Raw genomic sequence first — 72,089 nt, 5'->3', positions numbered from 1 at the left:
CCTTGTTACTAACAAAATTCACTTTAGGATAACCCTCTTTAGGACTCAAATTTTTTTTGTCAAAAAAACGTGTCTCCTCCTCAATTCGGATGTCCTTAAGAAGATCATCTAAAGTGATTTTCTCATTTTTATGTTTTAAGTGATTCCTATATTTTTTTCAAGAATCAGGTAGTTTTCCAATGATGACAGCAACTTGAAAGTCATCATCAAGATACATACCTTCTCCTTTGATCTTACAGACCAAAATTTGCATCTCATGAATTTGAGCAAGTATAGGCTTATCATCAATAATAGAAAAATTAACATATTGATCTATGATAAACCTTTTGTTACCAGTATCTTTTGCATTGTACTTGATCTCGAGAGCATTCCATAACTCTCTAGCCGACTCCAATGGAGAATATAAGTCAAAAAGAGAATCGACTAAAGTGTTCAGGATATGCCCTTTGCATCGGTAGTTGTCAGTATGCAACTTCTCTCGCTCTTTCTTCTGTTCTTCTGTCTCAACTTCTCCAGCAACGACAATGGGACATACTTTTTTGAGAACATAGTCGATATGCAGCTCGGATAACAAGAAAGAGACCTTTGATTGCCACCGCTTGAAGTTTGACCTATCAAATCGATCTAGTTTTTCAAGGTCACAGCTAAGCAGATTGATGGAGTTGGATGTTGAACCAAAGGCCATTATTGAAGTTCTAAAATTGTTATAACAACCTTGTGATAAAAAGGATTTAAGAAAAGAGATATCATGCCTAGAGGCACATTCTTAAGATCGCTATCTTTAGAACTTCAATCGCCCCATTCCGGGAATTCCGATGATGCGAAAAGGGTTTTGTTATGACTGAGTTCTCAGGATACAACTAAACTTGAACCTCAAGAGAGTCACTGCTTTGCAAAAACAGATGACCTCTCCCACATATGAACTCTGCAAGCCAAACCGGGAAGAAAAAAAGAAGAAAACTGGAGAGTCAGAAATTCTGATAATTCAAAATACGAAAAAAGAAGAGATTTATAGACTTGTTAGATAGGCCTAAAACGTTTTGAGATAAATGAGATTAATGGCCATAATCCTGACAGTTTGAAAATAGGACGGAAAGGTCCTTGAACGGTCACCCACCTTTGACTGTCAATCAAAGGCCTTCAAAACCGTCCAACAGCCACAAAGCGCCATAAACTCAATATAATACTATTAAAACCTTTTAAACGGCCAGATATCTCCAAACCAAAAGGACAAAATGGATATTTGCACCTCGCACCACTGCGAGCGTGCAAAGTGCGCCATCAAAATGTCACATTTCTCCTCAAGCGCCCTTGCGCGTGCACACGAACAACGCGTCCATTGTTGCACGATGCGCAACAACGTCCGCAATCCACCCAAAGACTCAAGGCTTACCAAAGTAAAGAATAGATAACAAACTCTCTATTTAAACGACTTGAAAAACTTTTCTCTCTTAGATATGGGAATAAACTTTTTCAAAGCACTTTTTGGTAATAACCAAAATCACCAAGATTTTATATTTTAAAACTTCTCTAACAAAGGGCAACCGACATTAACAACATTTGTTCATGTTTATTGGAATCTTTGTTAGGATTTTTTACTAAGAAAGTGTCAATCTTTTAGCTATCAGAAATAATTCGCATGTTAATGCATGCTGATGTTTATATTCTTCTTATATTCTGTCCTGAATGTTGGACAAACTACTCATAGTTTGAACTTATTAAAGAAACTGTTCTCCCCCCCCCCCCCCCCCCCCCAACACACACACACACAAAAAAAATGAATATGAGAACTTTTATCTGGAGTATATATATATATATATATATATATATATATATATATATATATATATATATATATATATATATATATTCTGAAAGAACCTTTGGAATAAAATTCTCACCTATTACTGTTTGCTGATATTTTTTAGTGTCTTGTAATATGAGGTTGTTTTTGTTGTATTCTGTTTGTTCAATTACTCATTTATTGGAGTTTACAGCTGGTAGAGAAAAGGTTAATGGTTGCAATTGTATTGCAAACTTTTTAACTTATTTCGAATTTATTGTGGGGCTTGTGTCACTTTTTGCCTATTCCTTGTGTTAGTTGTCTAGTTCCTTAATCAAGGGCAAAACATTTTTGGTTAGAGGATAGAAAAAGTTTAGTTATGGATTTCGTGTTGGGAAAAATAATCTGAATGTCTGATTAGACGAATAATTGAGCTTCTCATGAGTGACAGCTTATTTACTTTCTTCATTCAAAGTGTAGTTTGTATTTCTATTTGGTTTATCTAGTTCCATTTAGTAGGATACATGTTAATTATGAAGTGTGCCTCTATGGCTGAGGTATCACTCTAGGTTTATCAGGAGTTCTTCCTCAGTATGGTTACTAAACTTAATTGAGAAAGTATGGATCTCATATGATCCTTTCCTCCTCCTGCATCTCCCTGCATCTGAAAAGCTGTCTAGATATTATGGTTTCATACTCAGAAATAATGTCGGGTGAAACTCATATTGGGTATAAAAAGAATTCATTTGGTCCAATATGCTATATTATATTTAATGCAGTTAATGGAGAAGCAAGATGTTAGTGGTGTAGCAATTTTGTCATGGAGAATGGGGTTCATAGTAGTATTTCCCTCTTCATGGGAACAGCATGGTAAGCTGGTTGGCTTTGATCAACATTGTATTGTTCGTGGCTTCAGTAAGCGTAGTGCATGAAGCATGCGAAACATTCATTTTGCTCTATTGATGTGATTGGTATTATAATTTCTTCCTGTTATTGGACTCGTTCTTGATTTTGTTGGTTTTGAAATTCGAGTTACAAGTTTTCTTTTTTCTTTCTGTAGAGTTTATGTGATCATCAATAAAAGAACCATGTAACCAAATCCGAAATTCATGTGCACATTTCTTCTACTTGTCAGTTTAGGTTGCCTGCGTGATCATCATTGTCCGCAAGTATTACAGAAAGAAACGTGATGTAGGTTTAACCTAGCAGATGCAGGCTGTTGATTTAACTAAACGGCTGAATCGTACAACTAAACAATTTAGCCATTTCATAACTGAGTTGAACCAACAACATTTTTGTCAAATATCTATCTTGCAGGGGTTTTTGTATGGTTACTCATGAATTGGAATGTGGTTATCCTTGCTAGTCTCATGTTACATTTGTAATATGGGGAAATGCTACTGAGATGCTCAATACATTATCTTTTCTTTCTAAATTGGTGTTGTTTTATTTCTTTCTTGCTCTTCTTTCCATTTCAACATTCTTGGCTGTGTATACTATGAAACCAGAAAGTAGTCTATGTTTCCAAAATTTGATGGGGTGCTTTTCAAAAGTTCAGTTGAAGTGTAACTTTCTTGGATTTTCAACGTACTTTCAGTTTACGTCCTTCATGGTTTCAATGGATTCCCACAAAAAATCTAGAAAATTTGGCCAAAATGAGTGCAAGTTTATGCAGATTGATAAGAGCTCCTCTCCAATCATGTTTATCCTCGTCATTGTTACTAGATGTCATCACTGTCTGTACGTTAATCAAACAATCATCTGATGCATAATGCCACCAATGGTAAGAGTTTCTAGGATTTTCAAAAACTCTACTACTGTTACAAATGTTGATCTGGGAAAATTTGATCACAGCATTGAGTTCTGCACTTTGACACTGCAAAGTTTCCATAATATTCTGAATTTTTCTGCCTTGAGTATACTGTACAGAATTTTTGTTTCTGTCCTCGAGGGTAAAAATGAGTGTGCAGAGTTTGAACATGCTTTCTCTGGTGGGCACTGCATTACTCATTGTCTGAGCTTGAACTTCCTGATGTACTGCTTGACTTAGGCTATTCTAAGTTGCTAGCGGTTTCTCTATCCCCCCTTTATGTTGATGCATGCCTACAATATTTCAAGGTATTGAGTTCCTAGTATTGAAGTAAAAGTTAGTCGCTAGTGGACATTTCTACATTTGAATAGCTTCTGGTTTCTCATGGGTGATTAATATGCTACACTGAATACATTTAAGTCTTATTTTAAGATCCACATCCTAAATCATATATATATATATATATATATGACTGTGTCACAGGGAGACACCGTGTCCCGGTGACATGAGCGCACACTGATTCAGTTATTTAAATATTTAATAGTTTTTATTCTTTCTTACCGGTAGGGATGGCAGTGGACCAGGAAAAAAGGGGGGCCGTCCTGCCTTGCCCCGTTTGGACAAGGGATGGAAGACATGAAACAAGGATGGAAGTTAAAATCAAAATCAGTGGGGTAACGGACTTATGCTTTTCCCCACACTGCCCCGTTCTCATCCTCGATCCCTGCCCCACCCCGCCCGTCTCCAATCCTTCTTTAGAGATGGTAGTGTACCGAGGGGAAAGAAGGCCCCGCCCCGCCCGTCTCCAATCCTTCTTTAGAGATGGTAGTGGACCGAGGGAAAAGAAGGCCCCGCCCCATTTGAACCGGAGATGGAGGATATGAAATGGGGGATTGAGGTGGGGATAAAGGTTAAAATCAAAACCCTTCTAGAGATGGAGGCATGAATGAAGGGTAGGATTTTGAGACGGGGTGGCAAAACCTAACACGACCCGCCAACCCGCCTCTTAGGCGGGTTCGAGTTGGGCTTAAGCCAACCCGTTTAATAAACAGGTAGACCCGCCTAACCCGTTTATTAAACGGGTCGGGTTCGGGTTGGGGGTATGCCAACCCGACTGACCCGTTTAATAAACGGGTTAGGCGGGCGGGTCAACCTGCCAACCCGCCAACCCATTTATTAAATGGGTTGGCGGGTCATGTCGGGTTACCCATTTATTAAATGGGTCGGGTTAGGTGTTTGCCACAGCCTACCCATTTAATAAACGAGTTGGATTTGGGTTGAGGTATGCTGACACGCCAACCCGACCCGATTGCCACCCCTAGGGGTGCGGGTGGAGACCTTGTCCCCCGCACCGGTTCACTGCCATCCCTACTTACCAGTTGTACGATAGAAGAACCTTTTGTTGATATTAAAATGTCAAAAAAGGTTTTTATCAATTAAAAAAAGTCCGTCTCCTCGTGTCGTGTCCTTTTTTTGAAAAATTTTCTCGCTTTGGGAATCTGAAACGTGGGGCTTTCCCGCCACATCTCGAGGGAATTGCTCTTCCCTCCTCTTCTCCTTCTTCATTCGCATCCCGGTGTTACGGCGACGGCAAGGCAGTTGCAATTCTCCGAAAAGCAGCTACGGGAAACCAAGCCGGGGCGTTCGGAGACAAGAGGAGGAAGAGGTAGGGATGGCGTTCGAGGGAGCTAACGTCTTCCTGTCTCGGAGCCTCGTCGCCCCCGAGATCTTCGACGCTGTCCACGATGCCCTCCGATCCAACGGCGCCCGCGTCGCCCTCTGCTGCGACTCCTCCCGCAACTCCCCCGACGACTTCCACGTTGTCTCCTCCTCTCTCCACGCAAGTCTCCCTGTAACCCTAACCCTAATCTTCGTCGTTATCTGATCGGTTTATGTGTGTGTTTTCTTGTTCTCGTATTGGATCGATCTCTCATTCTCGTCGCTTCCGATTTCTTCAGGAGAAATTCGAGGTTCTCCGCAAGAACGGCTGCAATTTGGTGGGTGAGTTTACGGTTTCCTTCCGTTGGTTTTTTCTTGTAAAGATTTGGGATCTCATGTGTATGGTTCAGCAATATATGAAGATGTTCTGGATTTTGGGTTCGAATGGTTATTCTTCTTCCTCTTATTTTTTTTATCTTCTTGAGTGTTGAACTTGGAGCTGTTGTAGAATTAGGCCATTTTCAATGTGGTATGCTCTAATCAGGGGAAGCAAAGCACGGAATCTTAACTCCTCTCACGCGCAGTTGTGGGTTCCCCACGGGGGCCTTATTGCGAAAGCTATTGCTACCGAGGTCGGCGGTAGAGTTGATTGGTCGGAATCGAAGTGTTTTGAGTACATTGCATCGGGAAGTGTTTGTGTTTATGCGAGCACCAATGCTTTTGTGCAACTGCTTCGCTTTGTGATTTGATTTGTGCATTATTGGAAGATCAAGGTGTTATCTGTTTTATTCCTTATCATATGGCCTGCTACGGCTTTCTTCGATATGGTTCCATTTTGACGTATCCTGGTGATTTTGGTTGTGATGACTTCCTGGTTCTCAATCGTAACTGATCTAACTTCAACCAAAATATCAAAAAAAAAATTGCATGAAGATAATGATGCTGGAGCCTTTGCTGATGATTTCTTGGTCTACATTAAACACAAGGCTTTTTCTGGTACAGTAGTTAGGGGGGGGGGATTTCGTCTTTATATGTGTTTCATGTCCTACTTAAATTGATGTGATGCCTTCTCTAAGGGGGAGTTTGGTTGCACCCACTTATCCAGAAGTTGGATAAGCTGGAATATGGCATTGCTGCACAGTGAAACATTCCAACTTACCCCAATTATTAGGTAAGTGGGTGGATTCTAACCCTATGGGAGGCAGAAAATTGTTATGAAGTAATTAGTTCTGCATCTTGATTTATCTCGAGTTCTTGAATATCTCTTGCATTTGAAAATAGTGAAGGGGTATTTACTGCAGGGATTTGATGTACCATTTGATTTATTGTGGATCTTTTTGGCAGGTCCAGAATGTGTTCTGTCCTGTGCTAAGGAGCGTAGATGTTTACCAAAACAGGGTTACACATGTTGCTTTGCAATGGATGGGGCAAAAGTGCTTGCATCTGGTTTTGATCAAGAAGAAAAGGTATTCATATTGCTCACATGTTCTGATAGCATAAAACTGGGAATACGTCAACATCATCATTATCACCGTCATTATCATCAAGCTTGTCTAAACTTTTTACCACATGGATCCGTCCCCAGTAAAGTCTTGTTGCAAACGCACACATGCACGTCTGTGAGTGTGTAGGGTTTATCTAACGTTAAACTTGCTTTATTAGTGTTAGCTGCGCTCAAATGAAATGACCAAAACTCCTTTAAAAGCAAGAGTTTACAAATACATGGTTAATTTTTTAGATAAACTGCCTTAAAAAAGTAAAATACAATTAAAGAAGTAGGAAAAGGTGTACTTTATTAAATTGAAATAAAAAATGAAAGTAATATATGCGGCCCCAAAAAGTGACATTCCTTTGAAGGGTGTTTTGGTCATTTCAATTAGTTGAATGCAACTAACATTAATATTACTAGTTTAGATAAATCAGTATGTGTTTGCAGCATCGGCAACGTTGAAGATGAATGAGAATAGCACCATTCTGAAAGGCTGATCACATTTTAACTAAATTCATAGCAGACTGTAGCCTGAAATGGTGAGCAACATCTTCCCTGAGTGGCCTGTCAACAAGTGGAGCCTTTGGTGTTGTGTGCACCCTTTGCTGCATATTTTCTTCGCATATTTTGTGCCACCAGGGATAGATGCAATGCGTATTACCTTGGCTCCAATGTTTGTTAGTCTCTTCAACATGTAATTCAAATCCAATCAGTTTTAGGCATTCTAACCTGAATGCAACCTTTTCTTGTTGGGCTTTATATTTTAATATGCCATCAAACTAGTACAGATTTGTGCTAGCTGGCGGACTACCATAACAGCTTAACTCAACTTGCCGACATCTCTACCATTGTATATATTATAAAAGTATTTTGGCCATACATTCCATTTTTAAATCATTCTTATAGGTCTTTAAGTTTAACCTTTCTTGAAGCCACGATTTATTGCATCTTGTCATTTCAGTAGTCCACACTTGCAAGCAGTTAAGGAAGTGGGTTAGATAGGTTTGAGCTAACCTGCCCACAAGGTCCCTGCTCATTTGGTAGGGACGACTTGCGAAAGTCACCAAGTTGAGAGGACATCACAAGTTTTAAACCCATGGGTTCACATCCTTGCAGTGAGGCCAAAGCTGAGTGTAGTCCTGGACCTGGGGTTTTACACCAAATTGCCAATGAACTCAGTACGCGAGGGTTTTTTCCCGGTTATCCAAAAAAAAAATGTTTGAGATCACCTGGCTCAGGCTCAGACTTAATATTTTCTTAGGTCCGGAGCACCACAATAGGCTACAACTGACCTGATCCTGCTGGGTTTAGGTTCTGCTTCCTATTGGTGACAAACCAACTCGATGCAGTTTTCTCCTTGCCCATGAAAAAGGGAAATGGATGGGGTGTTTAACCTGTTCAACCTAATCTGATATTTGTATTACCAAGTATGAACTATGAACTCTAGAATAGAATTTCTATTCACCTCTTGGTCAAATAATTCTGAGCTGCTCTTGACATCTTTTCTATTTTTTAACTATTACAGGATAAGATCGAAATGATGGTGAGTGCGATGTCTGGTGTTTTGCTCACAAAAGTTTCATTAGATATCAGCTTTGTCATCGTGAAAGATGTTTTGGCTGCAAAGTATAAGGTACTAGATTCATGAATGTTTCCATCTTTATGCATCTGTCTCAGTTCTACTTGATCTAGTGTGCATTGTTGGTTACTTCAACTGTTGTTACTCTTGAACTTCTTTTCCTCTATGATGATGTTAATTTTCCACCTTTAGGGCTATAACATGGTTCAACATGGCTCAGTTGATTCCACACGTTTATTTATTTTAGATCATTCTATGCAAGTATTATTACATGATGAGTACTTTTGATTAACTCGGCATTTTTATCTGTTTTTCTGAGAGGCCATTCTTTTAACATTATATATTCTTCTTATCAGTTTAGGTTGATCTATCTATGGATGCTGTTCTCAATATTTTTAGTTCATTGGGTTCAAACGTCTGAAGCCTTATCTTGAGATTGAGACTTGAGATTGTTTAGCGATATAAGGTTGTACATTTCTTTTTCAATAAATTTAGCGAAATTTCCTTTTAAGGCCTATCTTTCCCCTCTTACTTCAAAGAAACCATGCTCTTTGATTAGCAGGAGCAGTTGACTAAGAATCCTACTTTAACCACTATTAAGAAGTGTTGAGGTTTTTAAACATCATTTTCAAAAGGATGGTCTGTTTTTGGACTTTCAACATGAGGCATTCTCTAAGTGGAAATTTTTCATAATTCTTATATTGACTTTTGACTTGGGTAGTATTTTTGGTGGTGTCCTTTGAATGGAGGGATTATGTCCTTTTTCCTATATTTGATCTTATGTGCATGGACTTACTTGAGTAATGGATAGGACTTGAGAGGACCTTCTCTCTCATCTCCTCTTCTTCCCTCTCTCCTCTTTTACTTGTGATCCTTTGCACACCTTGCTTCCTATTCACCTTTAAAATGAAAACAGATAAAACAAAGTTTTGGAATTCTAGTAGTATCAGAAGTTCCTCCAAATCAGATGGTTAAAACAAAAGAACATCTGTATGGTCCAATTGGCTCGCCGGGAAATGCGTGCTTAAAAAGAATTGATTGTGTTATCCACTATATGAAATAGGTTTCTTATCTTAATTGTTTTGTACAGAATATTCAACCTACATTCAGTAATATGGCAAGTCTAGTTATCTATCTCAAAAGAAGTGCATATTTTATTGTAAAAGGCAGACAAGAAATAAATTTATATGCATATGTAGACATGCTTGAATGCACCACTGAATTGTTTTCTTTAGAAACCTGTTCTTTAAGTTAACTGAGAATTAAGTCTAATGCAGGCTTTATATGAAGCAAAGGAATTGTAGCTAATAACCACTTGAATCTATGTTGAATTAATTCATATATTATCTTGTCTACTGCAAAAATTTTGAGACCAGATGAGTATTTGAGTTTTGAATTTGATCCTAAAATTTGTGTGTTTCATGCCTCATTGCTGAGAAAAATGTAAGCCATCTTTGGTTTAAATAAATACAAACCTTGTACCATGCTGCATTGTTTGTGTGCCTCTCAGGAAGCATGCACTGCTCTGTATCACTTTCCTTTCCTTTTGCGGAGTTTGCATTGATTGATGTGAGTGTTCTCTGTGTGTTTTTGCCTTGTGATGAATTATATTACTGGCCATTGAGAAATGACTTCAAAGCCTTTGGCCTGGTGCAGTGGGCATCAAGTGTTCTGAAGAAGCCTATTGTTACTTTGAGGTGGCTGTATCAGTGTTGGAATGAACATCGTGTTGTTCCCCAGGAGCCACACAGAATTCTTCCTTTTGTTGGTTTAACCATCTGCGTAACTGGAATTCGTGCAGGTTCATTTATTTTTAATGGCTTAGCTTTTATTCATTTATTTGTTGCTAAATGCAAAGGTGATTAACTGCTTGTTCTTGCAGATGAGCGGAAGGAGATGTCTGATCTTATTGTGCAAAATGGTGGTCAATATTCTGGAGACCTTACAAAGATGTGTACACACTTGGTTTCAAATATATCCTATAAAATTCATCTTTTTCTTTGGTTATCAAGTTTGTTTCTTTTGGCAAGTAGCATGTTGTAGAAAGGGCTGATCTGCTGTTTAGCATATAGCGTGCTATGATGGGCATGTTTCACTTGTGTAAGTGATGCTGTATCCTTTATATGGTGAACTGTTGAAGATAAACTTGTACACGTTTTTCTGTTAAAAATCATGGCAACTGCAATTGGTTTTTTTGTTGAGTAATGTTTGAGAGTTTAAAAAAAGTAGATTCTTTACTTTGTTGACCAGGCTATGCTGAAAAGTGGATCTTCTTGTGATTTATAAAAATTGGTAGTACTTTTGCACTATTTTTCTTTTTGGTTATTTTGTACCATCGAGACCTTCAGGACTTCATGCGCAAGATTCAAAAGAAAGAAATTGCAGAGGCTTTGAAGAAAATGAAATCAAGAAGGGCAGTTGGCCCAGATGGTATACCTATCGAGGCTTGGAAATGCTTGGGAGAGAAAGGTTTAGAATGGTTGACAAATCTTTTTAACACGATTTGGCGGACAAATAAGATGCCTAATGAGTGGCGGAAGAGTACTTTGGTGCCTCTGTATAAGAATAAGGGTGATATACAAGATTGCACAAACTATCGTGGTATAAAACTCATGAGTCATACTATGAAACTTTGGGAGAGAGTGATTGAGTCTAGGTTGAGGAAGATTGTCATGATATCGGAGAATCAATTTAGTTTTATGCCTGGAAGATCAACTATGGAAGCTATACATCTTCTTAGACAACTTATTGAGAGAAATAGAGAGAGGAACAAAGATTTGCATATGGTTTTTATTGATTTGGAGAAGGCTTACGATAGAGTACCTAGGGACGTTCTCTGGTGGACAATGATGAAAGTACATTAGTATAATTAAAGATATGTATGAAGGAGTAGTAACCAATGTCCGCACTTGTGGAGGGGTGACAACCAATTTTCCTATAACGGTTGGGTTACATCAAGGATCTGCTTTAAGCCCTTTCCTATTTGCAATAGTGATGGATGAGCTTACGAGATCAATTCAAGAAAATGTGCCGTGGTGTATGTTGTTTGTTGATGATATTGTTTTGATTGATGAGTCTAGAGCTGGGGTTAATGCTAAGTTAGAATTATGGAGACAGACATTGGAAGCAAGAGGTTTTAAGTTGAGTAAGAGTAAGACAGAATACATGGAATGTCGATTTAGTAAGCAACGAAGTAGTGATGGGAGTGTAGTGAAGCTTGGTGAGCACGAAATACCGGTGGATGATTCTTTCAAATATTTGGGATCTATCATTCAAAAGTATGGAGAAATTGATGGAAATGTAAATCATAGGATAAAGGTTGGGTGGATGAAATGGAAGAGTGCAACTGGAGTGTTGTGCGATCGTAGAATGCCATTGCGGTTGAAGGGAAAGTTTTATAGGACGACTATTAGACCCGCTTTACTATATAGTACGAAATGTTGGGCTGCCAAGAGACATCATATTCAAAAAATGAGTGTAGCTGAGATGCGTATGCTGAGATGGATGTGTGGAAATACAATAAAAGATAAGATTCGGAACGAAGAGATACGTAAGAAGGTAGGCGTTGCACCCATTGAAAATAAGATGAGAGAGAATCGTTTACGGTGGTTTGGACATATTCGACGAAGGCCTAATGATGCTCCAGTTAGAAGGATGGAGAAATGGGAAAATATATTAGTTAAAAGAGGTCGGGGTAGGCCTAGGAAGACATGGATGGAGGTGATAAGAAAGGATATGAATGCTTTGAACCTCACCGAGGACATGGCATTGGATAGAAATGAATGGGGGAGAAGGATTCATGTGGAAGACCCATAATGATTTTCTTTGTTGGTTCATATCGCCGACCCCAATTGTTTTGGGATGAAGGCGTAGTTGTTGTTGTTGTTGTTGTTTGAGACCTTCAGGACATTTCAAGATTCATTTTTTCTGCTGAGGCAACTGATGTCCGTGATCCTTTGAGGCTAGAGGGAGTTGTCATTTTTGCTGCATATAGTGACGGTGGAGCTGAAAATGGAACATGGTGATTTAGCTTTACTAGCTTTTGTCTCGACTTGGGTTCAGATGACATGTCTAGATGGTTAAGGTTGCACTACCATAACCAAGGGGTCTTGGGTTTGAATCCCATGGGGTATACCCAGCTTACCTATTAAAAGAAAAAATAAAAATAAAAAAAGGTTTTTTCTTGACTTTATGCATTTACCTTGGGCTAATTCAGTCCGCAGATGTTAATGATGATATATAGGACTAGTTTTGTAGATTGGTTACTACTAGAATGTGGATCCTTATCAGCTAACATAAGTTTTGCACCTCTGCTTTTATATGGCTAATAAGGAGAAAAATGTTGTTCAGCCTATTTCATGGTTTAGTTTCATGGTAGCTCTCTCCTGATGTTCCAAAATTTTATGTGGTAGTTGGCCTGCTTGCTCTGCTCTTCTGATCTACCAGTAGGGATGCAAACAGTTCGGATCTGGAACAGCTAAATACATAGGGATTCAGATCGGAATTGGATCCAGAACAGCCAAAAATTGCAAAACCTCTATCCTGGATCCGACCCATTTGCATCCCTATCTACCAGAGTAACATGGTCCTGCAACTAATGCTTGTAATGTTGTGACAGACTATGTATTTTTATGCGTACAGAATGTCTCAAATTATCAAGCCCATTGCATAGAAAGAGAGCAGCTCATTGCTTGTGCTTTGTGCATAAATGCTTCTGATTAATGTGTGTTTGCTGCTAGTCTAGGTGCTAAGTTTAATCTCTTTGTCATCAACCGATTATTTAATGAAATAAAGCCATGACTTCTATTTGTAATGCCATCTGGTATTAGTGTATCATGAACAAGTTCTTTGATTGTCAAATGGAAGTTTCCTTTATGTCATTCATCCAATTAGTGCTGATATCCATGTCTTTGAGTAAATGTTTTTTTTTTTGCTGGAAGATACTGTCCCATAGTGTGTATCTTTTTCTGGTTAACTCAATTTTGTATTTGACATGCTCCATTTAAACTTACCCGTCATGTAAAAGTGTTTAATTGTGAACTCTTAACTTCCCATACACACTCCTGAAGGGGACAAGTATAAGGTTGCTAGAAAATGGGGCCATATTCGTATTGTTAATCCCAACTGGGTTCAACAATCTATTGCTGTGAGAGGTAAATGCCTCTAGCTATACTACATGATGCCATATTAATCTACAGCTGCAAGTATAATTACTGATGATATGTTCTTATCAATACAGTTTGTCTGGATGAAAGTCTTTTCCCTGTCAAAGGAGCTTTTAATGCATCCAATAATATGATTCCAGTCAGTCAGAAGCGGCTAAATAGCCAGGATAAGGCCTGCTCAATTTCCCAATCTGCCCCTAACTTGGAGAGTAATCTTTCACAAACCATGTCAACCACATTGTCAGATGCTAATACATTTGTCAGAGAATCTGTTGATTCACCAGCTTTGTTGGCTAGAGAGGGATTAAAATCTGATGACTGCACTTTTGCCGCTAATGATTCACAAACCAAAGATGGTGACCTTTACTTGGCAGATTGTAGAATTCTGCTTGCTGGATTTCAAACATCTGAAATGCGTGAGCTAGTTAGTATGATTCGTAAAGGAGGTGGATCTCGTTATATGTCATTCAATGAGAAGTTGACTCACATAATTGTGGGAATCCCATCAGAGATGTAAGTGTAAATGGTTATTTGCATAGGGTTAAATTTATTTGCCCTTCTTGATTGCTTATCAAGCTATACAGATATTAATCCTTCTTACTAGGATTTCTTGAATTTGTGCTGTCATCATTTGCTTCTCTAATTAATTTTATATTTTTTCTTAAGTGAGAAGAAAGAGATAAACAGGCTTGCTGCTTGGGGGGTGATTAATATTGTGAGACGTAATTGGCTGGAAGATTGTCATCTTGTGAGGAAGGAAGTCCCAGTGTCTCTGAGGCACATAGTTTCGGATTCTGTTCTTCCCAAAGGTCTGTAGACAGGTTTCTCCATTTTAAGATTATTTTTTGCTCTATGCATGAGCTGTAGCACTGCTGGGCAAAGTCCGTTGTTTCTGTGCAGATATTCAGATGAACTAAAAGCTACTTTGTGTTTGTAAGAGTGGATAATTTGTTTTCAATATTGTTTTAGTTGATTTATTTTGCTGACTTGTGTTGCTTATGAAGTAGATTCCCTTCCCTTGGATGATGTGCTGGGAACGCCTGGCTCAATTCATGCACAGAATGTTGCACAGTCTTTTAGCTTTCCCACTGGACAAACTTGTGGTGATACAAAACTTGAAATGCGTCAGTCTGTGGAACAAAATGGTGATCTATCAAAACTAAAACGTGGACCTTTTGAGATAAGTACAAGACTCAGCAAGTCCATGGAGCCAGCTGTAAACTTGGACCTGAAAAGCAGGTCACAGGCTGCAAGCATGAATACAAAGTGTGATCACAAATCCAAACATGATTTACATTTGCATGGTAAGGATGCGGGAGCAAAAGATGTCTTCAAAGGGCGGCTGTTCTGCTTTTCTAGGTCATTTCCTGAAGACCAGGTGAGCTGGATGTTTCTTTTTATTTATCATGATCTCATGCTTTCATGCACACTTGTTGCTTAGTAGATCTCTGTGAGCTAAACTTGTTTAATCATAGGCAGTAACTTTGATAGAAGAGTACAAATGCGTGTTAAAATTTGTTTGTTCATTATCTCTAATACTAGCAAAGTATAAAATGATGGCAGGTACACGGATAACTTCACTGATGAACAGATTAAAAATATGGTTTCTCCTTGTTTGTTGCCTCCTTAATTCTGAAAATGGTGATATTATGCATCCAATCATGAACTTGCCTGTACTTATTTGCTTGTTCTTGTTTGGATAGAGGGCTGAAGTTATTGAATGGGTAGCACAAGGTGGAGGACTGATGGTGGAAGCACAGGGTAAGAATGTGGACTTCACCATAGCATGCCATGGTCAATCTAGGAGGGACCCTGATATTTCTCAGTCAACTCTTGTTTCAACTCACTGGATTAAGTTCTGTTTTGAGGTATGTCTGTCTGCTTTCAGCTACAGCAAATACTGGCATACATGTTATGCTAAATTTTGCATATGCATCAAATAAACTTTATGGGAGCTTTTGAATTTTGTCGCTGTTACATCCATCTCAAGCCTTGTCAATTTATTTTTTCTTCAAGCTTTCTGTTCTTTTGTTTTTAACTTCTTATATATTAATTTCAATTGTTCAGAGGGAATCTAACTTATCCAACATGGGTCCAATGGCCTGTCCTTGTGTGTAAGGATGCCAACAGTTTGGATTTCGATCTAATGTCCAATTGAACTAGATCTGGTAGAGTAATCTAATTATTAGTAGGGTTTTGATTTTGCAATCATATCCAAAATCTAAACCAGAATCTGAACTGGCAGATTTTTCAATATCTCATTTGGCCATATTCAAGAATACCTGCATGAGCTGAATCTGGTCTGATTAGCTTAAATAGCTAACAGGATTTAGATTTGATATTAGCTTTTTCTATCTGAATCTAAATTCATTTAGGTTGGATACAGTGATGCCTAGAACTAATGGAATCCACCCTGTTTACATCCTACTTTCATACGAGTGCAAATGGATCAAGTTATCTTTTATTATTTTTAAGAACCTTTACCTTGAAACATGTTGTGGCTCATGTCTCGTTATGCTTAAGGCCCAACTTAAAAACCTCATAAGCCATAGCACCATGGGTTCTCCACCGTTCTCATTATTTTATAGTGTTAGCTCTACTGTATATTTGTCATCTAGTACTCATTTTCACAATTTTCTTGGTGGTTCATTGGTATTTCTGTGTAGCTGGAAGCAGCAAAAAATTGCTCATCAATTATTAATTCAAGGTTCTAGGTGTGAAAGGCTTGAGGGAGGGGTGGGGGGAGGTTTTCTAGCTTTTATCTCACACTAGCCCATGGTGTAAGCCACTTTATAGATTGCATTACCTATTGTAGGTCTTGGTCAATCCAGTGGTTACAATTTCTTGGGCATATGCCATGCATTGTGATACAAGAGTAATACAAAGCCTCATGAAAGTGCCTAGCATATCGGGTCGAATTGTTAAATGTTGGAAATGAGCATTTAACTTGGCCCATCGATTCCATGTCTTCTATCTGGAGTTTTTTGTTATTTTACATCCTGATCTAGTGTTCTGGTTTAATCTTGAAGGAGGGACTCATGCGAGATGCTGGAAGCCACATTCTATTTTCACCATTGCAGTGTCAGGTTCCCTTACCTGGGTTTGAGGGTTTTTGGTTCTGTGTATCTCAGTATGACAAGAAAGAGAGAATGCTGCTAAGAAATTTGTGTTATGTTCTTGGTGCAAAATTGACAGAGAAACTGACTACAAAGGTGACTCATCTCATATGCAAATTCACAGAGGGACCTAAATATATGGCAGCCTGTAGCTGGGGAATAAAGTCAGTTACCGCTGAGTGGATCTTTGAATGTATCAGCCAGGTTTGCTTTTGGTATTACCTTTGTTTGCCTGATGCTCTTATTCTGTTTATGTTCATTTAAGTAAGCTTTGCTGCTGCCTCATTCAGGACAGAGTTGTTCCGTCTGATATATTTCTGCCCAAAGCAGCTACTGCTCAGGATGTAGAGGCAGGGATTTGTACTATGACTCAGTATCCTACACAAGCAGGATGGCTGATGCCAGGAGAGGTCTCAACTCAGTGGACAAACAACAACCAAGGTTGATATCATGAAAACTTCTAGCCATTAAGAACAGCTCTGTTTCTCCCAACTTTTAACCCAAATTCTCACTTAGGCCATCCAATTTACTGCTGTTCAGGTGTGGTCCATGCAAAAGTTACAAATGGTTTTCTAGAGGAGGAATGGCAGTCAAGAGATATGAATAAAAGAAAGCGGACAGAGAGCAACAGTAAGGATCTAGACTTTACCAAAATATTAAACCATCAAGAAAATGCAACAAAGGTTCTGAAAACCAAGAAAAGCAAGGACTTGGAAGAACATGTGTCAGAAGGTGCAGGTAAGGTTTCTGATGTAGCAGCTGCTATTGAAGACTTGCTGGCGCAATCAAGTAAGGTGTGTCCACTTTGGTAGAAATTCTCTCCCTGTGAGTTCCCAAAAAATCTTCTAGTTGTTTTTCTTACTTTGAGTTTGTCATTGTAGATGCAAGACACAGATGCCAATCGAACTGTATCCTTTAAAATGCGAGGATTTAGTTTGTAGTCCAGTACAGTATTATAGATTTCTTCCGATTGTCATTTGTGGTCCATTGACAATGACCTACAGCTTTTCTCATCAGAGCAGTCAATTCTTAGTCAAAATAAGTCGGATTCTCGGCCTACGTATGGAATATCTGGACACTGGTTTAACAGGTAATCTCCTGGAAGTTTTGCAGAAAACCACTTCTCCACTAATTTCTTGCATGTTTTAAGTTGGTTGATGTGTACGTCACAGGTATCTGGTCTATACTGCACAATTAAGCTTACATTTTAGCTTCTCAAGAAAAGTTTGTTGCTGTTTGTGCCATGATGTTCTTTGTTCGTAAATGCCATTTCTTCGTTTAAATTTTCTAGGATGATATGTTATGATTATTTTGAGAAAATACGGTCAGAAACAGCATACAGGTAGGGTGACTGAAGTGGGTTGTTTGGGGGTAGGGTAGGTAAAGGTTCAGGTTTGTGGTTTCATCGGACCTGATTTGGATTGAGTCTGGAAATTAGAACCGAACCCAGAGTGTATTGACGCGATTTTCAGGTGGTGGATTTTGTTTGGGTATGCTATTTATTTTAGACCCAAGTGAGTCATCTGGTTCAGGCACATGAGGTTGGGTATAAACAACTCAGGTAGTTATGTCCAAAGCTCTAATGGATTGAGCTAGTACTAATTTTTAGTCTATAAACAGTTTATGTTTGGTATAAACTAGGTAGGGTGCCAATCAGGTTTGGTGAAAACTGGTTAAGAGGGTTGAACTCAACTGGCAGTGTGCTAGTTTGATGCAAAACTATGCACACTTCTCATTTTGCTCATTCAAATTTTCTTTGGAATACCTGTTTGCTCTTCAGGTCAGAAAATCATGATGTTCAGAAGAACCCTTTAGATCGTGAAGGAAACCAAGTGCATTGTGATGGCTTCACTGAAACCCAGATGGAATCTCAGGTGCTCAACTTGATTCATTTTCTTTGAAATCTGCTTCATTCATGTCCGTCTACCATATTGGCTAACCAGTCTTTGTTTTGTTGTATGCTTGCAGGTTGTTGAGTACGAAGAAGATCTAGCAGGAAGGCAGATGATCATAGAAAAAGTGCGGACAAGAACTATGGATTCATCTTCTGCACGAGAAAGACCTGGCGCTGAACTGATCGATGACAATCTTGGGCGTCTCCTTCGTGTTGCCAATGAGAACAAGTAATTATGTTTTTAATCTTACGTAATGTGTATAATTGTCTACCTGATCGAATTTCGGGCTAATCGGTCTGAATGATTTCCGTCGCCCGAAGTCCATTCCGAATCTGGATTAGGATCCTGCTTTCTTTTATATCAATTTTTGGATGTACGATCATTGAGAAAGGATCAAGGTTTGTTAGACTCTAAAGGGGGGACCGTTATGTACAGTTTTGTAATGACACCAATGTTGTAACAGTGAAAATGTGACGGTGCCCAATCTTCTCTTCTAGTGGATCTGTTCATCTTGCTGGAGATGATTGTTCATGGTGCTGTGCTTTTTGGCCTTTTCCTTTTTTCTCTTAAATTTGCAGCCAGTAAGATTTGTCACCACCTAAGCCAAACCGTATAGACCGTGCATCAAAGTTCTTTTCTTCCCCTCTTTGGGTAATGGGGAAACCACTTAGAGCGGGATGTTTGGCCATGAGAGATTAGCGGGTGTGCTGAGGGGTATCAATGGGTTAGGTTTGACCCAGACCCAACCAGTGCCAAACCCTATAGGTAGGGTCAGGGTTTGGTGATAAATAAGAAGGTCCAGTTAGAATCTGGGTCGGACCCTTTTGGTCTGATTAATATATGGAGCCAGGTATGGTTTGGGAAATTTTATATCAGACCTGGGCCCAACCTGAGTTTCGACTAAGATTCATAATTTTTAAATGTAAAAAAGATAATATTATTTTACTGGGTGTGGTTAATATAATCCTTATAGGATCCGGGTATGATTTCTCTTATGGTGGGCTTGATTAGACTCAAGTTCAGACTCGGTCTCAAATCAGGTCTGAGCCTGGTTCCACCTGAGTCCAAACTAAATCCAACATGTTGACACCCCTAGGTGTGCCCCGATAAGGACTTCAACCGGGGTGTCCTCACAAAACCATTCTCATCAAGGAAAAACCTCAGAATTGGGCTTTGACCCACACAGAGTTAGGGCTGGGAAACAAGCCCAGCTGCTTGTAAAGAGCTTGCTTGAATTTGTAAAATATGTTAATATGAACAATAGATACTTGGCTCAGCTTGTATAAGCTTGTTAGGTGATAAGTATAATATTATATATATTACATGTATTTTTTGTAATCCTGTTTCTTTCATCTCTAAAACACTGTATTTTTCCTATAAACAAGCCAGCTTGAACTCGGTTCGTTCATCTCCATCTGATTATTAGCCTGAACTTGGCTTGGCTTGCCATCTGAATGAACCAAGCTTCAACATTTCTAGCTCTGCTTGTTTACCAGCCTCACAGTACTCCCCTTTGTCGTTTAGTTGTGAAATGCTTATCCTGCGATTCAAACGTGGATGTGTGGGAAATGCTCAAACAATAGCACTTGACTCTAGCTAGTTGACTGGAGCCTGGATGAGCATGCATCTCTATCAAAAGCTCTTCCCACAAGTGTTTTTCTTTTTTCTTTTGGCTAATTTAGCATGAGGAAACCAGTGCTATAGTTTGTATCTCCTGCTACGGGCCGGACTTGAGTTGGTGTTTTCAGTGTAAGACTCTAGGATTACTCCCTCCCTGCCTACCTGAGATAGTTTCTCACTTGGCTTAGACCTTGCATCCAAGGACATGCACCCTGGATATCAAAGGCGTCGGAGCCCTTGTGGGCTTTTATCTTTGCAGCATATGTTTCCCAAAAGAATTTCCTATCAGATCACAGTGAACTGTGGAAACCTTGTAACGTTTAAGTTTTTTAATGAAGGTGAAACATAAGAGAACTTATCAAAAAAGATTCTTATTAAAAAGGGATCTTAGTGATGATAATCAGAGAATAAGGACCTTTTTGAAAGTAATGCAAAAAAAAAAAAACCAAAAAGACAAGAGGGACAATGTGCCTGGTTGTACTACGTTCCCAGTGAACTATAAGATAAATTGGAGGTTTTTTGGCGATTTTCGTTATTCAAGTGAATTACCGATAGCGAAAACGTCACACTTTGAAGTTGTTCTCATATACTTTTGATTCATTTGTTAGAAAGGGTTGGTCCCACTTGAATTGCTAGAATAGGCCTTGCATATTTCCCAGCTTAGTGTGTGAAGAATCTTTTTTATTTCTCTCCGTCATCAAGTAGAAATTCTCAAACCTCCCTTTTTTCGGACTGCTTTCCAATTCAGCTTACTGTCTGGCCGAAAATTGGGGTCAGGTCTGGTTCCACCTGGGTCTGAACCAAACCCGACCCGTTGACACCCCTACTCAAAAGTGACTATGTTTGTTTAGTGGGAAAGCTGGCCGTTGAATACTACAATGTTTAGGAAATTTATGAAGATTACAGAATCCGGCTAAATTTTTGGACTTGGGGACATTTTTCTAAATGATATACGTGAAAACAATTTGGCTAGGGTTAGAACCAGGTCTAAGAAAGGGACTCGCTTATTGGCCCTTTGGAACTCCTTTCACAGGACATAATAATGCAGTTGCAGAAGCATATGACCTTTGTGGCTTAAACATGCAGAAACCCAAAAAAATCTTAATTAAATTCATAAGTGGATCATAACTATGATTCTATTGTGGTTGTGTACTTGCATTACACAAACGATGGATTTTGAAACTGGGGCAACCAAAAGCTATCTTACAAAACAGGTCTTAGTGTCTGGTGCGGTTTCTTCTAGTTATAAATCAGAAAAAACAAAACAAAACTTAAACGACTATAAAGAGAAATTAATTAATGGCCAATTTTTTTGATCGACCACACTTCAAGGTTAAATTAAACATCAACTCAAGTGAGAGGAACTGGCTGGCATCAGCATAAATCAAAGTCATTGATTTCAATGTAGTAGAATAATGGCTCAAATGAGCTGACACAAGGGCTCCCTGTAGGTTGGCTTCAGGCATTCAAGTTGAAGGATGTCACGAGTTTGATATCTGTGGTGTGCAGACTTAGCCTTAAGCCTGAAGTAGCAAGCTCCTTGTTGGACAAAGAGAGCGGCAATCTTTTGGGGGTAGGCCATAAGGCAGAGTGTTGATCTCCCCAGCTTGCCTTTCAAAAAAACAGTTAATCTCTCCCAGACCCACCACCTGACAGGGGATTTTCCCTCGATAATTATCAGAGGGCTGTTGAGTCTGCACATTTTTGGGACCATATCCAGAAGCAAGGAATGAGCACCTCACAGAGTGCACTAGTATTTGTTTGTCCAAGGGAAAGAACATGGTAACATGGAAGGAGGTCATTGACCACCAAAACTGTTGTCAGAAAATCGTTAAATATTTGCATTAATTGAGGATGAAAATGCACCAAGACTACAATTTACATCTCTAACTTTCCACATTTATAAACAAGAAAGCAAGTTTCCTCACCAGATATTACTAATAACTACAAAACAGTAAAATGGGGATCTAAATGCATGCCCTCAGCTGTTCTTTATTGGCCCACCACTTTGAGAACCAACAACTTGGGTGCTGGGTTTCTGTTGGTTGCTTATTAGACTCAGGTTGTTAGTCACCTTCTTGTCAAACCTGCTGAGTTCTGCATTGCCCCCTGGCTCTATTTCAGCCTTATTCTTGGGTTTCTTCTTCAAAACCGCAATATCGACCTTGTGCCACTCCTCAGTGTCATCCATACTAGTAACCATGCCTGCCTTCGTCATATCTGGCTTCAGCTTAGCAAGAGAAGCCCCATTTGAAGATGCATTGAAGCTCCTGTTGAGTGGTGCTGGTAGCGTTTGGTTCTCAAGAAATACAGTCCCTTGAGAATTTGAATCTGCAACAGGTCTCTCTTGCAGAGTACGTGCATGAGCAAAAGATGTAGGTTCTGCCACAACATTCCCCCCACTCATGCTCTCATCTGCCTTTACGCAGAACTTTTTCCTCTTGATCCTTTCTCTGTCCTGAAAAATACACTGAATATGACATCCTAAACTGCAACTGAAAAGTTAAAAGACATACAAAGAAAGGAACATGCAACAGGACTGCAAGATGATGAAGAGTTTCCTAAAAGAAGATCAATAAAAAATGCAAAAGGGAAATCCTCAACAAGAGGTTACTGAAGTCCGCAAGCAAGGACTCAGATTTGAATAACTCAGCCTATCCACAAGTTGACTAGTCCACAACCTATTTCCCGCATGCATACAGAAGAAGGATCAGCAAAAACATGCCAAACTCTCTCTCTCTCATCACATCCAAATCCACACCTTCAGGCCATCATCACCGGAAACCCCAGCACCACCACCAGAAGACCACACTACTTTCACTTTAAATCAGATGAAAGAATTTTTTTTGTTTGCTTTCCTATTTCCTGGAATTTGTATTGTGGTTGGTTTTTCGTAAAAAATATGGTGAAAGATTTTTTTCTGTGATTGTTATTTTTTTTTTTGCTCTTCTATTTTCTGGAATTTGTACGTTTTTTAATACTTCTATTTTATGAATTTCATATTTAATACTTATGATCTTAATTAAACCATCTTTTTTTTTAAAGAAACCGATCTTAATTAAGCTGCCATGTATGCCTTCTGGTTTTCTATTAACAACCAACCTCTACGCCTCTTTGTATTATCAGTCTGTAGTTGTTTGATTCACATGAGAAGATGGCTTGCATGAAAAATACAAGGATTTTTTTTGGGAGATTTTGCCTTGTTGAATCTGCTTGTATTATTCATGTTTGTTTTTTCCAGGATTTGGTGCTGCTGCTTCCTTTCTTTTTCGGGTTAATAGTGTGTGTTTTGGTTTTCTCTAGAACAAACCTGTGTCTCTTGATATATGAATTTGTATTAGTTTTATTCATATGAGGACGGTTTAAAGGAACAGTACCAAGATTTGTTTCTTGGGAGATTTTGGTTTGTTGAATTTGCTTATTTTATTCATGTTTGTTTTTCCCAAGATTTAATATTGTTATTTCTCCTTTCCTTTTTGGGTTAATAGTCTTTTGTTTCCTATTTAGAACAAACCTCTATGTCTCTTGGTATCAATTCATGTGAGAAGATGGTTTGCATGAATAGCGCAAAGAATTGTTTTTTGGGGGGAATTTCGCTCTGTTGAATCTATTTTTTATGTTTGTTTGTTTTAGGATATGGTGTCGTCTTTCTCCTTTCCCTTTTGGGTTTTGAATTTTCCATGTACATGGAGACCCCTCTTTCTTTTGGTCTTTTATTTAAGAAAAGTTAACTTTTTAATTATGGGTAACCTTTAATTTTAAAGTTTTAGAAGATAGATAGACAACGCGTACAAGTTTTATATACATGAAGGATTAGGAAATAATATTGACAATGAGAGCAGTTACTAAATCTATTGTTGGAAAGCCATTATCTAATCCCTTTGTATTTGGTCTTCTATTGGTTTTGACAAAGTAATCCCTTACCATTTTTTAATCAACAGTTTTTTTATTTTTTTAGATTTTGTCTTTGGGTCTACCTTTTTTAAATATGGGTCTCACTTAATTTTTAGATTAGAACAGGCGCGTACATTTTTGGAATTTCAAAGTTGCCAAATCCATTTTGTGAAAGCCATATCTGATTAGCTATAGGTTATCACAAGTTAAAACTTTATGAGGTTTTACAGGTAATTGCACATCATACCAACTGGTTTCCTCATATTCGGTGAGCAACCAATTTAGTCTGATCTAGAAATGTGCAGGTATTCTGCACCAAACTAAGAAGAGAGAGAGAGAGAGAGAGAGAGAGAGAGAGAGTTCATTGGTCAAGTTTCCAATTCAAATGAAAATGGCATTGTTTTTAGCTGGCTAGCCTTTAGCCTAACACATCGATGGTTAGGAAAACATGTCTAACTTCCATGAATCACTGCCTTTTCCGCCCATTAGCCCCACAATGTTTTTACTTTTGAGGAACATAAAAATTTATCAATGATAGGAAGAATTATGCCAAAATTGTGTTTGAGAGGGTGATAGGATATCACCCTCTGTTAGGAATTAAAGCAACAAACAAAAAAAAACTGAAAACAAAGAACAAGTCAAAGAGCATAGCAGAAGACTGATTGAAATTGAGAAGTAAATTCCATGTGAAGCCATTGTGTTGGTGAGTTCGCTGAAAAGGCAGATTAACTCAACATTCGCCCAAGTCTGGTGAACCCACCCTCATTTTATTTGCTCTCTTTATGGCTAACGTGATAACCAGATATTTTATACAGTGTTCCTAGCTACCATGATATTTATAGTAACCAGACAGGATAATGAAGATAAAAGTGAGTTGTCTGGGGAGAGGCATAAGTGATTCGTCTACAATGCAAACAGGTCAGACATGGTGGTACATCGCAATGTTAGTATTTAAATTGTTGAAATAATGCTAATGTTTTGGACAATGCATTGAGCAATCCATCTAGCTAAATTAAATATGGATGCACATATGCAGACACATATCAAGATAGAAGACAGATTAGAACACACCAAATGTAAGCACGCCAGTCAGTGTCGCTGTAATCACTTCTCAAAACCATGAACAACTTTTGCAAGAGGATCTAATTATTTGAAGTTCATGAAAAGAACGATTAGCAAAAAGCTGAATTATATTCAACCAGAAACATTGAGTCTGTGATTTGACTAGTCCATGCCATATACATGCTGCTAGTGTGCATGTAGCAGAAAGAGAGCACAACAGTGTCAACATAATCTACATAAAGTAGGTAATTTAACCAGCCAACTGAACCATCAACTGCTAATGTGGGACATCAGTTTGAACTTTGAAGCTCAAGAAGGGAATAATAATATAGCTGAATTATGGGTTCAAGCAAAAGGCAATGAATGTATATATATATATAGAGAGAGAGAGAGAGTAGAGTGTAGCTGCATGATGAGTAGGTGCTTGAGCATCGACTTCATCAAGCGGACCGTCCATCGCATGCTTGATGGATGGTCACGCGCAAAAACAAAACAAAAAAACCGTCAAAACGAGTTTTTCCGCTAAAATATCCTTCAACAGCTCTGTTTGAGTGCCGCTAAAGGTCCCAGTTCTGCTGGGACCTTTAGTGGCGCTCAAAGACATAGGGACGTGCGCATCATTACAAAATTGTAATGATGTGCGCATCTTTTGGACATTTAGCGGAGTTTTTGAGCACCGCTAAAGGATTTTTGGCATAAAAAGTCATCTTTTTAGCATTTTGGATGAGTTTTTTTGTTTTGTTCTTTGTGTGTGACTGTCCATCAAACGCACGATGGACAGTCAGCTTGATTAAGTAGGAGCTCAAGCACCTACTCACCAAGCAGCTATGCTCTCTCTCTCTCTCTCTCTCTCTCTCTCTCTCTCTCTATATATATATATATATATATATATATATATATATATATATATATATATATATATATATATATATATATATAGAGAGAGAGAGAGAGAGAGAGAGAGAGAGAGATGATTCTACAGATCCAATTATCTGAAGAACGGGAAAACTTTGATGAATCAGGCAGAAAAGAAGAGCTACAAAATCCACATAGGAACACTAAAGGTCAGCATAAGAGATACGAGAAACACTAGTACCTGCTGAAGATTATACGTTCCCCTCTTCCGCTCCTTAGCCCTATTGACAGCTAGTTTGATCCCATGGTTGTCCATCCAACCCTCTGGCCACAATTCAGCAAGCTGGAAAGGGAATCAAAGTTTGTAAATAGAAACATTAACAAATTAATTAAATTTAGTACCGCACATAAGTGAAGTTATATATATATATATGGGCCTGTTTGGGATCGGTAGCTGGGATGGGCGTTTATGGAGTTTATGCATTTGAGGAAGTGGCAGCAGCTTTGCCAGCTACCACCTGCCAAATCCATCCTTTAGTGTAAATACAAAGGAGAAAGGGCCTCACTTCTCATCCCAAATGCATAAACGCCCATGTTAGCGCCGAAATTCCAAACGGAACCACCATGGGTGTTTGACCAAGATTTTGCCTCGGAAACACCAAATGCATAACCGCCCATCCCAGCACCGAGATTCCAAACAGTCCCTATATATATTAGGGTAATACATCCATGCTAAATGAAATATGCTAAATGGGTTTTTCGGCTTTTCCGGTGTTTTTTTGCGGTTTTGGCCCCATGAATGTGTTGGGCATGGTTGATTTACTAGGAATCCACACCTGGACCGTGTTTTGGAGCCTCAAAAAATTACAAGGATTCTGGAGCGTTGATTTTTTTAACCTTATAAAACCCACCCATGTGTCGGAATAGAACGCTTCAAGAGCTTTTCTCTATAAAATCAAGTACATAGATCACATCTGTACGGTCAGAATTTAAAAATAAAATGAAAAAGCCTGAAAACCCTATTTAGCATGTTTCATTTAACAGGGATGTATTACCCATATTATATATATAGAGAGAGAGAGAGAGGGAATGCACAAATATAGAGTATATATGGGCAAGACTGTAGCCTTGGGCCATTTCTGGCACCATTGCACCAACAGCAAAGCCAGGATGAGGTGGAGTTGCAAAATTTGTTCAAGATGGCACTAGCACCACCAAGACCAGAAATGAAATTCTTAAAAAGCAGACTATAGAAAGTGAAGTGAAATACTTCAACATATAGCTTTCTCATTTGCGGTCCTTTGTCCTCATCCATCCCCTGAAATGGGAATTGTTATAACAAAAGAAAGACAAGAAATAATAGTAAGATAAGAGTCTTATTAGACATGTTTTTGGCACCTCAACATATAGATCATAGAGATCACAAAGTCTGTCCTCTGTCGCATTATCAAGTTTGTATCTGCCTTTAAGAGCTTCTTTATCATCAGAACCAAGTGCTTCCTGGACAAGAGATAATGCAGTTTGGTTATTGATATCATAGATGCTTATGCAATCAGAGCCTACAAATAAAGCTACCTTGGACTTTAATGAGGACACACGTGCCCTTATCATCTCAGTCACCTCCCTCTTTATTTGCTGGAATCTATCTTCCTTTTCTTGTTTGGCTGAGAGTCCCAATTCAACCATCTCTTTCAAGTTTCTCTAATAACCCAAGGTGCATCATTAGCTTAATAGCTACATATAAAATAATCAAATAATTGAATAATCTATCTAAAATTACATTTTGGAGATACAAAGATATCTTATGAGCAAGAATATGAGCAAACGAACCAAGCACAAGCACGTTAGCTATGAATTAAGAAATGGCTGCTATATTGAAAGGTCAAATATCCACAAAAAGTAGTGATTTTCTTTTAAGACAACATATCAAGGATAATAAATCCATAAGCAAGACCTCCATTAACATGAGATTAACACAAGAAGTCCTGCACGTAGATATTTTTGTATACTGTAGACCCAAGACCTACATCTGCCATTAAACTTGAATTTTTAATTAGATTACTAAAATCCAAGCCCACATCCCCATAGACCCTAAAAGATACTGCCACATTCAGGTCAGATCTCATTTAAGGTCATGCTATGGTGTTTGACTCGCCAGGCAGACCACCCAAGTTAGTGACCAGCTTGCTAAGATGTACTACTCCTAACTCAGAAATAACATAAAACCTCCCATCCATAGAACACACTGAGTTCTTGACAAGACCAGACACATGGACCTAACTCACACCCTTTAGCATTTAAGCAAAAATATGCCATAAATCCTAGAACCCTGATTAAAATACACTGTGACTTAGAACCTATGTCAAACAGATACTCCATTTTGAGTCCCATTCTGCATCCCTTTATGTACAATTCATATTGGAAACTTCATAAAAATAGCCGTATCCATGTGACATAGCTTAGAACCGTGTCTTTTTTAGTGTCATTGATTACATAAAAACATGGCAGACAAATATCTGATTCACCAAAAGAGATTTCAATAATCACTAATAACACTAGAAGATTTCACCAACTCAAGAAGGTTCTGAGTCATTTTACACAATGATATGGATTCATCAAAAACTTAGCCACCTAGAAAGACATGTTGGAATCTTGCTAAATGCTAATCTTGTCAAGCAGCCAACTCCAAACAACTTTGTCAACTCAAGCTGGGATTTTAGTTGAGTTATCAACAGAGTAACAAATCTAGAGATTAAAAAGAACCCTTGCTTGTGAGGAAATAATAACCAACATGATGGCAGGAAACCTTTTGAACTGACTGAGTGCATCGAGTCAACTAACATAATCCATTTCATTTAATGTTCCTTCTTACACCATCTTCTCAACCCCCTTCAAAGAAATTCAGGAGCTATTCGTATATTATCCGCACAGCTTAAATTCCAAAACCATAAAGGAACATATAAGAAGGGGGGAAGAAGAAAGCAGCCAGGAAATCCTAGGCATCACAAGCTCACTATCAAAAGCATCTAAAAAAATCTTTCTTCCCATTCTAATTCAGACAGAGAGAGAGAGAGAGGTTTTCCTCGTTCTTCAATATTTCTGATATTTCCACAATAAAATTACCAGGTAAGCAAGTTACCATGTTGTTAACCAAAAAAAAGTACATCAAATAAAATAGGAAAAAAAGATCATCCAATTTTGAAAATGTGATTCATTTGTCTAAGTCTCAAGCAAGCTGTAGAATCATGCTGAATCATTCCCAAGTCTAGACTTAGTCAATGGTAACAAATCCAGATTTCTAAACATTGCTAGTGCATACTACCAAGATACACCACATTTGCTCTCTAACCCTCTATATTACTATAAAGTAAACAGAAAGAACTGGAAATATCCTGAGTACAATAGCTGCACAGTTTTCTCAGCATACTTACTGCCCACAAAGTCTCCCTAGCAACGTTGTACACATCAGCAAAGTCAAAGACAAATTTTGGATGATGTTTGTAAATTAAAGTTAAAGAAAAGGCCAACTTCTTTGTTGAACTTATGCTTGAAATTTCAAAAATAGCACTCATGACTTATGCTTGAAATTTCTCCTGCTTCCATACTGCATGCTTGCTCTTAAGATAGAATTTTTAAAGTTCTACAACATAAAAGTATTAACCTGCTGATGTGGTGATCTCCAAATGAAAAGCATGCTAAAAAAGAACCAACACTGCCACCTGCAGGTCACTACTACTACTGCTGTTACTATTACTACTACTATGCACCACATAGGTGAACATACACAATCATGAATGAACATTGAGACACGCAAGACACATAACATTGCAATAGTCCCATGAACATGTTTGAACATCTACAAACAAGGCAATTCAGACAAATCTACTGGATTTCTGCAAACCTGCCTTCAGTGACATGATCATGCTTGAATTAGATCACGAGATTACACATAATCATGTTACCTTCAAAGTTTTGAGTTGAACTAAGTGTCCAAGGATGCTCATAAGGTGATTAATCAACTCCTCTGATATTTTCCCTTGGCTAGATTGCTGCAATTACAAAACAAGACTTCCATTAATTTTTTAGGTTATCATTCATGTACTTAAACCCATAGAAGGCATAAAAAAAACACAAAATGGAGAAGTCCAGTTATGCAGCTACCGCTAATCTGGCAACTTTAGCAAGTTTCTGCTTTACTTCACGAGGCAATCTCCTCTTAACACCTTGAGCGGCAGCATCATTTTCGTGAAAATCCACGGTATGTGGTCTTGCTGTGGAAAAGGCACCCAATTAGAATATGAAACCACCATTAGGCCCCAAAATAAAAAATTGAAGATAAGAACAATTCTCACATTCTGCAACTTTCTTTTCCAACTCACGAATGGCTCGCTCTAACATTGTCCCTTTTGTTCTTAATCCAGAACCTTCCTTGGGTACCATAGATGGTAACTTCTGCCAATATGAGGGAAGAAAATGAGCTGAAATAGCAACATTTTTCTTGTTGAGGTTCAAATAATCAGTCAACTTGCCCAAACACAAAGTTTTCATCACAGAATCAGGAATGAGTCCATAAGTTACCAAACACAATGAGTTCATTGCAAATTCTGGCCAAATTTTGGTTATTGGTTTATTAAGGGCTGAATTACCCAAACCACTTAAGCATGAACAAAATCCACTTGGTCCAATCTGAGTCCGTTTGAGATTCACTAGTTTGCTCCCCAATCCACTGTACCAATTCAATCTAAAAGTAAACAAACAAGCCCCAATAATATCTACTCTAGCTGGAATTAGGAACCCCTATGCAGCTATGACTTTGCCAAGATGATATGTCACAACTTAACAAACAAAAATAGACATGTGTTAATACACAAGCTAATTCTTTTAGATAGAATTTAGTAAATTAGTATACGGTAAAAGATTATTGCTATAAACAATACTATGTAAGACCAAAGCAAGGGCACCACCAGAAAGAGGATATGACAATGAAAATTACAAACAAACAAAGCAAATTTACAACCACAAAGGCAATGAAAAATGGCAAATGAAAATTTAAAGAATTATCCTGACTAGCTGTTCTTTAAACCATGCAAGGCATCAAACAGAATATTCTACAGCAAAAGAAACAATAAGGAAATCAATATGCATGATTTCATCCTAGCACATAACAAGGCCTTAACAAGAGTCCTATCCCATGGGAAGGAATTAAATAAATCTATATTGTTCTAGCGTCAACTATACTTATAGAATCCTCTAGAACGTTGACTCACAACTCCCATATTTGCAGAATTTCAGCTAGGGAAAATGATCGATTAAACAACTCAATTTTGTTTATTTGCTATCTTGATATTGAATCACAGAATTATTATCTAATTGTGATCATTTTTTACAAATCATTCTTTTGGAATTTAGATGTTTTGCCCAGTCATCCTCGTAAAAGATTACTGTCAACCGTTTATGGTGGAAATAACTAGTACAAATATGTCAACACACTAAGCACACTGAGATGAAGAAATACTATAGACAACTAGTTCAAACTTCAGAGATATGAAAATCTGCTAAAGTCCAATTGAACTGGTAACATAAATTTATATCTTTTCTAAAACACTGAAAAATCATGATATTGCATCCATGCCATGTCAATGAAAATATAAGGGGCGATTCACATTGTATCTTCCATACATATTTCTGAATCCGTCATATGGACACATGCGAGAACGGGACGTGATGTGGATATGCTTGGTGCACGGGGACATGGTGATACACACACACACACACACACACTATATATATATATAACTGCAATTCTAAAATCACTCTCACTAAAAACTTACTGACATTGAATCATAATGTAATTTTTAAAAGAAAAAGAACTCAAATGAATACAAAATAAGCAATCAAGATCATAAAAAGAAACAAATAAAGTTAATGAAAAAATGTTGATTGTGTCCGGAACTGGTTTAACTGTGTCCATGAAGTGTCAGAGTGTTGTGTCATGTCAATACGAAATACATGTGCTAAGTATCCATGTGACATAGCTCTAAACAGAGCTGAACGCTCACCGATTTTTGCATTGGATACTTCCCACTGCTATAGTGCACACCAGCTAAATCAAAATGTTTCCCACTTTTTTCCTTGTGTCGAATCTTGGAGGTCATAGCAAGTTCATGAGTATCTCTGATGGGCTTTTTGGATAGGTTCTCAACTTGAACTGGGGTACCCTTTTCAGGAACAACCCGATGCCCAGAGTCTGAGTGTTCAGCAACATCTCTGGTAAGGATAGTTCCCATGTTTTGTTTCTCACCATCTTTAATCTCCACAGGAAAGGCAAAAGCATCTCTACTTGGCAATTGGGCTGACCAAGAATCTTCAGACTTAATGGTTGCATCTGCATGCTTTGCTTTGGGAGGCACAACACTATTTGGAGGATTCTGTGAGGATTTTGAATCACGATAAAGCTCATTGCCAGCTAAGGCAGTTGTAAGTGGGATTGATGGCTTGTTTACCACCAATGATGCATTTCGAGCTGCAGTTTTCATCCGCATGCCACCCATTTTTACGAGTTTCCTTGGCATATGTTCAGTTTCCTTCTCACCAGTTGCTTTATTTAAATCTTTCCTCCTACGCTTCTTTGGTTGATGATTAGGTGATGGCAAAGGTTCATTTCTGGACAGAAAAACATTAAAAGTAAAAAAACTGAAAACGAACTTCCAGTTGTAGATCATTAGATAACTGTAAATGCTCATGTAAATTGCAAATAAGAGGTAGAGCATGAAAAAGACCAAATGAACCAAAACAAAGCTAAAGATCTCAATTAGGGAAATGCATCAAGTAACTAAAAAAAGTTGCAAATGAAGCATTCAATTATGGACAAGATATTCATGATATGAAGTAATAGTATTAAAAAATGCATTCCAATGCTTACCAAAATTATTCAGCTGTTGGACGCACGTCAATGAAAAGTTGACAACATGAAAGATCCACAAAATCAAATAACAATACACAAGATGGGTCATTCATCAAAATAATCCCAAAGAACAATCATGAGAGAGAGGGCATAGTAATTTCTTTGTAATAATCCCAACATCCTTGTATAATCATCATGCTTCAAGAAGGCAAGCTGATAGAGAAGTGTAGAAAGTGCTGCTAAAGGAATGGTTTGTCAGGAAAAACCAAAAAGAAGATGAAGATAAAAGGTATCTGCAGAATCAAAAGAATTCAAAACATGGATAGGTAACATGTGCATTTTCCTGTATTTACGTGGACTCATGGACCAAAATCCATGAACAGACCGAATGTGCTAGTAATTCATTTTGCTGAAGATTGTTCTTCATATGAGTACATGTTAATCATGGCAATTCATGAACATAATTGTGTAATACAGATGCCTACATGTGCATCAGTTATAGCATGAATTAACTGGAATTATTATTCTATACAACTTAGGTGGAAGATAGGACCACCTGCAGTACAGGTGATTGTGAACCTTTTGGTCAACATGATTCACATAATGAACAAACAACGTTTAATTTGAATTCCTGAAGCATAAGATCATATAAATAAAACATGCATTGTGTATCATTTGCAGAAAACCCACAAGAAAGACACTAAAAGCTGATCTTGTAAACATTGTAAGCTTTGGTTGCAAGGGCATAGTGCAGTCCAAGCAGTGCATTCGCCAAGTTGACAAGAAGGCAAGGCATGCCTAATAGAAATCACACAGCTAACTCTGATTTAGGTCTTGTATGGAAGAACCCAATGTGATGGTTCACACAAAAATACGCTGCTGAGGCTCACCAATTCTTTAGACATGTTTAGACATACAAGTCCTAACTACCGATAACAAATGTTGATTGATATCCTCAGTACTTCAATAAAAATGTTGCATTCAGAAAGAATAAACGTGGATGATGTCCAGATTTTGAAGAACCAGTCAATGTGAATAATAAAAGCAAATGACCTCAGATGGAAGGGCCCAAAGTCATATTTGGCAAAAATCAAAGGTTGTGAGTAATTCATCTTCTCTTCGATTGTAGTAGACATGTATATTAGCACTTCCATTTCAGTGCCTCCTATGCCACCTCTTAAGGAGCCTTCTGCATCAACATCCATCCCTTCATCTAAGGGTGGCGATCATGGTAAGTACCCAACAGATTTTTGGGTACCTGATTTGCTAATGGCAGGATTTGGGTAGCGAATTTTGCCCAAGCCTAGTTACTCAAACTAAGCTCGACTCAATTTGCTTTCTGGTAAGCTTGGGTATGGATGATGTTAAAATATATGTATGTATATATAAAAACTCCGCCTGTGTAGTTATACACTGCCGGTCCCAAGCCCGGATAAAGGAGGAGGGTTGCGGTAGGCCTGTGACAGCCAGCATAAAAACTTTGTCATATCCTATGAAAATGAACCAATATGAGAATTTCGTTGGGGCGTTCCCTACTGAGCGACGCGTTGTACTCTCTAGGCCCGGAGGCAGTGATAAATGTGCAAGGGTTGCTAGGTCGTCGCCCAGAAGCGACGCGTCACACCGGCGCCCGGGTGTGGTGTCAAATAGGCAAGGGTTCCCTCACTTTGTTGGACGGGTGGAGGTAAAGAAGTTAGTCCAAGACCATAAAATTAGGTTAGCCACTTGGAACATAGGGTCTTTAACTGGTAAGTTGGTAGAGTTAGTAGATGTTATGTGTAGGAGAAAGATTGATATTTTATGTCTTCAAGAGACCAAATGGGTAGGTGAGAAAGCTAAAGTGATAGAACCTTGGGGATATAAGATTTGGTATACAGGAATAAATAGGAATAGGAATGGAGTAGGGATTGCTATGAGTCGTCAGTTTATAGATAATGTAGTTGAGGCCGTAGGAAGGGTGATAGAATTTTACTTATTAAATTAGTATTAGGTACGGATATTATTAATATTATTAGTGTTTATGCACCTCAAGTAGGTTTAGATGATTCCATTAAGCATCAATTTTGGGAAGATTTAGATGGAGTAGTACAAGAGACATCTTATGGAGAAAAGCTTTTCATCGGCGGTGACCTTAATGGACATGTAGGCATTAGTAGGGATGGATTTGAGAATATCCATGGAGGCTATGGTATAGGAGAAAGAAATGAAAGTGGAGAAAGGATTTTAGATTTTTGTTTGTCCTATGATATGATCTTAGCAAACACTTGGTTTAGGAAGAGGGAGTCTCACCTAGTAACATTTAAAAGTGGGGTTAATACGAGTCAGATAGATTTTTTCCTACTTAGAAAGAGAGATAGGGGTTGTTGCATCGATTGTAAGGTTATACCAGGAAAAAGTGTAGCTACACAACATAGAGTCTTAATTTTAGATCTTAGAATTAGACAATGCCGCAAAAGGGATAGACATAGGATAGATCCTAGAATTAAGTGGTGGGCACTGAAAGGAGCTAAACAAGGAATGTTTGTAGAGCAGGTAGTTAAGGAAGTTGATTGGTCTCTCGAGGAGGATTCAGAATCAATGTGGAATAAGATAGCGGGTGGTATGAGAAAAGTAGCTAAGGAGGTATTGGGTGAGTCTAAAGGCGGTGCACCAATAGGTAAGGATACATCATGGTGGAACGAGGATGTCAAATTAGCTATTAAGGTTAAAAGAGAGTGTTATAGAAATCTAAGTAAGAGTCGTGATAATGAGAATTTGGAGAAGTATATGATAGCAAAGAAGGAAGCTAAAAAAGTTGTTCGAAACGCGAGGGCTAAGGTATATAAGGAGGTTTATGACAAGTTGGATACCAAAGAAGGCGAGAAGGATATTTATAGGCTTGCAAAGATGAGAGATAGGAAATCGAAGGATTTGGGTATGGTTAGATGTATCAAAGATGAAACGCAAAGGGTTTTAGTCAAAGATGAGGAGATTAAGGAGAGATTGAAAGATTATTTTGATAAGCTATTTAATGATAGTCATGCTCAAGATCTTGGAGACTTCTCCATTCCTTTTCATGAGATAAATCGTGACTTCATGCGCAAGATTCAAAAGAAAGAAATTGCAGAGGCTTTGAAGAAAATGAAATCAAGAAGGGCAGTTGGCCCAGATGGTATACCTATCGAGGCTTGGAAATGCTTGGGAGAGAAAGGTTTAGAATGGTTGACAAATCTTTTTAACTTGATTTGGCGAACAAATAAGATGCCTAATGAGTGGAGGAAGAGTACTTTGGTGCCTTTATATAAGAATAAGGGTGATATACAAGATTGCACAAACTATCGTGGTATAAAACTCATGAGTCATACTATGAAACTTTGGGAGAGGGTGATTGAGTCTAGGTTGAGGAAGGTTGTCATGATATCGGAGAATCAATTTGGTTTTATGCCTGGAAGATCAACTATGGAAGCTATACATCTTCTTAGACAACTTATTGAAAGATATAGAGAGAGGAACAAAGATTTGCATATGGTTTTTATTGATTTAGAGAAGGCATACGATAGAGTACCTAGGGACGTTCTCTGGTGGACAATGATGAAGAAAGGTGTTTCTCTCAAGTACATTAGTATAATTAAAGATATGTATGAAGGAGTAGTAACCAATGTCCGCACTTGTAGAGGGGTGACAACCAATTTTCCGATAACGGTTGGGTTACATCAAGGATCTGCTTTAAGCCCTTTCCTATTTGCGATAGTGATGGATGAGCTTACGAGATCAATTCAAGAAAATGTACCGTGGTGTATGTTGTTTGTTGATGATATTGTTTTGATTGATGAGTCTAGAGCTGGGGTTAATGCTAAGTTAGAATTATGGAGACAGACATTGGAAGCTAGAGGTTTTAAGTTGAGTAAGAGTAAGACTGAATATATGGAATGTTGGTTTAGTAAGCAACGAAGTAGTGATGGGAGTGTAGTGAAGCTTGGTGAGCAAGATATACCGGTGAATGATTATTTCAAATATTTGGGATCCATCATTCAAAAGTATGGAGAAATTGATGGAGATGTAAATCATAGGATAAAGGTTGGGTGGATGAAATGGAAAAGTGCTACTGGAGTGTTGTGCGATCGTAGAATGCCATTGCGGTTGAAGGGAAAGTTTTATAGGACGACTATTAGACCCGCTTTACTATATGGTACGGAATGTTGGGCTGCCAAGAGACATCATATTCAAAAAATGAGTGTAGCTGAGATGCGGATACTTAGATGGATGTGTGGAAATACAATAAAAGATAAGATTCGGAACGAAGAGATACGTAAGAAGGTAGGTGTTGCACCCATTGAAAATAAGATGCGAGAGAATCGTTTACGGTGGTTTGGACATATTCGGCGAAGGCCTAATGATGCTCCAGTTAGAAGGTTGGAGAAATGGGAAAATATATTAGTTAAAAGAGGTCGGGGTAGGCCTAGGAAGACTTGGATGGAGATGATAGGAAAGGATATGAATGCTTTGAACCTCACCGAGGACATGGCGTTGGATAGAAATGATTGGAGGAAAAGGATTCATGTGGAAGACCCAAAATGAATTTCTTTTTTGGTTCATATCGCTGACCCCAATTGTTTTGGGATGAAGGCGTAGTTGTTGTTGTTGTTGTTGTTGTTGTATATATACATATTCATATATTTTATATATTCTCAAGTATTGTAATAGTTAATGCCCTATAGGGGTATTTTGGTCTTTTCACTTGTAATAATAATTGTTTATTAGAAACAGTTATTAATTAATTATTTTATTTTATTTTATTTTTCTTTTATTTTGTATTTTACCTGGCAATTGGGGCTCCCCACCATAGAGTCGTTGGGAGCGCCCCGACGACTCTATGTGGGGAGTTCCCAATGGCCTCCCTCCTTGGTTTTGTATATAAATAGGGAATGTGCTTCTCCCTATTGTTCAATGCTTTTTCAAAGCATATTATCAATAAAGTGCCTATTCTTTTACTTGTTTGTATAGCCCTTTGTTGGCTCTTTGTATTGTCCCATAGTGGACTTATGCTTATGCACTTTTGTGCTTGAATCGTGCCTTGTTTTGTCCCCTCTTGGACTTGTATGTACCTTTGCACATTGTTCTTGTAATTCCGCATACTTCATTACAGATGATACTCAATCGGGCCTTAATATCAAGTTACCAACCCATATATGCAAGTCAGACCCTCCTCAGTTAGGCACTGCAACTCTGAAATAAAAGTAGTATAGCCTCCTCCTCTACCTTGTTGTTTTGGGCCAGCATTCAAGATCGCCGGCCCATCATCACTGCAGCCTGCTAGCCCTCATTGACAGACACCGTAGGGTTTGGCGCTCTCCACCCTTCCTGCTCACACACATGCAGAGAGGGTTTGGGTGTAGATGATGATTCAGTCTCCATTGCTGCTGCACCAACATCGTCTCTCATGACGCTCACTGCATCCTCATCAGAATGGTTGGTTTGGAAGCCAATTGATTGTCAAGCCTTCTGATCCTCTCGCTTGTTCTCGCCATTTGCTAGTTTAGTTGGAGCCTACATTAAGCCTGTCACTCACACGGATGTTTGGGATGATGAAATAATTATTATTATTGTGGTGGTGGTGGTGGTGGTGGTAGTGGTGATCATGAGGGGGTCATCTTGAGCTTGATCTCCTTGAAGTCAAGGGCGAGCCTGATGGCATGGTGGTCTTGGGCATCGAAGGAGGAGGCTTTGAGGTGCATCACCTAGCAATAGGAGAATCTCTCATTGTACATTGGCAGGGAGATGCTCTCTCTCTCTCTCTCTCTCTCTCTCTCTCTCTCTCTCTCTCTCTCTCTCTCTCTCTCTCTCTCTCTCTCTCTCTCTCTCTCTCTCTCTCTCTCAGAAAAACTGACCTGACTGGCCCTTCATGTGGGTAACAGGCAGTGGTTAGTGCCCAAGCCCAATAAATTAGCCCCAACCTAATCCCATCTTGGCTTTCAGCATGTCAAGGACCTAGCCAGGTTAGCCCGACGTCTACCTCTATGTCCATCTTCTTATTTGTTTATTGTTTATTTTATGTCTATTGTTGTTAATTTTTTGTGTACATGATTTTATTTTTGTATATTGTTTATTCACATTGTTAGTTGTATGGTTTGTTTATTCAATTGTTCATTTATTCTTAATTTTTTTGAGCAGGTTATTCAATATAATTGTTTTACTGTGTTCGACAACATGTGTTTTGTCTATTGCTTATTGTTGATTGATTTTATGTTGTATACATGTTTGTTCTTATTTTTAGCAGTTTGTTTACAGATTTTGTGTATTTTTGCTTTCAATTGGCGTACCGACTAGTCCGCCTAGTCTTTTTAGGGGCTCACCGCCTAGGCAGTGCCTACCACCTTTGACAACTAAGTCGTGGATGCAGCTAGCTGCATTCATTGACATCATAAAATAAAAGCAAACACCCTCCTACATAAGGATCTAAAATGCTAAAAGTAAAGGAGACTTGATACAGGATTTAAGTTTTCAGGTCCCTACCTCTACCTAGTAAAGCAGCAGGTATATTAAATGCTATCTAGAAATACAACCCAAACAAAATGTGACCTTTCACATTGTAAAACAATTCAATGTCAATAGATAACAGCACACACACAGTATAAATAAATTAGAAACAATAAGACTTCCTAACTAAACTAGAACAAATCATCCACTAACAATACCGTAGAAAGGGTGCATAAGAACAAAATTCAGAAGGAAAAAGGAAGGCTTACATTTTTTCTAACTTCCCCCTGTTCACAAAGAAGCCACTATGCTTAGTTTGCAACTTATCAACCTGAAAATACTCATCCTAGAAATAAGACAAAGTTATTAGTGGGAAGCGGAAAGACGTACCATCTGCTCAAAACGTACTTCTTGAAAACAGCACTAAATTAACAAGGCCATTCACTTGGCACTTATCCATTTAAAGGGTCTCAGGCAACACTAATCTACTAGAACTCATACATGGAAATAAGACCAAGTAGAAAAAATGACTCAGATAAGCAATTATAATTGCTTAATAAGACCAAGTAGAAAAAATGACTCAGAATAAGCAATTATAATTGCTTAATTGCAGCTTCCATCATAAATATATTTCTATATAGGACATCAACCAGTATGAACAAGCAAGCAGATTAGATTCCAAGTTGATCTTATTTCTCTCAGCAAAAAATGACTAAACTACAAACAGGGATCAAGTCTACAGAAAAAACACCAAATCAAAATATGATTAACAATCAAAACAGTAAAAGAGACCAATAAACATCTAAGTTAGCATTTTTCATGAGCTTCCATGTCTATGCATGTGTACCATAGAAAACAATGCAGCAAATAAGCCACATGAAGTAAGAAAAAATGCATGGGATGCCTACTTATTGGTAAGAGACATATTCCATAAACTATACAACTGACATCAACCAAGAGCACGTCATATTCTTGGAACTTTTGTTTAGTAATTATTGACATTTACTGATAGATATTGGCAATCAAAAGAAGTCAGCTCCAGGCCACTTTTCCTTTACACATTGGCATATGTAGGCCTGTATTCCCTCACAAAGGTCTCATAGATGAGTAAAAACATCCTCAATACATTGCCAATTTCTTTGCAATCTAAAGAATCACACATTGACTTCAGCAACTGTATCCAAATCGGAGTTCATTTCTTCCTTTAGTTGGATGCCAGGCTTGAGAAACAGTCTCTAAGACACATTGTACCGAACCTGAACAACCTCAAGATCAGAACGCACCATCCTAAACAGATATCAGAAGGGAGCACAAAACCAGAAGAGAAGCAAGTTGATCCTTTCTCAGATTAAAAAACTGTGCACCTGGCTGTTTGAATCCCTTCTTCAAGATAAACATGGCATGCGCTCAGTGAAAGGTCCTCATAGGAGGCATGAATCCCAAACCAACATTACCTTTTCTGGGAGGAATGGACAGTCAATACCATGTAGGCAACATAGCAGGAGTCCACCAAACGTGCCTGAAGTAGTACTTCTCCACCGCCTCTCACATTCCCAATTTCTCCAAAAACACCCATTCTAGCCATCCTTCACTAAACTCAGATTACATAAAATTTCCTCTTGAAAGCTTGTTTAGTTCTGTATTAACCATCAACACCCTTTTACCCTGCTGCTTTCTTCAGACCTCCCGGAAACATTTTCTTCTCTAGTCACATTAGAAAAAGAAAACTATTTTGAAAGGATTAAATCCACATAATGGGTCGTTCAGAAAAGACTTTGTGAACTCATTTCCCCGTCCCAAACCTCAGCAACATTCAATATTCACTTATCCTACAGGTTTTATCCATGGCACCACTAAATAGAGATGGAAACATTTGGAAAGAGGTTTGAATCTACAAATGTGTCCTTCAAAAGGAGGACAAGGGGAAAAAATGCCTTAATCCATGCATCACGAGTTCCTTCTATCCATTCCTCTCAGAACTTGATTTTGATCTCCTAATTCCTCAGTTTGTCATCTATAAGTTATGCCCTTTATTAAAGGCCATAATTTATTGAGCCACTTTGACAATTGTGTCATGTTCCCTCCTAGAAACCCCAGCTGATGGATTTGAGGATAACAATTGGAGAAAACTCCACCAAGAACTTGGAAGTTTCAAATACATGCTTAATGCAATTGAATAGCCAATTCCAAATGTCAATAGAGAATCTTGTACACTTAGCAAGGACTTTCAGTAGAATGGTAGAATAAATTCATCATTGACCATCTCAAAAAGATCAAATGTACTATTTCAGACAACAATCAAGTCCCTCTGGAATATCACATTATCAATGTTTATACCTATGTAATTAAAATAAGCAAGGAAACCTAAGATTCATTGTCTCAGTTATTGCACTATGAGATTTTTTATGAAGAAAATACTAAAAAGTATTGTACGTGGTTATTATTATTTAAAAAAAATAGCAAGAGAATTACAGTGGAACTTAGCATTATGTAGAACATGCAATGGGAACCAACACTACAAGGCACCTATTGAGTGGTATCATCATACTATCAATCTCCCTAGAAGTGAGGGTGAAAGGCATCACTATGACATCAAGGAATAGATGAACAACTTACCAGCTCTGTATCATCTATAAAAGAGTCCTCTGTGTCATATTGGTCATCATCAGGAACATCATCAAGCTCCTCGTCATCACTACTTTGTGCACCCTAAAGCCATAGTAGATTAAGATAAAAAAACATCAAGCAAAAAGTAGAAGTTCCTTACATTATTGCTTAATGAACATCTACACTAGGTCTATCATTCAAGGCCACATACACCAACTCCTTAGCTAGCTGCAAAATTTAAAGAGAAAATAAACACGGCTAAAGATTCAAAACCGCAAAGATATAACATGATACCTTGTATAGCCGTTCAATCTTCTCTATAACAGCACTAAATCGATTTTGTGGGGGCATTGCATCCTTTAGCTCATGATCCCCAGCAAGTGACTGTGGCACATCATGTTCAATTCAACCATGTTATAAGCTTTCTTTTTCATGAGAACCGAAAATCAATAACTGAGAACATAGGCAAACCGCAAACTACATATATGCAAAAGCAGAGGAAAACTGACTATTTAATGCACTTTTTATTTGCTATGGTACTAAAGAATGAAGATCTTACAAAAATGCCCTACATATTGTGTGATGACACGACTAGAAGTGAAAGAATATAGTGCCCCAAACCAAAATACAGGACATGCATTTTAACACTTCCAACAAATTCTATACCAGGAAGAGCTCATTGACAGTTATCTAACTTAATTCTGCTTAGGAGAAGACAAAAAGTAACTATGATGGCACAGCCACTTTTTAGTTTTCATATTCAACTCCCTAGCAGGCTCAAAGTGAAATGAGTATGTGTAAACATGGAGATTCATAATATGCGCCTGCAAAAGGTGAACCAGCATTTTTCTCTTAAAGAATCATTATTCTTGTTACTGATTACCAAAGTTTTATATAACTGTACAAATGACATAAAATCAACTTTGGTTTGGTTCTTGCGCCCTGATCACTGTTACCCCAACAATATACTTCATGCTAAAATCTTATTTCTTCACAGTTATTGTGATCACCACATTCTTGACATGATGCAGACTTAGAATGCAGCCAATGCACTTTTCTATATGAAATATAACTAAAGAATCGGGATCTTATAAATATGCCCTATCTTGTGTGAAGACAGAAATAGAAGGGAAAAAGATTATACTGCCCCAAAGTATAGAGCATGCATCTAGCACTTGCATCGAATCTAGATTGCTGTGTGGAAGAGCATGTCGGTGATAATGTAGAATCCAACAACCATGTGCAAATTTTCAAAGATTATTCAACAAGAATCGACAAATGAATGGCAATAACAACATCATCAACAGCCTCGGTCTAAGATAGCGATAATCAACCCCAATATTCTGAACTGTTGAAAGATGAATGGACACTTGTGTGGGATGGTTAAAAAAAATGTTATAAAATCAAAATTGAACAACATATCCTCTATGATTGAAATTCAGGTGAAAACAAATGCAACTCAGAGAGAGTAGCAAATACTCCCTGGATGCAAACAAGTGAAGTGTAAAGCAATCATAAACCATTGTATCTAAAGTCGTGTCACGTCATGGGAATGACAATGACAACACTCAATCCCAATGTTTCTGATACTACAAGATCAATCGGGTAGGGATGCACAATGAGCCGAGCTAGCTCGGACTTGACCCATTTAAGCTCGGCTCGAGCTCATTCAAAAAACTTGGTACACATAAACGAGCCGAGCTTGAACAGGTAGTTCAGCTCGGTTAGGCTCGATAAACCGGATTAAGCTCAGTTCACATAGTTATATAAAAAAATTAGATTTTATATATGTATATTATTTTTCTTTTTTATGAATACAAAAGAGGTGTTAGCTTAGTGGGTAAGTCTTTGGATTCTTTTGAAAGTGACCTGGGTTCAAAATTTCAAATCCCACCACTTAAATTTCTTTCAAAAAGTGCTTTTGACACAAGTTTAAAAAAAAAAAACTTTGAAAATTTTTATAAATGTGTTCTTTCTTCTCGAGCCAAGCCGAGCCAGCCCAAGCTCAGATCCAACCCGACTCTTGTGCATCCCTAATCAGGGGTTGCCCACCAATTATATACATAGAACTAAACTCAATTGGTTTTTCTAGCAAATTTCAACACAACACTTTCCAGATTACTAGATAATACTTGAGCTTAGCATTACATCTGAAGTCTCTCCTTAGACATTGAATACAAAATTTTAGCACCCATATGAATGATTCTTGTACACCCTAAACAAGATGTGTATTGTAACTGTTACGGAACGACTCAACACAGATAGGTCGAATAAACAAAACGGGAAGAGGAAAAAATCAACCATACAAAGAACAAGGATTTTACGTGGTTTGGCAAGAGTTGCCTATATCCATGTCCGCAATGAGTTTCACTATTAAGATTGAGATACACACATTACAAAGACGGATTGCCCTCTTTAAATACAAGGAGTATAGGGCAACCTATTTTTGGGTAAAATTACAAAACTACCGTCCAAAATCCATTGAGAATAGGGATTTATATCAAGGTAGAAATCAGACTCCACACTCCTCCAACAGTAACAACATCTGAATGCAATAAAACTATTGCTCTATATACTTATATAGTAAAAAATACCACAATGTGGCTTGTTCAGCAGTACCACCGACCAAAAGTAGAACTAGTTATTGTGTAACTAGCAATACCATTTGATCGAAACCATCCCGTCAAACAACATCTGATTGAATTTGATAAAAAATTTGCAATTTCTTATGGAATTCAGCAGCCAGGCTTGCATCAGAATCAAAACCGACATGTTCATATAAAGAATACATAGCACCAACAACACCAAACAGAACCAATCAAACAACAAAATCCAAAAACGGATAAAAGGAAAAAATTACCTCCGGTGCGATTCGAGACTCGAGCGCTGGATGGGATCCGGCGGGCGGTTCGGCGCCGGTGGCCGGCTGAACCGCCTTGACGGATTCCTTGGTCAACTTCTTCCATGACACAATAGTGGTCTCCCCAGGTCGCAGATCAACCGAAAACCTCAGTCTCTGGTTCTCCCCCTTCGCTTTATCCTCTGCCATCTCTATCTCTCTCTCTCTCTAGAAGTAAGCCCTCGGGTTCATCACGATCTCATCCATTCTTGGTTTCTTAGGGCACAAAAATCTTCAATATCATGAATTTGGAAATACAAAATTCAGAAAATTGGGAAATACAACAAAATAAAAAGCATGAAAAATTAGGGTTTTCATTTGCACTCACCGTTGATTAGATAACTGATGCTTTGATGGATGGATCAGTAGTTTCTTTCCTCTTTGTTTTTTGTCCTACCACCTTCCTTTTTCCCCCGCTTTTTTCCTTTGTGTGTGATCGTGTTCGGAGAGGGCATTCTTTTCCACACACTATGGGCCTTTGGCTAATGGCACCTAAATCTTTTGGGGTTTGAGTCCTAGGGTTTGTAGGTCAAGGGTCTTTCTTTTCTGGTTTTTGGGTTGCCCAATATGTGAAACAAATATTATTTTTTTCAATAATAAATTTAGGTGCCTCCATGCTTATAAAAGGAGTTGATTTGGTCATATTCTTGAGATTTCTCTCTTTGGTTTGTCACTAGTAATTTGTCTTGGATGAATACAAAGGATGGTATTTTAGAAAGGGGTATAAGTGTAACCTCAATATGGATAAGTTCTGGATTCTTATGGTTCTATTATGCCACACTGTCATTTCTTGGTTTGGTTGTTTTAGCTAATTAAAAGCTGCGTCAATTATTCTTTTGTAATGTGATATTATTATTGTTATGAGGAGATGTTCAATGGAAAATTTTAGGGTTGGTGTTCAAACTTCAATGTGGTTTCCTTTGCTTGCTTGAATTGATGATGAATTATAAAGTTGGTGGTCTTGCTTTCAGGATTATTGTGCATTTCCTTCACATGTTGAGTTATGCAATGCCTTTATGGGGACCTTCAATGATGTCACGCGTGCTTATAGCATGATGACACCTTAGATGCCATCTTGGTTATCTACCTTTGATTTTGAGAATTGATGGTGGATTTGTATCTTCCACAAGTTGTTTTGCCTACAACACAAATATATGATGCATTCTAGGAAGTCCATGCATGTGCATTATACTGTTGCTATTCGTTAATTATATTTAATTGCCTGTCAGTGGTAAACATGTTCATTTAATTTTTTGCCATGTGATGTTCTACATTGTGAGACACTTGAGATGCATTGGAATAACATGGCTGAGAAAAGCAATTCAGTTAAGCAACATAGTAATGGCTCTAGCAGAAAGTTGAAAATATCTGACGCCAATATCTTTGAAATGCAATATATTGTCACATATATTTATTTCATCACCAAATAATTTCACTTTCTAATTATGCCCCCTCTACCAAATAGCAGCACTTATGGTAGGTTATACTGGGTGGATTAAGAAACATATTCCTTCCTGCATATGCATCTGCTATTTGGAGGAATTTTTTTTTCTTGTTGGATAATTCAAAGGAAAAACCCTGTGTGGTCCCTTTGCCCGCTGGAGAGTACACAGCTTTGACCTTTAGGCAAGGGACGCCGCCAATGGGTTTCAAACTTGTGGCATCCTGTCAACTTGGTTCATCATGGGTTTGGCTTGACAATATGTGGTAATCACAATATAGTTTAACCACTGAGGTGGTATCCCATATGGAAAGCCAGGTCCTGTGCCAAGTTGAAGGCCCAGGTTCGAATCCCTCTATCACATGGGGCTTAAGAGATATCTGGTAGGGTCGGACTAACCCCAACTTGCCTAAAAAAAAAAATCACAAACTAGTTTCAGCATGAGTGAAGCATATCATTGGTACACCCACACCCAAGAGAAACCACCTTCGTTCCAAATAGGTACTTATGAGGGAAATCACCTTCTTATGGGAGACTTGTGAACTCGTTTTGATATGAAAGTTGTTTTCTTACATTTATTACGTGGGTCTCATCACATATTTCTCAGGAAAACATTTGTTTTACTCATCTTAGAAAAAAAATTCTACAAAAATGGGTATCTTTCACCAATTGGGGCTCTGCTTGTTTGGTAGGAGCAACTAGTACATGTCACATTGTGTTGAGATGTTGAAGGTTCAAAACTCAATGGTATACTTGTATTACTGGTAGGGGTCTGCCTAACCCAGCTTGCCTTTCACCAAAAAAAAAAGAGAGGTTACCTTTAGTAGTAAAGAGCATAAAACAAACGGCCTCCCAAGGTCCGTAACCGATAGTATGCATCAATTTGGGTTAACATTTCACCCACTTTCGCCCATAATAGCAATATCTTGAAGAAGGCATTAACCGCTAACCTTGCCTATGGGGTAAGCAAAGCAGTGTCAATGTTGTAAGTATCATTGCAAATCAACCTTAATTTGTCGATTCTTATTGTAATGCCCATGAATTTTATTGGGGAAATAAACTTGAAATTTATGTCCTTAAATTGGTACAAGGGTATTTTTATTACTTTATGTGTTATTCGTATTTGAATCTTGGATATCAAGTTGGATCTTCAATGTTGCAATCCTAATATCCTGTTTGGATTTTTTATGTCGAAACCTTATTATATCGATCGGATCTTCGACATTGAATCTGAATGAATATTGAATTATAGATTTTAATGTTGTTCATCGAAAGTGTATGGGTCCAATTAAAATTTTCCTTGGATCCAAAGTAAGTTGCTAGGAATCCATGATAGAGCCTTTTGAATCCATGAATATTAATTTAGATTCGTAGTTCCAAATCATAGTATAAAGAAAACCTTGGATCCTTAGATTCAGATCTCTTATAGGGATTTATAAATAAAGCGGATCCTGGATCCATAATAAGTTATGTCAATTTTTGGATAACGTAAATGGATCCATAGTAATTCAATTTGGATCCCTATTCGAAATTTTAAATATTAACACCTTAAAAATCTAAAAGAAGATCTTGATCCATCCATGGATCTGAATAGGCTCAAGAGTGGACCCAACTATATGTGGGTCACGGGTCTGGTCGAACCAAACCTGCACCCGCTGGTGCGTTAAAATGAAGTAAAAAAAAATGGGACTTGCGTTAAATAGGATGCAGAGTTTTTTCGAAAGGTACGTTTAAGGAGAGAACGTGAAACCCTAAAAGAGGGTTCACAATCTTAGTGGAATGGGAGAGAGAGGGGATAGCTGCACTACTTTCCCCTTCCCACGATCTCTAACCGACCCCTCTTCTCCTCATTCCTTTTCTCTAATTGATTCCTCTCGTGCTCCTCTTAAAAACCCCTATCTCTCTCACTCGTTATCTCCCTTATTCTCTCCTCCTCCTTTCAACGTTCTCTTGTCCTCTCTATTTGTTGTACATCAAGGGCAGAAGGTGCGCATGGTTGCACCGAATCTACTAGAATGAGGAAATTTATTGGATTCACGACAGCAGGACAAGGAAATAAAGAAAATTTTGGGGATTTTGAGATTCAAAGGTAGGGATTATTATGTTTTCGTAGAATGTTGATTTCAAGTATGAAATGCAGTTTTGCACAATCTTTACATGAGATTATTTACGAAATCCCTTGTTACTTTTGTGCATTCGTATGCAACATCACCTACTGTATTTTTCTCAACTTCTGGTTTTGATGAATCACGAAATGTGTTCGGATAAAGATTGGAGATTGGGCTTAGTTTGCAAAATGGCAATACAATTTTTTTTATAAGTAAACCTAGTATTTTATCAGGTAGTGGCCTAACAATGTTTTCTTCCTCACTCGATTTATGGTGGTTCTTGGTTCTTATTGTTCATTTTTTTAGATCTTTGTGAATGTTTCATAATAAATATGTGGTTGTTCTTATGGTAGGGTTTCTATGATATTATTGTGTTGTACTGTGTTTCAAGGACTGTGTAATGACCGATCGACACCCAGCTCATTTGGGTTTGGGTGTTGATCTGCCTATTTTAAGGGCAAACACATGTTTTTTTTTATCTAAGAATCCACAATCAGACTATGTGTCTAGTTGTTACTATTCAGGAAATGAATTAAGATGACAAGTAAACAACTTATTTTTTTTAGTGTGTGAATAAATGGTAGGTCTAGACCATGTATGTTAATTTATTTCAAGGTTATATTTTTTATGGTTTTCATTTGGTAGTCAAGGGGTAGTACTTGCCATAAAAGTATAAATTAGTGTTTCTTTTAATTTGGTACATGAGGCCTTTGTTCAGTCAGTTAGGTAAGTAACTTGTCTTAAGTATATGTGTGTGTGAGTGTGGCTTCATGAAATGTCAAATTTTCCATGTGGCTAATTTATAAAAATATTAAGTTTAGCTACAATGTTATGCGACATTAATAGATGGATTGTGTTTGTTGATTTTTCAATTTCTTTTCTTTATCGTTTCTAAAAATCTTATTTTGATCAACACTGTCAATGGATATCAAACAGTGAATTCTTACTGCTTATTTTCTGCTAAACCCATGTTGAGTATGTTTTGAGAACATGTGTTGTGATTGGAAATCAAAATGCCTAGTAAGTCTGTTAATTGATTTATGATCAATAATATATGCACTTAATCAGAACTGTATGGTCGCATAGTTTGCCTGGTAGAGAAGGAAAAACAATTTTTTTCCCTCTATTTGGGGAAACTGTCTAGCTAGTGTATACTGGCTGGTCACCCAGAAAATTGTTGACATATGAATACCCACATCATACGTGTACTCGCTGTTTTGATATGTCATTTTCTTACATGTGAATACCAACAACATAGGTGTATTATGCAATTGTAATAGATATTTTCGATTTCCTGCATGAGAATGCCAACAATACAAGTGTATTATGCATAGAGATTAGTATTGTTATTTTCCAGCAGCATAAGTGTATTATGAAATATTGATACATATACTGAAAATATTATCTTCTGCTAAGGAACTCAAGTTGCACATATCGTGATCTGCAATTATAAATATTATTTTTGGCAAATGAACTTAACAAGTGTTGTAATTTCACTGTTGATTGTACTTATATATATATATATATATATATATATATATATATATATATATATATATATATATATTTACATATTAATATGAACATCATGTGCACATTGTCACCATTAAACATTATACTGCCATCCATGCTTGGAAACAGTTGAATTAAGTCATACACTATTTATGTCAATTAAGTTCATAAGTCGAGTGAATCTTAGGAATAACTTGTGAATGGAGCTTACACCTTTTATGTTAATACGGTTTATGGGTTAATGCTGGAAACTAAAATGCCAAGTTTGATACTTGAGGGTTCTCAGTGGATCTCTCGAGTAGTATAACTCATACACAAGAGAATCTTAAATTGTATATAACCTGGCCTGACTAGTTTAAAGGTACCGAGGCACTCATGCTTGATGCTTTAAACTTATCGGAGTACTCTAGGTGGGTCTGCACAATTAAATGGTTAAAGTTTTGGGTTAACATACCTACTTAAGTTATGAAGGGTTGAAGATCTACTACTACTCTAGTGATATGATTAAAATTTTTGGGGAATTCCATTGTCTTTTAGCCACTAGGTTCATATTAGGGAAAACCCTGACAAATCGAGTAATACAAATTAATAAGATAGCAACTCACTCAGATTCAGGCTTACCTTGGAGAGGATAGATGATACACAACTCCGGGGACATGTGTTTCTTGCTTCGAGCGGCAATGACTACTTAGTTCTTAGTCCTCAGAGTTAGGGGACCCAGACTACCAAATTTTATCCTAGATGGTAGTTTCACGTTCTTCTGCAGAAGTTAATGATGTATCCTATTGTCTTGGGCCTTTGGGAGGTTATCTTGGTCGTTCAATCGCTCCTGTAAGATTTCAGTTTCAGTTAGACATTCGGGTTAATAAAACATCAATGCATAATAAACTTTCAAATATTTTATTATGTTACAGTTGTCTTGGCTTGCGTGTACCCACGAGATAATTCAAGAAAAATATTAAATTATACTTCTTATCAACCGAACAAAACATTATGAGCTTTGTACTTGATCTTATTAACTTGCGATTATATAATTAAGCATGAGATTAAGTATTTAAACCAGTGTTTACTTATCTGATTAGGTGTTAATTCATGTTATATTTTTGTGAGTTGAAATAGTGATATGCAATAAATTATTTTCATATTACTTGTTTCTTTATGCCATGTTTAGTATCATACTTCACTATCTATAATTAAGCAAACCCATTGCATACTTGTTATATGGTACACCTGCAAAATCATAATATTCTCTTACGCAGACTGGTTGTAGTTTAACACATTATTTTCTTATTTTTTAAGAGAAGAGTAAAAGATCAAGAGCATTTGCGAGATGATGTGCGAACCTAGATATATGATTTATTGTGTTATCGGGATGTTAATTCAAAATTGGTTATTGTAATTATGTCATTCTGTTATTTCAAACTCTGATATTATATTTTTATTATAAATGAAATGAATGGTTAGTTGCTTTGAAAACTCCTGTGACGCGTCTGAAATGCTTAACTTGGTTAAATTGAATATTTTCGCTGTTAAAAAAAATCTTGGAAAAATTGGGTTAAATTTTAGGGCGTTACACTTGTATCGAAAAAAAAAATCGATACGAGATTGAGCTGTATTGACTTCTTTTTAACAAATAAAAAATATGATATTAAATATTTTTTTAATGTTTGTTGACACATATCACTTTCTGGTAAAAAAATGGCCAAATTGGTTCGAAATTGTAATCAGCTGATTCCCTGAAAATCGATTCAAGGTCCAATACAATTATGACAACATTGGCTAATGCAATGTAACCAATTTAGCTGTGAAATGATATGCCTCTAATGCCAAAAATGAACGTGCTTTCTGATTGAGAGGGATACGAGGATTCAATGAATGCACTAAGAATTATAATACAAATCTTATCCCAAAGTATTACGATTGTTTCTTCCCATCATGTTTACCTTTATTTTCTTGATGTAGATACCTCTTTGATTCTTTGTAGTGTACATGAATGACCTATGACTTAAAATTCTTATTTTACTATAATAGTGACCGGTTCCTCCCCTCCTCTATCTCTCTAAATCTTAAAGCTTATAAAGAAGTGCTGCTTTTTCTCTCAATATTTCTCTTTGTGTTGCTATCTCTCTTGTTCTCTTTGAAATTATGATCGTTTTATTGTGATTGTGGACATTGCTTTCTTGACTCTGAAGGCTGACTTAGTTGGAATCATCTGGTGCCACGTGTGCATCCAAATAAGCTCAAGACAATCCTACTCTTGCATCCTTGTAGGAGTTCAATGAATCAGATTTAATCAAACATTTGATCCAAGCCTGAGATATTGTCAACAGAAATTGGATATCAAGTTTCTCAATTGCAAAATATTATGGATCTTTCTCTTCTACCATGCTGACATGGTGGATATTGGATTTCATATTCTCTTCATTTAGGACTTTAGGATGTCAAATTCCGGTTTTAGAAAATGTTTTCCATGTAACATCACCAATCAATTAATTACGATCACCAAAATTACCAATTATTCAAAATTCTGATGTGTAGCACCTTACTAACAAGTAGATGTGCATCATTTACTTATTCACTGAAGACCATGGTTTGGATCGGATCAATTTGACGATGAAGTTTGATTTGGATTTCACTAAGTTTTGGTGCAATACGAGCTGTTAATTTTTTGTTCGCTCTAAATATACATCCAAACACAAAAAATACAGAATTTAATATACATTATTTTATTTATGAAGTTATATATAATACATTTATGAGTTCAGATTATACAAACATAGGAGATAAGAATTCTTAAGAGCTACACATTACTCTTAAAATAAATCTATAAGTTGATTACTAAGATTAAGACCATAAATTCATACTCTGTTCAGATTTGGACCCGAAATCTGTTTTTCTTTTTTTTTTTTAAAGAAAAAGAAAAAGGTTTATGATATTCCCAGAAAACCCATGGGGAAAAGATATTTACGAAAGGGCGGTCCTGTACATGCCCTTTTTCCGGAAACAGGGGAGGAAAAAAAAAAACAAAAAACAAAAAACAAAAAAGAAGATTTCCCGCGCGAGACGACTCGTCGCTCTGCGTATTTAAACCTTTCCCCTCCGCTATTTTGGATGAATCTGGAGCGTCCTTTATTTCTTTTACCGCTAGCGGTTACCAACTCTCTGTAAAAATTTACCGCCGGAGACCCGCGGGCTTCAAAGTTTCCGGCCGAGCGAAAATGCCGAAGAGGGGAAAGGAGAGGGACGACGAGGATAACCCTTGTTCCGGCGACTCCGACGGAGGCGCTCCGGCGAGGAAGGGCGCAAAGCGGTCGTTCGGCAGCAGCAGCGACGACGGAATCATCGTTTGCGAGGTTTCCCTCGTTTCCTTACCTCTCTTCGTTCTCTTCTCTCCTCTGTCGCCATGTTTCGGATGGAAACCCTCGTTCTTTTTGTTGGTACGGAAACCCTAATCCCTAAAATCCGTGCGAAACTAAACCAAAAGAGATTAAGGGTTGAATCACGAGTTTCATATGCTCCTTTTTAGCTCTTTGTTTCTTGCGAGGAACAGGAAACCCTAGTTCCTTCATTATAGGGAGAAGTTTGTGAAGGAACGACGTCAGGAGGATGCGTATTTATCTGTTTTTTTTTTTCGTTTATCTGTATACTGTACCAATAGATTTCGAGGAATCGGAGGGTTTCGGTGAGGTCTTGGCAAGGGAAGCCGTCGGTGGACATCCGCGAGTTTTACATCAAAGATGGAAAGCAATTGCCTGGGAAGAAAGGTTATCTATATTTCCCCATTACCCTTTGCTGTTATTATCGCTTTAGTATAGTATGCTATTTATTTATCAATATTGGTTTGTTTAGCCTAAAAAATTAGTTTCTCTACTGCCCCAACAGAAAAACTAAATCAGCGTTGGTCGTATCCAACGTCATGGACATCTTAAGCGGGGATTCTATAACTATCATCCCATGGAGAAGCTTGGTCTTGGTAGATCCATTTGTTATTAATAGATAGTGAATTGCTTGTAGCTCATGTTCATTGCTTCATAATGTGTCTTAAAGAACTGATAATAATAATAATAATAATAATAATAATAATAATAATAATAATAATAATAATAATAATAATAATAATAATAATAATAATAATAATAATAATAATAATAATTTATTTTATTTATTTTTAGGTCAGAGGAAGCTCCATCTCATATGGGATGAATGATATAGGGAAGCAAACACACGAAACAGAGGAAATTGACACTAATGCTTGCAAGTGTTCCCTAAACGGACAGCATCACGCTTAAGCAAAAAATGCCCTTACACTTTTAGAAGCATTTGGCAATGATGGTGAAATTAATCTAAAATAGAATTGGTAACTAATCTTTAATTCTTGGTTAGAAAGTATACTTAATACCACTTCCTGATTTGGTTGCAAAACCAAATAATTATTGTGTATCAGAGGGAAGACCACTGATCTAGGACTTCAAATTAGCATACATCTCCTTTATTTCAATTTTAAAATCAAATGGCACAAATCAGTGACATTGCTGGGAAACTAAAAAACAACATAAGGTGCTTAGCCAAAGATGTGAAAACAAAAGAAGGAAATACAAATAAATAGAAAAGGAGATGATATGAATATGTCCTCTATCACTCACAAGGTTTCATCTTGCATATATCTAAATTAATATTGTTTTTATTGAAAAACTATACTGGGCAAAATAGAGATAGAAAAAGCTACATTAATGTGTACATTCATTAATTGTTGATCATGTTTGTTTTGATCACATGTTTCACAAGTTGTGAAAGTTTGTCTCCTGAGAACGTGCTTAAGAATATTGATTATGTGTTATGAGTTCTCAGGGACAAACTTGCACATGTTTGATTCTAGGGACGCACAAGAACCAAGTTTGTGCTAGCTCGGTTCTGCCCAACAAAATATTTTAGTGTTCAAGCTCAGCTTGAGCTAGAACTGAGCTTGAGCAACTCTTGTTTAGGATCAACTCGAGTCTAGCTCAAGCTAATCTTGGCTCGACTCGACTTGAGCTGAACACCATCAAACATTAAAAAGTTATCAAGGATGAGATTCAAACCAACCACCTCCCGTCTTAATGTATAACGTCTTACCCATATGGGTAACACAATATTTTGACTTATAGTAAAAAATATTTCTACAGATCTTAAATATATAGGCATTATAAAACCATATGAATCAAGCTTAATTGAGCTAACTGAGCTCAGTAGCCTGATCAAGCTCAGCTTGTTTATGGGTACCAAGCTTAAGCTCTTGTCAAACTTGGCTTGTTTATTTAATCGGACGAATTTGAGCTGAGCTTAAACGGGCTGAGCCCAATCTGAGCTCGAGCTAGCTCGGCCCATTGTGCAGCCTAACTTTGGCCTTTTTTCTATAAAGTCATTTCTTCTCTATTCTCCTCTCCATCATCAATGGGCCCTTTTTCTATAAAGTCCTTTCTTCTCTATTCTCCTCTCCATCATCTAACTTTGGCCTCACATAAATGTTATACTTTTAATTGATTCATGTTTTTACCTCAACATTCAATTGCTTTCAGTTAAGATCCTTCACCAATTACTCGAAACACCTTCTGCACTTGTTCTTCCAAATGTCCCATCGTTTAATTATTGGAGTTAATAATTCTCGTGTTATCTCTTTGAACTTGTATTTGCTATGCTTCTATGTTTATTTATTTTCATTCATCTATACACACACGCACAAGTAAAAATCTCATGCAAATGCACAAAACCACTAGATAATAGAATTATCTTTCGAAAAATGTAATGTAAGAACTCATTCAACAAAGAGAAAGAAAAGTAGAGGAAGAAGAATAAAACTAATTGGTTGATGACAGGGCAATGAGAACCTACAATTTTTATCAAGTTTGTTTGCTATTTTCAATATAAATTTTATGTAATGAACAAAGCAAGAACAAGAAAGACATGCATGATTGGGGTTACAACATGGTCATCAATGTAACATTGAGAATAAGAAGAGGTAGAGAACGTTAAATGATAGTGTGCCAACCTATTGGGAAGAGGAAAAGTTACTCGTGCATGATGACAATTACATAATGGTTATTAATGTATCACTGGAAATGGGAAGATGTTGGGAGCTTTAAATAAAAGGGTGTCTTTTCGAAAGAGATAAAGGAGAATTTTAATTGAAGAAAGAGAAAGCGAGAAGGTTAATGTGAGTATAGAGGGAGAAAAGAGGGGGAGGGGACATTGGGTAGTGAGTGTGGGTGAGTAAATGAGAGAGGTAAGGGAAGACGGGTTTCATGTGGAAAGATGTGGATTGTTGAGGGAGAGAGAAGGGGGAAGGCATTGAGAACTGCATATATTCATTAAATGAGATTAAGAGAGTGAAAGACAAGAAGAGATGCAATGGGGAAAGAAAATAGAGCTTTGTATGATGTGCTTATTGGTCGAGAAGAGGAGGTTCGGCCACTTTGAAGCGAGGGTCCTTTCAAAAGATTAGGCTATGTATATAGTCTTTGGTGCGGATGTGCATATAATATCAATGAGTTGAAACTCATAGGTGCAAGTTGTTTTGTCTCAATCTAATCCTGCAGATGTGTTCAACAATCAATTTGTTAGAGTTCAACCCTCAGATCATGTTTTTCCAACAACACAAAAACTTTTTTAAGTCATAAAAAAATGCCACATTTATGGTCGTTGATTTTTAAATTACTAAAAAAACTTGTAACATACAACAAATTTTGATGGTTCAAAAGTTGTTCTCTACCAAACAGACCATGTAGATCATATCTATAAGGTTAGATTCACTTAAAATAACACAATCAATGATATATTGCTTGCTCCAACTTATTAATACTGTATGCAGTACACACATCCACACCGAAGACTTATATATACATATATACACACACACACACACACACACACATGAAATGGTGTATCTTCGGTCGGATGTGCAGCCAAGTGCCACCCATAAAAAAAAATGGTTTTTAGCGGTGGTTCTCGACCGCCACCTAAAAACTGTTAAAAACACAAAATTTTGCGTCGCTGATCGCATGCGATCAGCGGTGCAAAAAAGTGTCCGATTTTCATTGGACGAGATGGGTGTTTGACGTTACACCCATCTCATATATATATATATATATATATATATATATATAGAGAGAGAGAGAGAGAGAGAGAGAGAGAGAGAGAGAGAGAGAGAGAGAGAGAGAGAGAGAGAGAGAGAGAGAGAGAGTTAATGCGAAATTCACGATTTTCATGGCTTTTTTGTTCTTTTCTCTTGAATCTAACCGTATGGATGTGATCTACATGCTTGGTTTTATAAGAACCCTCTCTTGAATCATCCGATTTTGATACATAAACGATATTTTTTTAAGGCTTTAAAATCAATGGCTCATAATCTTCATAAATATTTAAGCATTTAAAAAACACATTTTCCATAAAATTACACGATCCAATGGTTGTTTCCTAGTAAATTCACCATGCCAAACACATCTACATGGTCGGGTTTGCAAAAAAAGTGTTGGAAATGACCATATTTCTAGTTCTCATATTCTAGTGACTATATATATAATAGAAAGCCCAATCTTTTGGAAGGGTTCTCACTTCAAAGTGATCAAACTCCCTCTTCTCAACTAATAACCCCATCACATATAGTTCCACTTTCTTTCCTTGATGCATCTCTTTTCTCTCTCCCGCTCATAATTTCATTTAATTATCACACGGAGTTCTCAATGCCTTCCCCCTCCCCTCTCTCTCTCATTTTTTATTCATTGCATAGGTAACTATTCATACCTCTCTCTCTCTCTCACTCACGTAGTCCTTATCCTTCCATGTGAAACCCCTATTCCCTTACCTCTCTCCTCATTTACTCCCCCCATATGTCTTATATTGACTGAGATAAATGAAATGCCCCATATCTAAAGCCTTTTTTTATCAGAAAAATATGATCCAAGGGTCAGTTCTTAGCAAATGGACCATGCTGAACACATCTACAGGGTTGGATTTGCAAAAAAGTGTGGAGATGCCATATGTGTAATGAAATAAGTGGAAAGAAAAAGTACGATGCCTGCAAGTACAAATATAAATCCACTAAGGGATAATAACAAAGGCACTAAGGCACCACACAAGCACAAAGCACATACAATGGCTACAAAGAGCCTAAATGTGCACAAGTCCTCAAAAGGACAACGCAAAATTCAATCAATGACAAATACATAAGATTACAAGCGACATTAGTGAATACATGCAAAAGAACACAAAAAACATAAAATAATAGTCTTTTTTTGGTATAGAATGCTTAGGAAAAGCATTAACAAACAAGAGGAAATTTTAACCCCTTTGTATAGGCAATACTAGGGACCATATAGTCATTGGGATGCTCCCAACGGCTATAAATATAGCCGTTGGGGAGATCCCACCCTCATACAAGAGGGAAAAGACAAAATATATAAAAAAACTGTACAAAGACAAAACTGCCCCTAATGGGCTGTACCTATTTATAGAAGTACGAATGACCAAAATGCCCTTACATGGGCAAAACCTATTACATTAATAAAACAGTTACAAAAATATATATGAATCAATACATTTTAACAATATGTAGATCGATTTCACAATATATATATATATATATATATATATATATAGATAGATAGATAGATAGATAGATAGAGAGAGAGAGAGAGAGAGAGAGAGAGAGAGAGAGAGAGAGAGAGAGAGAGAGAGAGAGAGAGAGAGTCCATTTTAATGTAAAGACTATATGGTAGAAGATATAAGATATTTAGAAGCATGTAAAACATCCTACACATTATGGAATACATGCCTATGTGTGGCAGCAAACCACAAATTCCCAACGCCATCACACAAAAGTGCCAGAATTGATAAAGGCAAACTAGGCATTTTGAAGTACCCATGTTTCATGGATGTAGCTCCATATTGGCTACAGGGTCTTGTTTAAATGGACTCTGAATAATTGTTGGAACGACAAGTTGCATTTAGACATCATCAGTGCATCAGTGCTGATATTGGCATATTCAGGGCCATGAAAGAAATAACCATAGTCTTATTATTGTGTGTTTGTTTTCCCTTTTTGCTTTCTAGAAAGTCGTAATAGATATTCATGCTACCACTGAAATAGGCATCATCCATTTAACCAGATCATTGATTATGTCTCTGTTATATCAAGGGATCCTGTGAAGTCCCTTGGGTTATTTCCTCAGAAACAGTAAAAGTCTCATGGGCTAGATTTTTCTTGTTAAGAGTTTCAAGGGTTCATTCAATATGGTAGGGACCTAAAATGATTTACTGCAGACTGTGTATGTTGTTTTGTTGGTTAATATGGCAGTGGAGACTGATAGAACAGGGAGACTGGATTTGTGAATAAAGTATCATTCATAGTTAAGTCATAGGTTGAAGAATCAGCAAAGTCATACAAAAAGGCTGATGTAAGCCATCATTGAATGATGTGGGGTATTCTTGCAAGCATTAGCCTTGTCTTTTGCATCCCTAGGTACATTTTTCATGATCTCTCAGCCAGTATTGAGGAAGATGCACACACCACATGAACGTTGTTTGTGTGTGTGTGTGTAATTTTTGAGTTTTACTAGGGCAAAATTTGCTTGTCTTGATTTTTGGCTTGACTAAGACCTGTATATTGTGAAAGTCATTTTCTTTGGGGTCTTTTGTGGTAGAGTATCATGCATATGTGTCTTTTGGGCATAACAAAGAGAGTTCCACATAATATTGAGTTTCTGAAGTGGTAGGGATTCTGCACACCACTGTTTGGAGTCTGGTTACTGTGCAGTTGTATGTTTTGGGCTTATCATTGATATTTTGTTGTGCTTGTGGTGAAAAGACAAATATTTTGCAGATAGATCCCTCATTTGGTAATCCTTTCAGTTGCTAGGAGCAATATTAACAAGGTTGAATTCATTTACCCCATTCAATTAATCCCAGTTAACTTGGATGGCATTAATTATGCTTTTTTCTAGCAACTTCTGTTTGAATAACATTGTTAATTTCGAACTGCTAATTTTGATGATTATCTTTAATCATGATTGAGTTGAATGTGATGGTGCGATCTTGTTAATTTTCAGGCATAATGCTTTCCTTGGAACAGGTATGCATAGTTCTATTTTCTAATGTTGCTTTTATGCATTTTTTTGTCTCTTCTATGGCTTTATAATGTTACTTTCTTCTTGTAGTGGAACATCCTGCGTGACAATGTGGAAAAAATTGACAAAGCAGTAACAGAAAATGCTTAGTGTAGATGGATGTCTATGGTGCTTGTAGAGTTGGTGTTTCTTGATCTCAATGACTTTGGCATGCTTTTGTAAGGCAATGAAACCTTTTTGCCGTTTGTTTCTGACATTATGCTTTTGATGTCTGGAGCTAGTGCTTAAAACTTTTTCTGTAATAGTGTGTTTGTTTTCTGTATACCATGCTTTTGTAGCCATAACTGATAGTTGTTGCTGTCTTCAGATCAAACCTAAGGGAATGTGTGCAAGTACCTGGGAAAGCACCACTTTCTCAGGTTTAGAAGAAAAGGAAGCTGTAAACGTGGCCACTTTTCCAAGTATTTACAAACTTGAGAAGTGGTGAATAGTTGAGAGAAAGTTGATGCTCACTTGCCTGAGAAAGTGGGTCAAAGGTTCTGTCCCTTTGAGTGGTTTTCTCAGTAATGACACCCTCACACTTTCTCAGGTGCAGAGAACATTCATGGAGCTTGAGTCCTTAATATTGCACTTTTTCTTGCATCTTTTATTTGGGGGGATAATTTAATATACAATTATTTTGGATGAAATATCTGTCAGTGAGGCATTGAATCAGTTGTATCCTCCCTGTTAATTGCATATGACCATGGATTCACTTGGTGCATCCACCCCACTGTAACCCACCTCATATAAGAATGTTGATTCTCTTGTGTGGTAAGGTCCAACACATTGTGCTGCCAATTGTTCACTCATATGATGCTCCTGCAAGTTTTCTGTACTGAACTAAGACTTCCTGCTCATGATCCAAGACTACATAACCTGGTGATTTTAACATGGATTCAAGAATACATAACCTGGCTGTTCTCTCTCTCAGCTCATGATCCAAATCCTAACTCCTTAACTTTTGGTGCGTGTATCTTTGTGATATTGTGGATTATATCTGTGCAATCTTTCTAAGGTGGTTTTGCACAAAGCGAACCTTTCTATACACTATTATGGCTGCGTATACTTTTTAAGGCTGGAAGATCATTGCTGATTTTTCCTGTGTTCCTTGGGATCTTTGACGACCAAGTGTGATTTTTTATTTCAAACTCTGATGTATTTTTCTTCATCAAGGATCTCGCTGATGAACTTGTGAGGGTGCCATAGAATCAGGTTTGTTGGTCCAAGTTGCTGTAATCAAGCTGAATGCCAACTCAAGTAGTTTGATTGTTGATGTGGAAGTCAATGTGATTATTATGCTAGGCCGGTCAAGTGTCAGCGCATAACCCCAACTTGCAGCCCATGGCCCACTACTTGTGAGGCCCATAGGCTGGTATTGGCAGCAGCCCAAGCGGACTTGGGCTAGTAACTTCAGCACAATTTCAAAGCTTGTAGATGGGTGGGGTCCTCCGAGATCGATCCATGAAATGAACGGGGATCAAATCTAGCTTTTCAAAGGGTTGGCTGGGCCTAAGCGTGGTCTTATTTGGGTCCATGCTCAAAATCGGGCCGGGTTGCCTGATAACCGGCTGTTCTATGGGCTCCATTTTGGTTAAACCTGACTTGCTGAAGTCGGTTCTGGCCTAAGAATGGTCTTATTGTGTCCAGGCCTAAGAGTCAAAGCCAGTTTGGTTGCCAGGTCTGTAGGGTAGCTTATGGGTTGCACCATCCCTATTAAGTATTAAGTTTAACTCTTGTCTGTGTTAACTTGAAATATACCTATTATTGCTCAACCCTAAGTAGGGAATTAAATGAGATATCTAAATGATTATCTACAAGCTTGCTTTTAAAAACAAAAGACAATGCCACTAACACTAGTCTTAACAAGGGTTGCACTTCAAAATAAACAAAGGAGCAAAAGTGGAGGCTTTCAATTCTTCAAAAGCTACCTCAAGGAAGTGGTAGTCTTTTTTTTTTTTTTGAACGGCAAGCTGGGGTTAGGCGGACCTCTATCAGAACAACAGCTGCCCCATGTGGCAGAAGGATTCGATCCTGGGCCTTCAGCTTGACACAGGACCCAGCTTACCACATGGGATACCACCTAGGTGGTAGGAAGTGGTATTTACTAATTACCATTTTCAGTGCAAATACAGCTGCTAAATAGAGCCTGCCTTCCAAGGTATTGTAGCTTGGCCATGTGCATAAAGGAGTGTGGTAGTTGGAAATTTTATCAAAAAACTCTGAGGTAACCTGTAGTAGTACATAGTGGAGTCAGACAAACAATTTTCTTAACAAAACATGCAAAAGCAGAAAGACTCCATCATGTATTATGAAAAGATTACAGCAATATTATTGAGCAGCCACATAACGCTTGAATTATTGCATTCAACTGCTTGCTTATTTTGAGTGTATTTCAAATGCCCAAAGTATAAAAATGAGGTATTAACGTTTTGTGTAAAAAACCATGCTTTTCTACTAAGGAAATCAACAATAGGCATAGTCATTTTGTTTGACTAAACAAATGTCCTTTTTTCATGACAAGAAACCCTCGCTGAAGCGAGGGAAAACCCCTGGTGGGCCCCACGGCCATGGTTAAAATTGTAGCAAAAGTTGGGTGATACCCTCAACAAACCGATTTAGGATTAGCACTCTTAATACCCAAACCTCTCTCTCTCTCTCTCTCTCTCAGCCAGCGATACCCTGACAATTCTTAAACGACATTTTCCGATGGGTCCTTGATGCTTTCTAGCAGCTCTCATCACAACAAACCTAATCCTAATCTCTCTCTCTTGCATCCGATTGTCTGCAATCCTACCCAATGTTGGACTTTTGTATGGCCTTTCATATTTTTAGTGAAATTTATGGATATTTAAATGAATAAATTCTGTTTGTTTCGTGAACATTTTCATATTATTTCATATAACTGTGACTTGTACAAGATTCTATTGTAGTACTAATAAGTTGTTTACACGATGAGTGCATCTGAAATTCAATATGAATTTTGTCAATTTTGACATGCGAAAACCCCTGCCTTCAAACTTTTTGGATACATTGCTTTTGATGTATCACATATCAGGTTAGGGGTAAATCCTGAGTGAGTTGGGGTGATGCAGTCAGAGCCGGACCTGTAAAGAGGCCAATGAGGCTTGGGCCTCAGGGCCCCTGGGCCCAAAAAAATTTTAGGGGCCCATTTTTAAGGCCAATGAGTATTGTTTAGGTAGTTTATATAAATATTTTATACATTTTTATTTAATATAATATAAATATTTGGAATATTATATTTGTTTAATGTGAATGCAAACTTTATTGTTATTTTGATTCTTTAAAAAAAAAATCTGTGGCGCCGCCCCCGAACTCCTACTATTAATAGGGGGCCCATTTTTTCCCTCCGACTCAGGCCCCATAAAACATAGGTACGGCTCTGGATGCAGTGTGTCTTTTTTTTGTTTTTAATCGTAGGTTCACTGAAGTGGAGGCTTTTAGAAGAGATGAACCTATGAGATCTCGACAAAAAACAGTGGGTCATGCAAAAAACATGCTTGCAAGAGGCCCTCATTGTATCTATATGTGTTGATAAAAATATTTTAATGTTTGATAAAGATAAGACTTACTCGGATTCACAAAAAATCATTTTTAAAATTGTAGGAACACTGTTTGCAAGCTCTGATCGTCCTTTGCAGCTCAAATCACACCATCATGGATTCAAGTATTCAATCAAAGATAAAAACATGTATAAACACACAAACAAAAGATTGTAAAAAATTTGAAATAAGTAGATTAGGGATGTGAAAAATACCTTTTCGAACTCAAGGGTTCATTTAGCTTTTAGGATCCTTTTAGTTCACCAGCACCTTTTAGTTCATCATCACCTTTGTGTAGAGATGCGTATTCTTTAATGGCATCGGGACAAAGTGCTGACAGGGCTTGAGTAGGCTTATTCTTGCATGGCCAATACTTTGGTATCTTATTTCCAGATGATCAAGCTATAGGGGTGAGCATCTATTTATAAAGTTGAGAATAAGATACAGATCACTGGATTTTCTGAATTTGGATTTGATCCTATATGGATTTGAGTCTATCCCAAATATGAATAAGATGCATCTAGAAGAGTCTTCTCGGATGAAGGCTCATCCAAGAGATTTTCAAAATTCTGCTCTAATACCAACTATAATACCCCGAGAATGCGTAAAAATTTAAAAAAATTTTAAAGTAAAAAATGATAAACATTTTAAACTTTGGTTTAAAACCTAGAGTGGATTACATTCTATATGCCACAATATAAGTAAAGACATAATTAAATTCAAACAAGCATTATATACACAATTCTTTACACAAGGTCCAAGCAATAAAATATTTAGGATTGAAATTTAAAATAAATCCTAAAGTAATCTTGGGATCTTGAAAATTTGGATTCTTCGATGCCGCTCTTGTCCAATATTCGTTACTATGTAGATTACTCCATACCTGAACTTGTATTTTTCATAAAACGGGGTCAGACTTATGACAACATAGTAAGTAATTATCAAATTAAGGCAATTCAAATATTAAGCATAATTTTAGTAATTTAAATAAAAATAAAAATAAAAATAAATGCTACAATAAATAATTATGTAATTTAAATCATGATTATATGGTATATTAATAGGGCATATTTTCATATCAATTTGTGTGTGAGAGAATGTCTTTGTTTCGATATTTACCATTCACCCTGGAATGTAAGGGACGACATTTGCATTCAGATGAAGCATTCCAAGGGTATATTATTCTAGTGTATTTTACCTAGATACCTGACTGAATCACTTGTAAATGTAACCCGAGTGATAGGAGACCCACAAGAATTTATCGCTCTCACAATCAATATAACAGTGTCACTCCTTACTGTACCATCTAACACTTACAAATAGATAAAATCCTGAATGAGCCCGAATGGTTCTTTTATAGGACTTAACATTTTCTGAGCCTCATATCTTTAGGCAAAACCAAGGCTCAATAGTCCAAATACCCATTCAAGGTAAACACTAAGGTCATACGTACCTAATCCATTCAGTGTTACTCTGTAAAAATGAGCACTCACTTGTAAATGCATAACTATATAAGTTTGTTTGTAGACATAACTCATGAAACAAATGGGTGCTCTATTTACACCTATTGGATTTAGAAAACCTATATAACAAAATTTTGTAAGAAATAAAATGGTATTCAACAATTGTTCTTTTTAACAAGATTTGAAAATTGTCTAAAACTTGGCCACTGCTTGGCCATAACACTTTATAAAAATTTTGGATGTTTTGGTTAAAAATCCACATTATTCGACTAGCCCTTAATCTTATCTTTTTAACATATATTTATTTATTCATATAGATGCTAAAATTTGTATATGAGCATGAATAAAATTTTAAATTATCATTCATGCATCAAAAACATGTCTAATATAAAAGTTATAAGATTTTGATAGAAAAATTTACTTTATTTTTTGATATATCAAGGTAGAACAAAAAGGACCATTGTGTTCTTGGCTTTATTCTGGTAAAAATTTTATTATATTAGATTATATTTTTTTACTAAATTTTGGACAGTATCTGCCCATTAAAAACAAAATAAGATCATTTTTAAAATCTCAGCAGATATCTAATGCTATTTAAAATGATCTTAATTTTTTTTTATTTTTTTTCAAAGTTTTCTTGGTAATAACTCAAATATTCAAAAAAGGTCTCAAACTTGAATTCGAGTTGTAAAAATTTTGACATAATTTTGTATCATAAAAATTTTAATAGAGTTTTTTTCAAAAAATTTGATTCGAATATCTAAAAAGGATTTTGAAATTTTTCGACAGAATCCCCTTTATAGAAATTCAAATTTTTTGAAATATCTACAAAATTCTTGACATAATTCCTACTAAATAAATTTGAAATTTCTGAAATATGTCCAAAATGTTTGCGAGAACTCTTTTTATAATAATTAAAAAGTTCAAAAATCGTTAGAAAATTTTTGCCAGAACTACTAGTATAGCAGTTCTGAATGTTTAAAAACATTTATAAAAATTTTAACAGAAGCTTCCTTGCGTAGGGGCGAGGTTGAATTAAATTTTTGTAAAATTACCTCAATTTAAATTAAAAAAGAAGTCCTAAGGGTTTAGAAAAGGAATAGGAGGTCCTACAAGTCCATGCTAGGGTTTAGATGAAGAATACGAGTACTAACATTATTTAAAAAAATTCAAGCAGCACTTCCGCGATATAATTTTAAAACTTTCTCTATCAGGACTCTGAATCTGACCCATTAGCACTCCTTCAAAGGAACGATGACCTCACTTGGATAGAGAGAAGCAGCTAAAAGGGGTTTGGCAAAAGAAATTAAGGTTTTAATAAAGGTTTGGGTTGAAAATTTTAGAGAGAAAAAGGGTAAATTTAGAAGAGAGAGAGAGATGGAGAGAGAAAATGGGAGAGGGAAAACATCGTAGAAAGTGAGTGAGGAGGTGGAGGTATTTATAGGCTTCAGAGGAGGTCCACTCCCTTATCAGCCCACACCCCTCTGGGTGTCTATTTTCTAAGAGAGGAAAGATGACTCACCCATTTCCTTGCCATATGTTAGCAGGAGAGAGAGGGAGAGTATCACCTCCTCTCTAACTTTATGACACACTGGGCACATGGTTTTGAAAAACCATGTTCTCCTATGTTTTTTTTGAAAATTCATGGCCTAACTATTAAAATATATTAAAATAATAATAAAATATGAATTCTTATTTTAATAGCCAATTTTTATACCTAATTTGCTCTCATTCTGATCCCATGTAACAAAAATGCCATTTATAAATAGAAAGTTACTATTTTACCCAGCAGTGATATAAAATTTTACTTGAACTTGCCACTAGGGTGGCACCCCTAATAATTTTATTAATTCTTTAAAAATGTCTCTGACATAAAAATTAGCTTTTTACTCCAATATAGTTAGGGAATTCACCTAAATATGCCACTAGAGTAGCAAATTACCATTTTGCCCTTGATAATTTAATTAATTAAAAAAATATCCCTGAATTGTGGATTTAGGACAACTATTTGTTTGGATTCGTCAAGAGTTCATATATGAGTTCAAATCATTTTTTGGATTCGATAATTACTTAAATCAGGGTTTTAAGACTTTAAATCATATCCAAACTGGTTCAGAATTCATCAATACTTGATTTTTTTAAGAATTTATTAAACATTGAAAATTTTCTTGAAGTCATTGTTTTTAACTCGAAGAAGATTTATTCCTCACTTTTGTCATCCTTCAAACTGAGGCCTGGTAACCATGGGTCTCATGGCTTCTCGATCTAGAGGAGATGCTTCTAGCTATCCAACCTCTACCTTTAAAGGCCGTATGATTGAAGCCTGCCACCATGTCATAGGTCTAGAGGTAAGTATTTACTTTCTCTTATCACACATTTTTTCACTCCAACCTTTGTTGAGGCAATCGTATGATTGGAGTCTGCCACCACACCATATATCCATAAGTGAATATTGGTCTTTTTTTTTCCTTTTTCTGCTTTTCAATTTTTTCCATATTGAGGTAAAAAAAAGACTCCTCAGGGCACCAACCTATGAAGCTGATTAACATTGAAGGTAATCAACACCCAACCCTATTTCTGGAGAGTTGGTTGCCTAGATGGGTTCCATAGGCTTTACATTTATGCATTGATAATGATCTCATGCTCCTATAATTTAACCTTGTAGATTGATCTGAAATTATTAGATTAAAATACCTTAGCCTCACACTATCGTTGTCTTATTTTTATCTAAGAATTGAATGTCTTATGTGGTGGACTCTTGGGTGTAGGGACATACTTGAGGGATTTTTTTTAATAGAGTTGGATCTGTTTTAGAACAAGATCCCTGACTTTTAATGATCTTTCAATGATATGTCTTGCATCATAGTGAAGTTTCCATATGACTATTGCTGTCAAGGTGAACTTGACTGTCAAGACCATTATGGGTCTTGCCAAATGAGGTCAAATTATTTCAAAGACGACTAGGTGTGCAGACCGTTTCAGACTAGTGTTTGAAATAACTGGGATGTGGAGACCATTGTGGGTCCCATTGAAAGAGGTCAGGTCAGTGCTCAGAGGTAAACTGGGTTTTCAAGACCATTTGGGTCTCGTTGGATGAGGTCGAGCCGAATTGAGATTTGTATGCTTGGATGTTAAGGTTTGTTCTATCCTAAGAGATTTGGATTTTTTAAATGCCTTTGCGATGTCCTATCTCTGTGTTTTGTTCAGACTCTTTTGATAGACCCCCACATGATGTTCCTCTGTATTCTCGAAATACACCAATATATCATCAATAAAAATGATGATGAAGGTATCCAGATATGGATTGAATACTCAATTCATCAGATCCATAAAGGCAACTAGGGCATTTGTGAGTCCAAATGGCATCAACACGAATTCGTAATGTCCATGTCTGGTTCGAAATGCTGACTTTAGAATGTCTTCATCTTTTATTCTCAGTTGATGGTAACCAGATCTTAAGCCGATTTTGGAAAAGGCCCTTGCCCCTTTTAGTTGGTCGAACAAATCTTCTATGCGTGGCAATGGGTATTATTTACCATCGCTTGGTTCAACATTCAATAACCCGTCCTCAGTTCGGATCGCAGGCTAAAACTCGCCTGCATGAAGCCAGAAGTTTGATGATATACTATCTGTATCTACTTATTTGAACTCCTTTTGATGACCTACATATTCTGCTATCATTTTCAATTGGACGATCCATTAATCTAATTGGAAGAAGATTTTAACTGGATAAATCTTTTTCATTTTCACTGGAGACTCAGAATCAACAGACTTTCCATAAGACCTATTTTATTGACAAGATTTATCATAGACCCATCTCTCTTTTTCACAAATAGAACTGGTGCTCCCCATGGAGATATGCTTGGTCACACGAACTCACGCTCCATCAATTCTTGTAGCTGCTTCTTTATCTCTTCTAGTTCCGTTGGTGCCATCCTATAGGTTGCTCTAAAAATTAGCTTTGTACTAGGCACCAATCCGATCCCAAATTCAATATCCCGTGGTGGAGGTAATCCAGGGAGTTCTTTAAAAAATCCATCAAGAAAATCATGAATAATTTCCAGATCTTCGATTGATATATGTTTGGCTTCTCCTCCTATCACACTAACCAAGAAAGTCATATCTCCTCTCTGGAGATACTTCTGAGCCTTAAGAGTTGAGATTACCCTTTTCTTTATCACAGATCTCGAAAGTCATAATTCAACCTCTGGTACATCGGGTCATGTTAATATCATCTTTTTCTCCCTATATAAGACCCTAGCATAATGTTCAAAGAGCCAATCCATACCCAATATGACATCATATTCTGTTATGTCGAGTAGGATTAAGTTGGCAGGCAAATTTTATTCTCCCAGTATGACTTCTACTTCTGGCATGTAATTCACACATATCTCATTGAGTCGTGTGAGATTATACACTACTAGTTCTCGATTCAAGGATTCAGTGGGTACTCTAAGTTCTTTAGCAAAGTGTATAAATATGAATGAATGTGTAGCTCCACAATCAAAGAGTACCAGGGAAACTTGACCAGATATAAGCACATTACTTTGCACCAAGTCTCCCTTCTGTAGTTGTTTCGTCGAGGTAGCGTAGGCTCGACCCACCACCTTCTTCTGGGTGGCTTGCGGTGGTTGTCGTTGTTGCTGCTGTTGTTCGTCGGTCTCATGCCTTGCTTCATTTGCCTACTTTTCTTGACACTCCTTGATGTAGTGTCCCATCTTCTCGCAATAGAGACAAGCACCTGTCTCACGTAGACATTGTCGCCGAGGGTGAAAACGGTTACAGCTCGGGCATCTCTGGTTTTGTACTTGTCTTCGCTTTATTCCCCCGTTGTGTTTTTGTTTTTTGGCTAGTGGGTTGAATTTTTTTCCTCTAAATCTCTTTTTGAACTCAGGTTTTTGTACACAGGTTTGGTTCTTCTGGGACCTTCGTCCCACATTCCAATCATCCTCTAGCAGGGTAGCCACCTGTTCAGATGATATCATATTTGAGGGTTAGATTTTTCCCACACTCCTTAAACACTATTTTATTTTAACTAAAAAGGTTTAAGAATGCAAGTCTTTATTACCTAAATGGCCTCATCAAGAGTTTTTGGCCCTCAAGTGTATAGGTAGTTTCTTAGACTCGCCTTCAGTCCTCGGGCAAATTTCATTGTCCTATCCTCGTCAGTGGTGTACACGTTCGAACAATACTGTTTCAGGCTATGAAACTTAGCGGTGTATTATGCCAAAGACATATCCCCTTGCTGTAGGTCCAAGAATTTTGACATCTTCTTGGTCTGCTCATGCTTCAGAAAATACGTGGCATTGAAGGCCTCCATGATTTCCTCCCAAGTCACAGGACCATTCTGGAACTTAACCTCGTGAGTGGTCTCTCACCATTTTTATGCATGTTCTTTGAGATGATAAGTTCTAAAATCGACCTGTTGGTCCTCAGGAACATCGAGCACCCAAAATATACATTCAATCTCTCTTAACCAACTTTTGGTTGCTTCTGGATTTGTCTTCCTCAAGAAGGCAGGTGGGTTTATGTCCATAAACTTCTTGTAGGACATACCACCACCATTGGTTGCTTTTTTCTGGGCCACTTATTGTAGGTTATTGCTTATTTTTTGCGTGACCGTCACTTGTTGTCCAACAACCTCTGCCAGGTTGTATAAGGTGTCCATAATATCATTGCACCTGTTTGCCCATGCTATCTAGTTGCAACAAATAGAAAAAACCAAAATAGGCAGGGTTATTACTTTCTCAATCCTACCATATAATTTATTCCTTCTACTTTATACTGCATTTAGGAGTTTATATACTTAGAGAGCTATTGTAGGTTGCCGAAAGAGCTATGAGTTTACATTTTTATCCTGCTCTGATACCAAAGTTGTAACACTCCAACAATTTGAATGAAAAAAAATTAGATTTTTTTGAAAGACAACGGAATACCAATTAGCTTATCCAGTCAAATAGTTGGACGAGTTATAGGGTAACACAAAGAGCACTCGAATAATATTTAATGACATCAATAAATGCGATGTCCAAAGTTATTACAATCCCATTAATAAAATAACGAAAGATTTATCAGAGTTAATACCGGATCATAGAAATGAAGTCTCATGGCTTTGTCCACAACGACATCCACAATTGCTCGATAACTTTAATCACTACCTGAAAAACAATAATTCAAATGGGGTCAGACTACACCCCGTCTGAGTAAGAAACATTAAATCCATATGAATGTGCTCAGTATCATGTGTATATTTATGTATATGCAACACACTCACAATAATTATATCGAAATATTAACAATTCATGTAATACAACCAACTCATGGTGAAAGCATTAATGAGACTATACATCTAATACATAGTTCACAATTATGTTATAACTATTGAAATATAAAGAAAACTTTGTTGCAGTTACGCATCATATGAATGACTCACACATATTTTATAACAATTGCAACTTCCAGCATTGAGTGTACTTAAACACGTCTAAGAGTAAACTGACTTTATGTTTCTCTTGTTAATTACCCTGTGAGTACGCACAAACATTCAACATCGTAGCAGACTGAAATCACATAGGGGTCTGCTATGATTTTTTAATTAATACCTTGTGTAACTAGCCGTACAAATATCCAAAGGGGACAATCCATGACTGAGAGAATATCCCCAATGGCAGAACAAAAAATTGGATGCACCCAGAAAAACTTTTGCTGAAGACTTTGATCTACCACCTAGGACACATTGGTAGTACTGGCTTCCTAACTCTGAGCACTAGGGACCAGGTGAGATGCCCAACTCTCATAAAAACATAATTGTCCAACGGAGCTTGTACCATCTACCCTCTCCAAGGTAGAACATGGGTCTGATAACATACACCGCCTTTTAGGTGTACCCAGAATCGTAGAAAAATCGGCAACATATACCATGTTTCAGGTATACCCAGAGTCCCGCAATTAGGTTATAAGTGCATATATTAAGTTTTTATTTTTAATTCTTTGTGCAATTCACTACCATATAAAAGATTTCCAAAATCTTGACCCACACTCAGAGTGATCAAGTGTATGCACATTATTAACCT

General features: G+C 37.3%; 3 protein-coding genes across 5 annotated transcripts; 2 read left to right on the top strand and 1 right to left on the bottom strand.

The window, feature by feature from the left end:
- The first annotated feature begins 5,265 nt into the window (after positions 1-5,265).
- On the top strand, positions 5,266-18,979 carry LOC149817205 (uncharacterized). Its single transcript, XM_089987044.1, has 18 exons — positions 5,266-5,412; positions 5,552-5,594; positions 6,597-6,718; positions 8,267-8,374; positions 9,977-10,121; positions 10,203-10,274; positions 13,390-13,473; positions 13,560-13,998; positions 14,152-14,294; positions 14,493-14,863; positions 15,189-15,353; positions 16,515-16,805; positions 16,892-17,042; positions 17,142-17,395; positions 17,483-17,509; positions 17,606-17,691; positions 18,382-18,475; positions 18,570-18,979. The coding sequence occupies exons 1-18, from the start codon at positions 5,266-5,268 to the stop codon at positions 18,726-18,728; spliced, it is 2,901 nt and encodes a 966-aa protein (XP_089843170.1). The 3' UTR covers positions 18,729-18,979.
- A 2,952-nt stretch (positions 18,980-21,931) lies between these two features.
- Positions 21,932-45,168, bottom strand: LOC149817204 (ubinuclein-1-like). Of its 3 annotated transcripts, XM_089987656.1 has the most exons (14): positions 45,122-45,166; positions 44,755-45,025; positions 42,189-42,278; positions 41,904-41,996; positions 39,557-39,633; positions 31,987-32,590; positions 30,280-30,379; positions 30,089-30,198; positions 29,890-29,976; positions 27,503-27,628; positions 27,326-27,427; positions 27,198-27,245; positions 26,169-26,270; positions 21,932-22,574 (listed from the first exon to the last, which is right to left on the bottom strand). In XM_089987656.1, the coding sequence occupies exons 2-14, from the start codon at positions 44,941-44,943 to the stop codon at positions 22,098-22,100; spliced, it is 2,205 nt and encodes a 734-aa protein (XP_089843782.1). In that variant the 5' UTR covers positions 44,944-45,025; positions 45,122-45,166; the 3' UTR covers positions 21,932-22,097. The 3 variants fall into 3 exon arrangements, with proteins under 3 accessions (XP_089843782.1, XP_089843781.1, XP_089843783.1); XM_089987655.1 differs by having other exon boundaries at positions 27,326-27,628; positions 45,122-45,168; XM_089987657.1 differs by lacking the exon at positions 27,198-27,245.
- A 7,789-nt stretch (positions 45,169-52,957) lies between these two features.
- LOC149817203 (RNA polymerase II transcriptional coactivator KIWI-like) lies at positions 52,958-60,296 on the top strand. The gene is made up of 4 exons (XM_089987700.1): positions 52,958-53,207; positions 53,513-53,618; positions 59,934-59,956; positions 60,042-60,296. The coding sequence occupies exons 1-4, from the start codon at positions 53,073-53,075 to the stop codon at positions 60,099-60,101; spliced, it is 324 nt and encodes a 107-aa protein (XP_089843826.1). The 5' UTR covers positions 52,958-53,072; the 3' UTR covers positions 60,102-60,296.
- Positions 60,297-72,089: the final 11,793 nt, after the last annotated feature.

Source organism: Nuphar pumila, chromosome 14 (genome assembly GCF_984573655.1).
Source record: "Nuphar pumila chromosome 14, dmNupPumi1.hap1.1, whole genome shotgun sequence".
NCBI classification, from domain to species: Eukaryota; Viridiplantae; Streptophyta; class Magnoliopsida; order Nymphaeales; family Nymphaeaceae; genus Nuphar; species Nuphar pumila.
The sequence above is the reverse complement of the archived record's forward strand: the minus strand, read 5'-3'. Positions and strand labels throughout refer to the sequence as shown.

Excerpts from the sequence above, each read along its gene's own strand:
- LOC149817205 (XM_089987044.1), top strand. The coding sequence starts at position 5,266 with ATGGCGTTCGAGGGAGCTAACGTCTTCCTGTCTCGGAGCCTCGTCGCC. Across the intron at positions 6,719-8,266 it reads GTTTTGATCAAGAAGAAAAG|GATAAGATCGAAATGATGGT; the intron begins GTATTCATATTG and ends TAACTATTACAG. Across the intron at positions 17,043-17,141 it reads GTGGACAAACAACAACCAAG|GTGTGGTCCATGCAAAAGTT; the intron begins GTTGATATCATG and ends ACTGCTGTTCAG.
- LOC149817204 (XM_089987655.1), bottom strand. The coding sequence starts at position 44,943 with ATGGCAGAGGATAAAGCGAAGGGGGAGAACCAGAGACTGAGGTTTTCG. Across the intron at positions 27,629-29,889 it reads TTCAACTCAAAACTTTGAAG|AGAAACTTGAAAGAGATGGT; the intron begins GTAACATGATTA and ends TTGGGTTATTAG. Across the intron at positions 26,271-27,197 it reads TGAGAAAGCTATATGTTGAA|CTTGCTGAATTGTGGCCAGA; the intron begins GTATTTCACTTC and ends TTCCCTTTCCAG.
- LOC149817203 (XM_089987700.1), top strand. The coding sequence starts at position 53,073 with ATGCCGAAGAGGGGAAAGGAGAGGGACGACGAGGATAACCCTTGTTCC. Across the intron at positions 53,619-59,933 it reads GCAATTGCCTGGGAAGAAAG|GCATAATGCTTTCCTTGGAA; the intron begins GTTATCTATATT and ends GTTAATTTTCAG. Across the intron at positions 59,957-60,041 it reads TAATGCTTTCCTTGGAACAG|TGGAACATCCTGCGTGACAA; the intron begins GTATGCATAGTT and ends TTCTTCTTGTAG.